A 72089-nucleotide genomic window follows, 5' to 3' on the forward strand; every position below is an offset into this window, starting at 1 on the left:
CCCCCCCCCCCCACAGCCAATGGCCTTTGTTCCCCAGGCTAATCTGACAGCCAAGCACCTTCCCTATGGCACCCCGGCTCCACTGTGCATGCTCCCATCTTCCTTTTTGTTGGAATCTCCCCCAGTGATCTGCTGGGAATGGACTGGTGGTTTCCAGGGGAGTGTAAAGTTGCAGCTTCCTGGTGAAGCTGCCCAGATAACCATGCTTACAATGTCTGGCCTCCCCTTTGTTCCTTTCTTATTATTAATATTAATAACTAGCTAGGTATGATTATAATACTTGGAGGGGGAAGGTAACATTTATTACTTCTCTCTGTTGCTTTCAAAATGCAAAATTAGCAGAAGAGGGAACAGGTGGGGGCGGTGGGGGTAGTAAACTTCAGAGCCACAGAGTTTCCAGAAACGCCCTAATATCTGCATCCTTTTCTGTGTCCTTCCTTCCTTTTCCCTCTTCCTCCTCTCTTCCATTTCCCCTATTTCTTTTCTTCCCTCCTTCTGCGGCTTTTCTTCCTTTCTTTTTTTCCCAATGGGACCCCACTCCCTCACTATGTTGCCCATGAGCAGTGAGTATTATTTAGTCCTTAGTAATACTTAAGACTCAAATGGCCACTGACCCTAAGGATTGGACAGCTGTTTACTCTCTTCCTCTTAATCAAATAATCTGTAACTTTCCTTTATGACCTAACAGTTGTCATTCTTGTAATTGAGAGTAGTAGGAAAAAAGTGCTTTGGGGTCTTGCTAATAAAAGCTTAATATAGATGTTGGGAAATTATTTACAATTGAATGATTAATACTATATCACTCACTAGCTTTCTCTTGTTTTCCTGAATGGAGAGCAGGAACTAGAGCTTGAGCACAATTCACAGTTGATTTTATTTATGCTTGAAACCATTTGAGAGCCAGCTACTAATCCATGGCTTTGTGAATATCATATTTTTAAAAATTAGCTTTATTCTCCAAAATTTGCGGCAATGTCCTCAAGATCACAGGGAAGTGCCAAATAGATATTCCTAGAAGCTAGAACAGTTTTGCTTTAAATAGTAGATACTCAGTACACATTAACTGATAAAATGGAGTCATTCATGTGTTTTGGGGTGAGAATCAAACATGGAGAACTCCTGTTCTATCATGTATCTTAATCATACTTGACTCACATTTATATTAATATCAATTTAATATTCCCAAACTAGACTGATGTTCTAGTTTTTCAAAATTGGGATTGATAGATCAGTGAAGGTGTCACTTGAGGATCATGCCTTCCCTCCCCATCACTCACCAGTGTGAGTGTGTGTGTGTGTGTGTGTGTGTGTGTGTGTGTGCGCACTCTTGTGCACCTGGTTCATATGCATAGACACAGGACTTGTACTTACCTCTGCTGTGAATCCTTTCATGTTTCTTTTTTAGTCTCTTTTGTTAGACTTGGTAGCAGTTTGGGGGCAGGAGATGTCTCATTCTTGTATTCCCAAAGCCTATAAGCCAGAAGGAACAGACATTAGTGGTTCATAAGCACTTTATCTTGGAGCCACCTTGCCATATCATTGCATATGCATTTCAATGCATTCATGTTCCACATAGAAATAATTATGTTTGTTTAAATTTTGTTTTAAGTTTAAAGTTACTTAGTTATAATAAAATTCAATTTATGGTTGGCTGATATTTTTTTGGTAATCACTGTGAATTGTCAGAAAGTTAGGTGAAGTATGAAAAACCAACCTGCAAGTTTTTGCAACTATAATGAAATTTTTATGCATATCAATGTACTCAAGCAATTAATTTAATTAAATAGAAACAATAATGGGAGGGAAATAAGCCTTTACTTAAAGTTTTATTACTTCAATTTTGGTTTTTCTTTTTCTATCTTGGAGTTCATGATTTTTTTTTTCTGGACTCAAACATTTTTGTAGGTCTTGGCAAGTTCATTGGCCCTAGGCACTGAGCCCAGGGTGCCTCATGGACAGAAGGGGTCTTCAATGCCGGGCTCAACAAATAGCTGACACCCAAGTAGCTAGCTAGATGCTCACCAAGGCAGAGCACTCATGTGTGGTTATTGCTTTTGAGTAGAACATTTGATGATGGGGCTACTCTCTGCACTGCCTTTGAAGCAGGGAGTTTTCAAAGAGATAGTAATTAGTGGTGAAAATGGAGACAGACTTCATTGTCAGAGGATAGCACAATTGCTGAGCATGGATAGAATGAATAGGAAGGAGGTCTGGGGGTTTTCAGTTCCCACCAGGAAGCAATTTCTATAACCACATTTGGATGATGAAATAGTTATGCTATACAGAGAAAAGCCCATCACTGCCATTATTGTTTATCTTAACATCATCTGCTACTTTCAGGACTAGTAGAACAGGCTGGGAAGTTTACACTTTTGCTTTGGTGTGCTTAGACTTTATTTTATATGACAAATATTAATTACCCAGTTATAAGAAATGCAGTACCACAGTTTGGAAAATCTTTACCTCATATCTGGAGTAATGTCATTTTTCTATTCTTTTTGTTCAGACTATAGAGCTTCATCTATATAGTGACACACTAGTAATTTTAATAACTAACCAATACTTACTATGTGTGAGGCATCACAACATGCACTTTACATTTACTTATCTAATCATCACAGCAAACCTATGAGGTAAGCAATGTTATTATTCCCATTTTATTGGTAAGTAAACTGAGGCTCAGAGAGATTAAGTGACATAATATCACATAACTAAGAAATAGAAGCAGAGATGCCTATTTATTTATAATAACCAGACATCCTTTGTTGAAGTAGCTACTATTTAAATGACATTAGTTACATGAGATCCTTCAAAATTATTTTCTTTTTTATTTTGTCTTATTATTCTATCCTGTGTTCATGAAATTATTTTTTAAAATATTCAAATATTTGAAGCTAAATTTTTGAAAAGAAACTTATTTAGAATTGCTTCTAAAATATTTAAAACCTATGTTAAAAGAGACAGGTTTAAAAATGAATTTTAGTATATTGTTATTACATTAAGATAACATAAACCTTTTAAATTTGTACCGTATTAATTATAATTTCATCCAGGTTGAGTTAGAGTTTAGCTCTGCCAGATTCTTAAAAATGAATGAATAGCCATGGCCTGTGTTGCTTAGTTGGTTAGAGCTTCATCCCTTATACCAAAAGGTGGGTGTTCCATTCCTGGTCAGGGCACATTCCCCAGGCTCGAGTTTATTCCCTTGTCAGGGCAACCAATCTCCCTCCTCCTCCTCCTCCTCCTCCTCCTCCTCCTCCTCCTCCTCTTTAAAATAGAAAAGAGTTTAAAAATGAACTCTCTCCCTTCCTATCTTTAAAATAAAAAGGAATTAAAAAATGAATGAATAAATAATGCAATGAAAATGCTGATAGCTTTTTAAGAGAATAAACTATTTTAGGTATGTTCAGTATAATTAATTTGTATGTTATAAAATGATCTATTAATAAAATTATAGGGCTAGAAGAGAAAAAATGGCAGCAGAATAGGCGGATGTGTCCAGAACCTTGTCCTGGAGCAGATAGAATGAGCAACTAAATCGAATAACATCCACCCTGAATTGGCGAAGTAGACACAGCTGGTGAGACAATTCACAGCTGGGAAGGGCAGAGAACTCCTGGAGAACAATAAAATCAGGGATCTGGACTGGAGAGAACTGCAAGACCTCCAAGCCCAGAGGGTCAGAAGGAAGCCACACGGCACCGAAGTCGTGTCCCTTGGGACAGGCATAGCGTCTGACTGGAAGGCGGCAGTGAAGGAGAGAGCGTGAGTGAGTGAGGGAGCGAAAGAGGAGTGTGTGGATGTGTGGGGTGTGTATGTGTGTGTGTGAGTGAGGCACAGTTAGATCCTTCAGGACCTTCGGGGGCAGGCTGACTAGGCTTGCCTAACCAGGTAGCCTCTGTTACCATTGCAAACAGTACCAGAGCGGCTGGCTCTTCTGCAGAGGCTGACCCTTTTTGAAGGGGAGAGCTGCTGTGACTGGGAGCCCAGCCTAACCTCCACTCAGGGTGCCCTCAGACAATACCAGGGACTCTAAAGCCACCCCCACTGGGGACCTGCTGCCTTGGCTGTGATCCCATGGTCACTGAGACTCCAGCCACCCTGGGCGTGGGCTGATGTGAGTTCCAAAGCATGCTCTCCTCTGGCCAGCCCAATGCTTTAGCCCAGAGCACCACGACCACATGAAGAGCAGCCACATGAGTAGCCTTCCCCCATCTGAGGAGCAGTAGCCCCGTGAGCAGCCTGCCCACATCTGAGGAGTGGCAGCCCCATGCAGCCCGCCCTTCTCCAAGGAGCAGCAGCCATGCAAGCAGCCCACCCACATCTGAGGAGCGGCAGCCATGTGCAGTCTGCCCCTGTCCAAGGAGCAGCAGCCTCGGGAGCAGCCCGCTCCTGGCCGAGGAGCAGCAGCTGCATGAGCACCCTGCCTCCGCCAGCCAAAGGAGCCACCACTGCTGTGAGCAGCACCCACCAGAGGAACCACTGCCAACTGAGGAGCAGCTGCTGCTACAACAGCCTGAGAAGCAGCCACTGCCTGAGGAGCTATTGCTGCCCAAGGAGTACTACTCCACACCTAGATCCTTTCCTCAAAGGAAAGAAAAGGAGGAATCACCAGAAAATCAGCTAAGTGAAATGGAGGAATACAATATGTCAGAAAAATAATTCAGAATAAGGGTTATACAGTTCATAAACTGGGTAGATGAAAAAAATCAACACTTTATGTAAGAATCAAGAAGAAATAAAGAGTGATATAGCTGCAATAAAATACACCATGGAAAGTTTCAACAGTAGACTAGGAGAAGCAGAGAACCGATTTAGCGAATTAGAAGACAGGGAAGCACAACACACCCAAACTGAACTGCTATTGGAGAAAAAAATTAAAAGGCAGTTGGAGAGCCTAAGGGAGCTTTGGGACAAAATGAAATAAAGCAACAAATGAATAATAGGGGTGCCAGAACGACAGGAAGAGGAACAATGGTTAGAAAACCTATTTGAAGAAATAATGTCAGAAAACTTCCCTGATGTGGGGAAGAAAAGAGTCACACAAGCACAGAGAGTCCCAAACAAGATGAACCTGAAAAGACCCACACCAAGACACATCATAATTATGATGGCAAATGTTCAGAACAAATCTTAAAGGCTAGAAGAGAGAGACAGAAAGTTACATACAAGGGATCTCCCATTAGATTATCAAATGATTTTTCAACATAAACACAACAGGAAAGAAAGGAATGGAAGGAAATTTACAAAGTGATGCAAAGCAAGGGCCTGAATCCAAGAATACTCTATCAAGCAAGGCTATTATTCAAAGTTGAAGGGGAAATAAGGAGCTTCACAGACAAAAAAAAAAAAAAAAAAAAAAAAAAAAAAAAAAAAGGCTAAGGATTTTATCACTACCAAACCAGCAATGCAAGAAATGCTAAAAGGACTGGTGTAAAAACAAGAAATAAATAGGGAAGAAGGAACACAGGCACAAAAGATAAAAATGGCTACAAACAAATACCTATTAACTTTAAACATAAACAGACTAAATGCTCCAATCAAAAGACATAGAGTGGCTGAATGGATAAAAACACATGACCCATATAGATGCTGTCTACAAGAGACCCACCTCAGAACAAGGGACTCACACAGACTGAAAGTGAAGGGATGGAAAAATATCTTTTAGGCAAGTGGAAATGAAAAAAAAAAGCTGGTGTAGCAATACTTATATCTGACAAAATAGACCTCAAAGTGAAGGCCATAATAAGAGATAAGGAAGGCCACTTCATAATACTAAAGGGATCAAAACAAGAGGATATAACCCAATGCAGGAGCACCCAAATACATAAAAAACAAAAACAAAAAACAAAAACAAAAATAACTCCTGGAAGATATAAAGGGAGAGATCAACAATAATAAAATCATAGTAGGGGGCTTTAATACCCCACTGACATCACTGGATAAATTCTCTAGACAAAATATCAGACAAAAAACAGCAATCCTAAATGACTCACTAGATCAGATGAACTTAATTGACATCTTCAGAGCATTTTACCCCAAAGCCATGGAACATACGTTCTTCTCAAATGCACATGAGACATTTTCAAAGATAGACCACATATTGGGTCACAGGCAAAGTCTCTCCAAATTCAAGAGGATTGAAATCATATGAAGCATCTTCTCAGATCACAATGGCATAATATTAAAAATAAACTACAATAAAAGCAGTCAAAAAATTCAAACACTTGGAAGCTGAATAGCATGCTATTAAATAATGATTGGGTTTTCAAAGAGATCAAAGAAGAAATTAAAAAGATCCTGGAAATGAATGACAATGAAAACACAACAATCCAAAATCTATGGGACACAGTGAAAGCAGTCCTGAGAAGGAAGTTTATAGCTCTCCAGGCCTACATCAGAAAACAAGAAAAAAATGGTAATAAATAAGCTAACTCTATAACTTAAAGAATTAGAATGAGAGCAACAATAAAAGCCCAGAGTGAGAAGAAGAAAAGAGATAATAAAGATCAGAGCAGAAATAAATGACATAGAGACCAATAATAATAATAATAATAATACAAAAGATAAATGAAACCAAGAACTGATTCTTTGAAAGGATAAACAATATTGATGAACCTCTAGCCAGGCTCACCAAGAAGCAAAGAGAGAGGACCCAAATAAACAAAATCAGAAATGAAAGAGGAGAATTAACAACAGACCCCACAGAAATACAAAGGATTGTTAAAAAATACTATGAACAACTCTATTCCAACAAACTAGACAACCTGGAGGAAATGGACATATTCTTAGAAAAATATAACCTTCCAACACTCAATCAGGAATAATCTAAAAATCTCAATAGGCCAATTACTCTGGAGCAGTGGTCAGCAAACTCATTAGTCAACAGAGCCAAATATCAACAGTACAACGATTGAAATTTCTTCTGAGAGCCAAATTTTTTAAACTTAAACTTCTTCTAATACCACTTCTTCAAAATAGACTTGCAAAGGCTGTGGTATTTTGTGGAAGAGCCACACTCAAGGGGCCAAAGAGCTGCATGTGGCTCACGAGCCGCAGTTTGCCAACCAGGGCTCTGGAGGATATTGAAGCAGTCATCAAAAAGCTTCTAGCAAACAATAGCTCGGGGCCAGGCAACTTCAGAGGGGAGTTTTACCAAACATTCAAAGAAGAATTAAACCTATTCTCCTCAGACTACTCCAAAAAATTCAAGAGAAAGGAACACTTCCAAGCTCACTCTATGAAGCCAGCATTACCCTAATACCAAAACCAGATAAAGACAACACAATGAAAGAGAATTACAGGCCAATATCTCTCATGAACATGGATGCCAACAAATGGGACTACATCAAAATAAAAAGCTTCTGTACAGCAAAAGAAACCATCAACAAAACAACAAGAAAGCCCACTGCATGGGAGAACCTATTTGCCAATGTTATCTCTGATAAATGTTTAATCTCCAACATTTACAGGGAACTCATAAAACTTAATAAAAGGAAGATAAACAACCCAATCAAAAAATGGGCAACGAACCTAAATAGATACTTTTCAAAAGAGGACATAAGGAAGGCCGAGAGACATATGAAAACATGCTCAAAGTCACTAATCATCTGAGAGATGCAAATCAAAACAACAATGCAGTACCATCTCACACTTGTCAGAATGGCTGTCATTAACAAGTCAAGAAATGACAAGTGCTGGCAAGGATGCAGGGAAAAAGGAACCCTCGTGCACTGCTGGTGGGAATGCAGACTGGTACAGCCACAGTGGAGAACAGTATGGAGTTTCCTCAAAAAACTAAAAATGGAACTCCCATTTGACCCAGTGATCCCACTTCCAGGAGTATATCCCAAGAAACTAGAAACACCAATCAGAAAGGATATATGCACCCCTATGTTCATAGGAGCACAATTTACCATAGCTAAGATTTGGAAACAGCCTAAGTGCCCATCAGCAGATGAGTGGATTAAAAAACTGTGGTACATCTACACAACGGAATACTGCACTGCAGTAAAAAAGGAGTTCTTACCATTTGCAACAACATGGATGGAACTGGAGAGCATTATGCTAAGTGAAATAAGTCAGTCAGAGAAAGATAAATATCACATGATCTCACTCATTTGTGGAAGATAATGAACAACATGAACTGATGAACAAAAACAGATCCAGAGACAGAGAAGCATTGATCAGACCGTCAAACCTCAGAGGGAAGGTATGGAATGGTGGGGGGAAGGGGAGAGATCAACCAAAGGATTTGTATGCATGTATATAAGCCTAACCAATGGACACAGACACAAGGGGGGTGAGGGCATTAGTGGGAGGTGGGGGACAATGGGGGGAATAAGGATATATATGTAATACCTTAATCAATAAAGAAAAAAGAAAAAAATAAAGTTCACAACAACAACAAAAAATAGAAAAAAAGCTAAATTTTCATCAACTCATGAATGGATAAACAAAATTTGGTATATTCATACAAGGGATGATATTTAGCTATAAAAAGAAATGAAGTATTGATAAGTATAGTACAACATGGATGGGCTTTAAAAACATGTTAAGTGAAAGAAGGTAGTCACAAAATGCCACACGTTTATGAATGCATTTACATAAAATAACCAGAATAGACAAATCTATAGGGACAGGAAGTAGTTGCTGGTGGCTGGAAGGAGAGAGGAATGGGGAGTTGTTTCTAATGAATGGGAGGTTTCTTTGGGATAATGAAAATACTCCAAAGTTGTACAGTGGTAACAATTCTATGAATACACTAAAAGCTGTTGAATTGTATAATTAAAAGGAGGTAATTTTATGGTATGTGACTTAACCTCATTAAAACTGTTAAAAAAATTATAGCATTCCAGAAACAATAGAGTTCTAGAAACTCTAAATGTGTTGGCATTTAATTAAATTATTGTGTTTAAATAAACAAAACAGTGCTTTTCTTTAAAACATAATTCATAATTCATATTGATTTTACAAATTACTCTGGTAGTCATATATAAATCAATTTTAAGACAGCATTCAATTAGAATGTATATCTTTTATTCATATTACTATTTAGAAATTCTACAAAATGGTTTATTGATCTATTTTCTGAGAGACATTCAATCTCTGCCTATCCCTTGACCATCCTCATTCACACCCTCTGTCCTCATCCTGCCAAAACACTCATGGAAGCCTAAAAAAAGTGCTTTAGTTTAATAGATGTATACATGTTCAGATGATTCACTAATTGTTTTTGCTTAGGCTTATTGTTATTTACTTGCTTCTCACTCTCACTTTTTTTTTGCATTATCTTCTACTTCCCTTTCTACTTTCTCCCAATAGGGGCAGTCTTGGTGGGAGACCATCCACCTGGATCTCCTTTAGCCCAGGGATAGGCATTAACTCAAACTCGGTTGGTTAGACTCTAGCTCTGATATTTGTATCCAGGGACAGTGATGGAAGGACAGAACATCTTTGGAACTGATTTATCCCACATGAAAGAATGTGGCCATTATTTTCTGCCCTCATTCCTGTTATTTCGAAGTCTTGGATCTAAGCTTTACTCACCATTTTGTGAACTACTCATATGCTTCCCTTAATTTCACTTTTTTGCTTAATTACCAAGAGTCAGTTTCTGTTGCTTACAACCAAGAATCCTCAACAGATCCAATACTTTGCTTCCCTTTCTGTTTTGCTTCCTATTTCCACCTCTTTCAGTCTCTGAACAAAAAAAAAAGATCTATAGTCTGAACACAATTCTCATGGTCTTCCTTCTCTTGCTTGGAGGCTTTCAAGGTTGAATGAAGAATAAAATAAACGAATACAAAAATAGAAAAATGAAAATATTTAGAAGGTGCTTAATCATAACCGCTTTATTTTTCTTTTCAATTTAAAATTGAGAGTTCTTCGACCATATATTGTGTATAGTTCCAAGTCTTATCTGAGTACATAAAAATACTATTAGCAGCAATATAACTTAATTCCTCCAAAAAACTATGCAGTGCCTCCAACAATTTTAGAGTTTTGGTCCATTAAAACTCATTTATGGCTTGTCTAAAATAATTAGACGATTTGATCCATGCAGTATTTATTTTCAAGGGATCTGCTGCCAGATCTATGTCTTACTAATGCAATTACAAAGTTATTTTTGGAAGAAAGCATTTAATGTTTTCTCTGCAGCAGGCTGAAAGAATTTAAGTTTTAATGTCTAGTCTTTAGCTATAATTAAAGGTAAAATTAAATATTTAACACAGTAGTAGAGGAGCTATAGCTACAAAGTTTACTTAAAAATGAAGTGAGGCATTTCATTGAGTCATTTATCTCTTTTGCTTGCAGGCATATCAACAGAAAAGTTTGTGTTTTGTCCTTAATTCCCTTTGCCAGATATCCAACAGCTGTTGCTTTTCACCAACTATAAACCCCATCTTCCTGTTTTACCTTAATAGTTTTGCACAAACTGCCTTAGATATAATGGCAATTAAAAAAAATCTGAAAAGTTTTTGTAAATGATAGCAGTGACCATTGTGAGTCAGAGCTGCTGGGTAATATTAGGAACCAAAGCCAAGTCAACTAACATCAATACAGTTAATTTAAATGTAAACCATTTAAAAAGAAAAGAAAAACAACAACAACAATAAAAACCAAGGCTAGCCTGGAAATTATGTTTTTCAGGGAGGAATTAAATGATTTTCTGTTTTGAGGGCAATGTAGCATATTCATATAGCTGACATCTACCTGAATGTATAAATTATCCCTTTTATGTTAGCATACCTGATTTGTCTACATTATATTCATCATGGGAATTAACAAGTACATATACTTTGTTTCAGGTTTTTAAAAAATTGTTAGCTTGGTGTTTATACCTCTGTAATTGTTTTTATGTCTTATACATTTGTGGTAATGTCCTAAATATTTTGGCTTAGATTTTATGTATTATAAAGTAATATTTGTTGCAGATTTTCAAGTGGAATATATCATTTAAATCCAATCTTGCACTTAGGATAAGGTCTTATACCTTCATGTATATAAAGGTCTTCTGACAGATGTATCCATTGCCTTGGGATGCATTATAAACATTGTGGCAGAGATGACCAAAAAAAAAGTAATAGTTGGGATTCATCACTTCAGTTTTAAAATAGTGAGCAAGTTTTCTTTCTTTTAAACTAAAAAACAAAGAAAATTATGAATGCCAAGGCTTTTGATTTGCAATAATTAGGCTTTTTGATAGACACAGGTTTTTTTATTATTATTAATTTCAGAGAAAGAAAGGGAGAGGGAGAGAAAGATAGGAACATCAATGATGAGAGAGAATCATCTATCGGCTGCCTCTTACATGCCTCTTATGGGGGATCGAGCAAACAACCCAGGCATGTGCCTTGAATCAAACTGTGACCTCCTGGGTTCATGGATTGATACTCAACCATTGAACAACATTGGCCAGGCAATACAAAGTTTTTTTTTGGTAGTAAAAGTTTGGTTTTGAGTACTAAGAGTAAAGCCCATAAAGTAATAATAAACGCTCAATTTTTCAGGCCTCATTTTTTTATAGCTAGATATCAAATTCATAATAAAAATTAACAATATTGTTTTATTTTAGCTATAAAAATTAGAAAAAATTTTTTAAAAATATATTTTATTGATTTTTTTACAAAGAGGAAGAGAGAGGGATAGAGAGAAACATCGATGAGAGAGAAACCGATCAGCTGCCTCTTGCACACCCCCTACTGGGGATGTACCTGCAACCAAGATACATGCCCTTGACCGGAATCGAACCTGGGACCCTTGAGTCCGCAGGCCGATGCTCTATCCACTGAGCCAAACCGGTTTCGGCTAAAAATTAGAAAATTTGAGTGAACAATTGATAAAATAGTCAACAAATGAATGAAATAGCAACATACCCATGTTTTATGTAAGGATTTGGTTGAAGTCATAAGTCACTATTCAAGACTTTATTATACAAGATGCAATCCAGGAACATTCTATTTTAAATTCCATTTAGGAAATATGTCATCTCTAATTAAGAGTTTTGTATACTTATGTTAAAAAATAGAAACTATGTAACATGTTTCCCCTTCATATTAGTTGCCAGGAACTTTGAACTCAATTTAATGTCCCAATGAGATAATACATTTATTTCAGGTTCTTGGTAGTACCTATTTGAATATATATATATATATATATATATATATATATATATAGAGGAGAGAGAGAGAGAGGTAATATGCAAATTAGGCTGGGATGCCATTACAGTCATGACCAGTCAGAAGGAGGCTGCGTGCAGGTAAAGCCCAGAGTGGAGATGGAGACAGAGACTGGGGGGCCTGCCCGAGCAGCCGCACCAGCTGAGGAGGCCCTGGAGCAGACACTGACAGGGGGGCCTGAGGCTGCTCCAGCCGCGGCGCACCAGCAGTCCCGCTTCTGTGCATGAGCTGCAGAGGAAACACCTTTTCTGACTGCTCATTGGCTAAGCTCCCCGTACGCCACTCACAGTGTTCTTGGTAACTTGGGTAATAAGAATCCAAGAAGGTGATATAGGTGGTTTTTCCATCTCACTCCTGGAGGAGAAAATGAAGGTTCACTGCTGGAGGGGCTAAGAAATGTTATATCCTGCCCTAGCTGGTTTGGCTCAGTGGATAGAGCCTTGGCCTACGGACTGCAGGGTCCGGGTTCAATTCTGATCAAGGGCATGTACTTAGGTTGCAGTGTACTGGCCTGCAGGAGGTAACCAATTGAAGTCTCCCTCTCAGATTGATGTTTCTCTCTGTCTTTCCCTCTCTCTTCCATGCTCTCTAAAAATCAATGGAAAAATATCCTCAAGTGAGGATAAAAAAAAGAAAGAAATGTCATATCCTATGAAAGAGACATCTTGAAAATGCCTAAAGAAAGTTTTCATTTTTTCATGGTGAAGAAACTGGAGTCAGTGTTGATGAAAACACCTTGGCGGCTGCAGCGGCTAGCAGTGGCAGCAGCAGTGAGGTGATGGGGGTGGCGCCTTCCCCTGATCAGCTGGTCACCTCCCACAGAGGGAGGCCAGGCTGTGGCTTAGGACATCCCTTGAGGGCTCCCAGACTATGAAAGGAGGCAGGCTTGGCTGAGGAACCCCCCCCCCCCAGTGCACAAATTTTGTGCACCAGGCCTCTAGTTTTTTATAAAAGCCCACTAGAGGCCTGGTGCATGAAATTCGTGTCCAGCCTGCACCCACTCCAATCTGGGACCCCTCAAGGGATGTCTGACTATCTGCTTAGGCCTGATCCCAACTGCTCACCTGCCTGCCTGACTGATTGCCCCTAACTTCTTCTGCCTGCCAGCCTGATCACCCCCTAACCACTCCCCTGCCAACCTGATTGACACCTAACTGCTCCCCTGCCGGCCCGATTGCCCCTAACTGCCCTCCCTTGCCAGCCTGGTCGCCCCTAACTGCCCTCCTCTGCCAGCCTGTTCACCTCTAATTCCCTCCCCTGCAGGCCTGGTTGCCCCCAACTGCCTTCCCCTGAAGGCCTGGTTGCCCCTAACTGCCCTCCCCTACAGGCCTGGTTCCCCCCAACTTCCTTCCCCTTCAGGCCTGGTCCCCCCCAACTGTCCTCCCCTGTAGGCCTGGTCACTCCTAACTGCCCTCCCCTGCAGGCCTGATCGCACCTAACTGCCCTCCCCTGCAGGCCTGATCCCTCCTAACTGCCCTCCCCTGCAGGCCTGATTGCCCACAACTGCCCTCCCTGCAGGCCTGATTGCCCCTAACTGCCCTCCCTTGCAGGCCTGATCCCTCCCAACTGCCCTCCCCTGCTGGCCTGATTGCCCACAACTGCCCTCCCCTGACAGCCATCTTGTGGTGGCCATCTTGTGTCCACATGGGGGTGGCTATCTTGTGTGTTGGAGTGACAGTCAATTTGCATATTACTCTTTTATTAGATAGTATGAATGTGGAGAACATATTTTTAAAATGGGTCTGTAAAGAAAGTTTTGGCCAGGTAAAGAAACAAGGAAACCTGAGAGAGGAAGGTCTTTTCTTATTATTATAATTTAGATACAACCCAGTTATCTCATTAGAATTAGTTTGCATATCCAGCTTGGGAAATCATAGAGTGGCCAGGAATATTCCTGAGACCTGATTTGCACAGGTACTTCAGTGTTCCTTGAAGAGGTAATATAAAGATTTATCTTAGCTTTAGCCAAGTTCCTGAATTATTTGAAGTTCATCCATTGTCTGAGAGGCTGAAAAAGAAGAGGGAGTAACGTTAAGGGAAAAGTCTACCTGTGAGGCACAGGAGAGGTAAAGACCTGAATGAACCTGAGTCATGCCTCAGGACATAAGTAAAAGGGACCCTAGTGGCCACCCAGAAGTGTGACACTAAGTCTTACCAGAGAACATGTGCCTTAGAGCATATGGCTCTTGTAACCAATGGAGAATACCTGCTCTACAGCTATCAGAAAGAGAAATCATTCATGAAATAAATATCTAATCAGCACTTAGTAAGAATTCAAAATATTTGAGAGTTGAAAAAGAATATAACAGACAAGTTTATTTTGGAATTGATTCTGTCTCTAAGTAGCCCTTCTGGTAACACTGGTTGGCTCCTTATTGTTGGCTCATCTTTCTTAATTGGTTTAAGTACTTCCTGAATTTTTGGGTACCTAGCTCCACTGAGATTCATGGCAGGAAATTGTTAGTCCCTTTTCTTAGGGAAGAATAAGAAAAAGAAACAATAATTTCCACCACTCTGGGGTTTCATAGTGTGAATCCTCAACCTGCCAGCTGAAAGTTTTTAAGTGGCAAGTTATTTAATTTATTTGTCTCCTGTAATCATCCACAACATGCGGATTCTTGGTAACTGATATGGTTGTAAGAAATGTTTGCCAAGGGCAGTGAACAATTTCTAGCACTTAGTAATCACTCAATAAAAACTAGCTATTTTTGTGGTCATCATAGATTTCATTATCTTTATCATCACTGTCACCATCATCATCATCATCCCTGGACTATACTGAAAAGGTTTCCCAGGTAGCAAATGAGATAGAACATCTATTTTTGGAGTGGCAATTTTACTAAAAGATTGGAATTAGTATGGGAAGAGAGACATTTCTCATTAAAACAAATATAAATGTATCATGAAATAAATTTTTAAAACCCACCAATTTTTAGACTTAAAACATAAGACATCAAAAAATTTGTGCTTGCAAAGTTTCATAAAGCGATGCAACTTCACATTAAGCCTCAAAATCTCAAAGGTCACACATCCTCTCTCCTCTCCATCAGTGGAATTTTTCTGGAAAATTTGGGAAGTGTGATGGTGTAGCAAAACTCTAGGATCAATTGTATCTTAAATATTTTCTTTCTCTTGAAGAGATGTGCACCAATGTAATCCCCACTAGAATATATTGGCACTTTGAATTCCCAGTAATAATGGTGTTGACATTGTTGACATGATAGTTGATGAGTCAAGTCAAAAGACAAATGAACAAGCCGGGCCCCTGTATGCTGGCAAGAGCTGCTGCAGGGAAACAGCTGCTGAAGATGTTTTTTTCAAAGAATTGCTGGGAGAAGGGAGAAACCACCAAGCCCTGGTACTAAGTGTCAGGGCAACAGCTGTTGACCTGCTGACCAGGCTGCTAAAGGGAGCATCAGATGGGGTTAATACTGAGATATGCTCTTTCCAGGGTTCTCTACAACTCTCCATTACCTCAGTATGAGTCGCTTGAAGGAAGAGTGTGTGTGTGTGTGTGTGTGCGCATGTGCGTGCAAGGGAGAGAAATGGGGGAGAGTTAAATTAGATTTGGATTTGTGGGAAGTGATGTGTTATTTTTTTTAATCATTGAGGAGAGGGACTAATGGTATTTGTGGTGCATCCCAATGGGACTAGCTGCCTGAGAATTCAGAATGGACCCTTGAACCAAATGGAAGAGAGCCAACAGTAAGTAGGCACTCAGAGTGTTGAGTGTTGGTGTCCTCAGCAAGAGGGCTTAGGGAAGAACTTGGAAGAGCTAAGTGATGTTAGAATTAGTTGTCTCAGAATATACGTATTCCTAGAAAAATACAACCTTCCAAAACTCAATCAGGAAGACCCAAAAATCTCAATAAGCTGATAACTATGGAAGAAATTGAAGCAGTCATCAAAAAGCTTCCAGCAAACAAAAGCCCAGGGCCAGATGATTTCACAGGGGGGGTTTACCAAACATTCAAAGAACTAAAACGTATCCTCCTCAGACTATTCAAAAATTTCAAGAGGAAGGAACACTTCCAAGCTCATTGTAGGAAGCCAGCATCACCCTAATTCCAAAATCAGATAAAGACAACACAATGAAAGATAATTATAGGCCAATATCCTTCATGAACATGGATGCCAAAATCCTCAACAAAATTCTAGCAAATTGGATCCAGCATTATATCAGAAAGATCATACACCATGACCAAGTAGGATTTATCCCAGGGATGCAAGGATGGTACAATATTTGCAAATCAATAAATGTGATACATCACATAAACAAATTGAGAGATAAAAATCACATAGTCATATCAATTGATGCAGAAAAAGCATTTGATAAAAACCCTCAGCAAAGTGGGAATAGAGGGATCATACCTCAACATAATAAAAGCCTTAAATGACAAACCTACAGCCAACATCATACTCAATGGGAAAAAACTAAAACCATTTCCCCTAAGAACAGGAATTAGACAGGGATGCCCACTTTCACCACTCCTGTTCAACATAGTACTGGAAGTGCTAGCCATAGCAATTAGACAATAAGAAGAAATAAAAGGTATCCAAATTGGAAAAGAAGAAGTAAAACTGTCATTATTTGCAGATGACATGATACTGTACATAGAAAACCCTAAAGACTCCATCAAAAATTATTAGACTTGATAAATGAATTTGGCAATGTAGCATGATACAAAATTAATGCCAAGAAGTCTATGGAATTTTTATACACCAATAGTGAACTTACTGAAAGAGAGATTTAAAAAAAAATCCCATTTACCATCACACCAAAAAAATTAAGATACCTAAGAATAAACTTAACTAAGGGGGTAAAAGACCTGTACTCAGAAAACCACAGGACACTGAAAAAAGAGATAGAGGAAGACATAAACAGATGAAAGAACATACCGTGTTCATGGATTGGTAGAATCAACATCATTAAAATGTCCAAACTACCCAAAGCAATCTATAGATTTAATGCAATCCCCATTAAAATACCAATGGCATATTTCACAGACCTAGAAGGAACTCTCCAAAAATTCACCTGGAATAAAAAAAGACCCCAAATAGCTGCAGCAATCCTGAGAAAGAAGAACAAAGTAGGAGGAATCTCAATACCAGATATCAAGCTGTATTACAAAGCCACTGTTCTCAAAACTGCCTGGAACAGACATATACACCAATGGAATAGAATAGAGAACCCAAAAATCAACCCAAACCACTATGCTCAATTAATATTTGACAAAGGAGGCAAGAACATACAATGGAGTCAAGACAATCTCTTCAATAAATGGTGTTGGGAAAATTGGACAGATACATGCAAAAATATGAAACTAGACCACCAACTTACACCATACACAAACATATGATGGGAAACCATAAAAATCTTAGAGGAATGCACAGGCAGCAAAGACTCAGATATATGCCGAAGCAATATCTTCACCAATACAGCTCATCGGGCAATGGAAACTAAAGAGACAATAAACAAATGGGACTACATCAAAATAAAAAGCTTCTGTACAGCAAAAGAAACCATCAACAAAACAACAAGAAAGTCCACTGCATGGGAGAACATATTTGCCAACATTATCACTGATAAGGGTTTAATCTCCAACATTTATAGAGAACTCATATAACTTAACAAAAGGAAGATAAAAAATCCAATCAAAAAATGGGCAACGGACCTAAGTAGATACTTTTCAAAAGAGGACATAAGGACGGCCAAGAGACATATGAAAACATGCTCAAAGTCACTAATCATCTGAGAGATGCAAATCAAAATGACAATGCAGTACCATCTCACACCTGTCAGAATGGCTGTCATCAACAAATCAACAAAGGACAAGTGCTGGCGAGGATGCAGAGAAAAAGGAACCCTAGTGCACTACTGGTGGGAGTGCAGCCACCTTGGAGAACAGTATGGAATTTCCTCAAAAAACTAAAAATGAAACTCCCATTTGACCCAGTGATCCCACTTCCTAGTTCATAGGTTGAGGCTCAACCATTGAACCATGCTGGTCGGGCCATAATATAGTCTTTTAAAAACACTGACATAGCAGGAGCATGCCCATAGGACTCGTGTGACTTTTTTGAGCCCTGCAATTCTAAACAGTTTATGTGTAGTTGCCTAAGGCATTCAGTGTATGAATTATAGTAGTATCTACTTTATGAACATATATAAGTAATCAAGCTGCCTTCCTTTTTCCACTTATATTTGAAATAAAGAACCTAGTAATGAAGAGGTTAAATAAAAAAAAAAAGTTACATAACTGAATTAAAGTTTTACAATTTTTCTAAAATTGAATGGAAAGGAAATTAAAGTCCACAAAATACTACAGAGACAAATTCTCGTTTTCATAGAGTTTTTCTATTTTGGTTCAAAAGAATCCAAATAATATCCTGTTATAACAGAGGATTGTAATGAATGAGACAGGTATATGATTTTGGCTTAAGTATACTTAAGGTGGCTAGAAAAATATGAACTTCTATAGCCTAAAGCTTAAAGCATGAGCCTCCTAATATAAAAAATGTAACTCTATTATTTTCAATCAGAATACACTGAAACTTGATAGAAATAAAATAGTCATTGTACAGTGAAGGGGATGTTGCAAAGAAACTTCTGTTTTACCTCATTTCATTTTCAGCAACATTGCTCCTTGACTAGTGGACACGCACAGCCTGCCAAATGTCTCCTCTGACATCATTCTTCTTTTTAAAATTGTAAAGGTTACAATTTTATTTCCTTGAGTAAAGACTGCTATGACAGTTTAATTATGCTAAGCTATGGAATATGAATTTTTAAACCAATAACACTGATATTTATCATTGCATATGAGAAATTGACACATTTCCATTAATGACTGGGTAGAGGATGGACATAAAATAATTATCTTGTAAAAGCTGGTTCATGTAAAATTTGTAGTCAAAATACTATGAAATGTCTTTCTTTTTCAAACTATAATTAAAAAAAAATCATGTGAGTTTCCACACTTACCTTGTTTGGGGGTGGGGAGATCTATATGGATAGTTATCCTCTTTGTCTTATTTCATTCAAAACATTGGTGGTTCTTTATTGGAATTGCTCTTTTATGAATATTGGAGGAACATAATCTCAAGGATCCAAAGATGAAATCATCATATGAGCCCTCATTCTGCACTTGCTCTTACTGGTAAACTGTTTAGGGTTTGTCTCCTCCATTAGTCAGTGTCTCCTAAATACGTTCTAAATAAAAAAATTTCCTATAATTTAGAACCCATGAAAACTTTTTCTTCCCTAATAAAATCTTATGATTTTTGTTTTCTAAGACTGAAAAATAATATATTGACATATTAGCCAGTGCATAATCAATTATACCCTTTCATAGAAGAGATATAGATATAAATTAATTTTAAAATATTTTTGATATAGTCTCACTTCTAAATTATCAACTTTTTAACTTACATTCTTTGTTGTGGACTGCCTCAAGTCTCACATGGAAATAACGTTGATGTAAGTAGACTATCCATGACTTCCTCACAGTCCATCCCAAGGTGTGGCTGGGTTAAACCAAATTTTTGATGATAGCTGGCCAAGTCATAGTAAATCTCTCATGTCTGTGCAAATGTATCCCCATAGGGGATATGTGTTTAGATCCCAAGTGGGTGCTTGAAATTACAGATATCCTGAACCCTATATAGACTATACTTTTTTCCTATACATACACTCCTATGATAAAGTTTAATTTGTCAGTTAGGCACATTAAGAGATTAACAATAACAACTAATAATAAATTAGAACAATTATAACAATATCTATATATATAAAATCCTAAGGGACCGGTCGCTATGATGTGCACTGACACTCAATGCAGGATCTGCCCCCTGGTGGTCAGTGTGCTCCCACAGCCAACCCCCTGCCGCCGGCCAACCTCCCACAGTCCCTTCCTTCTTTCCCCGGCTGGCCAGCCCCGATCGGCCCCAATCGAGACTGGGCTAGCCGGCCCAATTGGCCTGATCCCGATTGCCGGCCAGGCCGAGGGACCCCACCCATGCACAAATTCATGCACTGAGCTTCTAGTGCTATAATAAAAGTTACGTGAATGTGGCCTCTCTTTCTCTCAAATATCTTATTGTACTGAACTCACCTTTTCATATAAAGGAAGTTCACTCTGGCTTCTTGTTGGTGTATTCAAGTCACCAGCACCACTTCTCTTATGCTTTGGGGCCAGTATTAAATAAAATAAGGGTGACTTGAACAGAAACACCTTAACAAATGATCTCATAACCTAGGTGGCTATTAAGTAACTAACAGTCAGAAGAGTCTACAAAATGGGGACACTGGATGATTCACATCAAGAAAGCAAAACTGTGGGTAAAGAGGACAATGACGGTATATTACCTTATAATAGACAAATATGCAAATTGACCGCACCTTCGCTACGCCCAAGCCACGCCCACCAACCAAGCCATGCCCATCAACCACGCCCACCAGGAAACCGTTACAGGGACGCTGGGGCCGGTGGCTTTCCGGGCGCCTGCTCCGATCACAGGGACCCGGCTGGGGTGCGGTGCGGCTGAGCCCAAGGACCGGAAAGCCGCCCGGGGCTTTCCGGGCCTTGGGCGCCAGCCAGGTGCCTGCTCCGATCGGAGCAGGGACCCGGCTGGGGTGCGGTGCGGCTGAGCCCAAGGACCGGAAAGCCGCCCGGGGCTTTCCGGGCCTTGGGCGCCAGCCGGGTGCCTGCTCCGATCGCAGGGACCCGGCTGGGGTGCGGCGGAGCCCAAGGGCTTTCAGGGCCTTGGGCGCCAGCCGGGTGCCTGCTCCGATCTCAGGGACCTGGCTGGGGTGCGGTGCGGCGGAGCCCATGGACCGGAAAGCCGCCCGGGGCTTTCCGGGCCTTGGGCGCCAGCCGGGTGCCTGCTAGGATCGCAGGGACCCGGCTGGGGTGCGGCGGAGCCCAAGGGCTTTCCGGGCCTTGGGCGCCAGCCGGGTGCCTGCTCCGATGGCAGGAGCGAGCCGACCTGGGGGTCTGCTCCTGCAATCGGGTCGCAGGGACGCTGGGTGCAGCTGAGCCCAAGGCCACCGCCCAGGGCCAAGCCCGGACCCTGAAAGAAGGTAGAGGGCAGTGGCCACAGCCAAGGCCTGGGTCCCCGGTGCCGGCAGAAAACTGGTGCAGGCAGCCAGGTGAATGAAGGTCTATTGCCCGAATCTTCGTGCAAACGGGCTACTAGTATAGAAATAAAGTCTTTTAATGTTTACTGTGCTCAAGTCAGTTTTTAGGATAACCAGGCTGGGCTGGGCCATGTTCTTTCAAGACCTGCTCCCTGTCACAAGAAAATCCAAGAAACCATCTATGTTAATTATTATAGTCTCTCTATCTGACATGGTGTCTTATTCCAAGGCAATTCTGGAGACAATACTAATACTGCAAAGTATAACACCAGCACAAAAATTTCAATACCTTGCAGACTAGTGAAGGAGCTATTTTAGGATTCAGGGGCTTTGTTTATGTCTCAAGTCATCTCCAAAATAATTTTCTTTCAGATACTTTGATGACTTAACTGGGTCTCCAGGGGTTCACAACAATGTAAACTATTCATATTTATGGCAATGCAGATGAATTTAGTCTGGTGCAGAAAATAAATCTCTGTAAGTGTAAATCTCCTTATGAATGAGTTTTAACATTTTCTTTAACTTCTACTTTGTCTTCTTTGCTGTTTGAGAGGTTTTATATCCAGTCTCCACTCATTGCTCCTGGAATCAAAGTGATTGTTCAGAAGGCTGGTCTGCAAGTAGTAAAGAACAGCTCCAAATCCACTGGTGGGGATTGGAAGGAAGGATGGGGGAAAGAAGAGACAGAGTTCGGATAGACATCTGACTGCCTGGATGCTGTGTCTGTTTCATCTGCATCAGGAACACGGTGAAGAGCCAGCCTTCTGAATGAGGACAGTGATGCTATCTCCTAGGCAAACTTGAAAAGAGAATAAACAACACATTCCTCTTCATTAAAGCACGTCACACTGCTGATTTTTCACATGTAAGAGTTTACCAAAGAAATCTGGAACTACTAAATGTTACTTGCTCAACCATTCCCTGTAACCATAACATTTAAAAGTTCTTTGGAAGAAGGAAGGAAGCAAGATGAGGCATATTTTAAATTACCCAAAGTCCCTCTAAATAGGAGATGCACCCGTCAGAAAGTCAACGATGTTTGTCAGTTTTTAGGTCAATAACTCAGTTTTTATTTTTATAAGCATGAAAATGCTGTTTTTCCAGATGTATGAGAGAGGAGGTAAGCTAGCTGCCACAATAGCAGTGTTTGCTCATTCTTTTTTTTTTTTTTTTGAAAATTTTTTTTTTATTGAGGTATTATATGTGTACATATCTTACCATTACTCCCCCCCCCCCACCCCACACCCATACATGCCCTCACCTGTTTGCTCATTCTATCAAAGATCTCCTAGGATATAATACAAATCCTAGGAAAGTAGGGTTTTTAAAAATATATTTTTATTGATTTCAGAGAGGAAGGGAGAGGGAGAATAGAAACATTAATGATGAAAGAGAATCTTTTATCGGCTGCCTCTTGCATGCCCCCTCCTGGGGATGGAGCCCACAACTGGGGCATGTGGCTTGATTGAGAGTCGAATCAGTGATCTCTTGGTTCATAGGTCAACACTCAACCACCGAGCCACACCATCTGGGCAGGATTTTTTAATATTTAAAACAATAAATATCACATTGTTAGGATCTTTGTCAAAATCTGTGTCCCTTTAAATCCGTATGTTGAAACTTAATCCCCAATGTGATGGTTTTTGAAGGTGGGGCCTTTGAAGGTGATTAGGTCATGAGAGTAGAGCCCTCATGCATGGGACTAATGACCATATCAAAGAAACCCCAGAGAGCTCACTTGCCTCTTGTGCCACGTGAGGACACGGGTTGAAGATGTTTGTGTCTGAACAAGAAATCATCTCTCACCAGACATCAAGTCTGCTGGCCTTCATTTAGGACTTTCCAGTCTCTAAAAATAAATTTCTGCTGATGATAAGCCATCCAGTATATGGTGTACTATTATAGAAGTCCAAACTAAGATGGGGGATAGAAAATACCAGGGAAGGGGTGGTTGCTATATCATTTAGGGTAGTCTGGAAAGGTTGACTTGAGAGTAGATGCCTCAAGGAAGTGGAAAAAAAAATGCATTCGTTCAGGGAGAACTGGGCAGGGGTGCCCTGGGCAGGATTGTTAAAGGTATGTTCCAAGAACAGCAAGAAAATAAAAAAATCGGCCAGAAATTTTAATAGTGATGAGATTGACAAACCTGTTGTATAGCATTCCACTATACAAATATGTCACAAAATTTTAGCTATTTAAATGATCACTGACAGAATTTGAGTTTTTTTTCCATTTTTGGTGGAAACAAACAATACTTCTATGAATATTTTGGTATCTGTATCCTGGTCACATATGCAGTTTCTCTATAAGTAGAAATTTTGGTCATAGGAAAAGCATATCTTCAACTTTCCTAGGTAGTTTCCAATTGTTTTCTAAAGTGGGTGTTAGGTTTTTACCATAGAAAATTAAGACTTAGCTTTCTTGCATCATAACCATCATGTATACTTTCCCCTTTTTCTCCAATTTACTTACATCATAATTTTGGCTCAAATAATCATCCATGTTTATTTTCACAAGGTAAATTGACTTATATCCAAGTAATGTAGCTATGATCACATATCTTATTTCTCTACAAGAAAAAAATTGGGAGGGAGGAGATTAATAATTGCCTAAATTACTTTTTTGTTTGCTTACTTACTATGTAACTATCATTCATTTGAGTGGCCAGATTATTATGATCTCTGAACTCATAATAATCTGGCCACTCAGTGTATATAATAGAAGACTAATATGCAAATTGTCCCCTCGACCAGGAGTTCGAGCAGCAGGCAGGCTGGCCAACTGCCCATGTCCCCTCCCCCTGGCCAGACTGGCCGGACCCCACCCATGCACTGGGCCTCTAATACACACACACACACACACACACACACACACACACACACACACACTGAGTGGCCAGATTATTATGCGTATTATGCGTTCAGAGATCATAATAATCTGGCCACTCAGTGTATACTTAGATGCTTTCATGGAGCTACAAGCTCCTATAAATATGGTCAAATATAACAGACGATCTCTGTTCTGTTATCCTTCCTTTGCTCTTCTGCTCCTAACCAGATTGATTGCATTGTAGACAGGTTAAACAATATTTTTTCTCCTTCTTGTCATCTTGGGCATTATTTTGATTCTTTCCTGTTTGGGATTCATCTATTTCCTGGATTCCTTAATTTCCTTCTTTAGTTTTGCTTAAGCACATGTTGGTTGGGTAGCTTTACATTCTACTTTCCCTCAACTTTACCTTTGAAATTCTCTTATTGTATTTTATTTCTCCTAACATATTTTCAACTTCTAAGAGTACTTTCTCAATGTTTGAAGGTTCCTTTTGTTTAAATAGCATTCTGTTTTTGCTTCTTATTTCTCTTTGCTCTGGGGAAATGAATTATAATTACACTAGAGGCCCGATGCACGAAATTTGTGCAAGAGTAGGCCTTCCTTCCCCTGGCTGCTGGCACCAGCTTCCCTCCAGCACCCGGGACCCGGGCTTCCCTCACAGTGCTGGCTTCGTCTCGAAGGTCTTTTGGAAGGATGTTCAGTCTAATTAGCATATTACACTTTTGTTATTATAGATTGAATTTTTTTATTGTGCTTCCTGTGATTTTTCTGTTTCCTCAATCTCCCCACTATTTTTGGTTTGTTTCAGGTTCTGTCTTTCACTTTATAGGCTTTCCTAAAATGTCCACTGGCCTTTGCCTGCTCATTCAAATTTAAAAGTGTGGCACTAAGAGGCTAATTCTATGTATGTGGGAACCCATTTCACTTCCAATATTGGTATGTGTATGTATTTTTTTTTTCTTCTTGAACTGCTTTTTTCTTGCCTGGTACCAATAGTCACTTTTCTGGGTGCCTAGCATGGGATGAGGGCTGAAGCTCTTGCTCTCTATGAGGTAGGTCTTTGCTTAATCCTTTTGATTCCAGAAAAGGGCCTCATTTGAACCTTCAGTTGTCCTTCTTGTGACAAAGTCGCTGGACAATCTCTCCAGATAATAAGCCACATGTCATTTGGCTGATAGAGGACAATCACCAGTTGTACAGGATGCTAGAATCTGATCTCTTAGACTTTTCATCAGTTTTTTCAATTTTGGCCTCACTTCAGTCCCTTGCCTTCAAGGCCACCTCCAATTCCTGAGTCACTTCTGGGCTGTGAAACATGTCATGCTGCCTTCCTGGCAGACATTTATTAGACAAAATAAAAATCTGAAAAAGTCCCTCATCTATCTGGTTTTCATCTCACACAATTTTATTAACATTTCTAGTCCACTGGCGCCTACTTCTTCATCTCTATCTTTGTCAGTCTATACCATTTTACTTTTTTTCTGTCTTTTAGTGGAATTTTGGAAAGAGGGTGAGGAAAAAAGCTTATATGTTTAATATACTTACCTTTAACCAAAAGCTTAATTCTTTTCTATTACTAAAGGTATATGATATATGATATACAAAATATATGTTCATGAATGAATAGAAAATAGAGATATATTGTCATCATATCACACACACACACACACGCACACACACACACACACACGTTGCTCTAGATGAAAGTTCTGATGTTTTTTGAATTGGCAGTTTTCTCTTTTCACTTTGATTCTTAGCCTCCTCCTTTGTTTTTGCATTACCTTATCCTTGACTTCTTTGTTCCTTACAATCTCTTCCTAATTTCTCTTCTCTGTCCACTTCTCCTATATTTGTGACCTCTGTATTTTATTCTCCATCTCTCCTTTTTTCCCCCTTCTTTTTTCTGCTTCTCCTTGAGTATCTCTATTCATCCTCTTTAATTAGCATTTCTAAGCCACGATAAACAAATTTTTGTCTTTAGCCTGGGTGGATCTAAATTTTTCTGTGAATGCTCCATGGCACCTTACACTCATATCCAAAGTAGAATTCATTACATCCCAGAAGTCTTTTTTTCTCCTCCAATTTAATTGCTGCCCCTTTTCCCTTAATATTGTTTATAAATCAGGGGTTGGCAATGTTTTCTCTATAAAGGCCAGATAGTAAATATTTTAGGCCTTGTGGGCTATTCAGTTTTTGTTACAATCACTCAATTGTGCTGTCATAAACAAATGGGTGTGACCATATTCCAATAAAACTTTACTTACAAAATCAGGCTATAAGGCAGGTTTTGGCCCTTGGGCCATAGTTGACTGATCTCTGTTCTAGGTTACTGGTCATTTCAGCCAGAAGACTCTTAATTGAGCTTTACCTTTATATGGTCAATATGTTAAGATGACTGTGTCTTTCCCCGTGACTTGACCTGTTTCCACCATCCCACATACTTTCCTCTCTCAGACCCTCATCTCTTTTATCTGTCAGCTGCAGTAGCTGTTTATCCAGTCTCACTGCTCTTTGTGTTGTAGCCCTCTAATCCCTGCCCCTGCTGCTTCCAAAGCAGTCTTATGAAAAAAGCATTTATTATATTATTCTTTGCTTAATATACTCAGTGCTGTGCAAATAGCTACACTACAAGGGCTTCCCCAATTCTAGGTACATAAGAGCCCCTTGAAGTCTTGGTTAAATCAAATACTTCTGGTCCCCACCTCGGAGGTTCTGATGATATAAACCAGAGTTAGAGTCCATGAATCTGCATTCTAAACAGACATCCCAGATGAGTCTGTGGCATGTAGTCCTCAGACATTTGAGAAACATGGGCCATGGAAAAGGGCATCCCCATGCATGGAACATAAGGCCCTCCCTGAGCATTCTGGGATTTAACCTTTTTCCTGAACTGGCCATGCTGTTGCACCCCTTTCAGTTTTCCACAAGATAGTCATTTTGCTAGCAATGCCATTAACTTTTTGTCTACGTAGTAAACTTCTTTTAAGGCTCAACTCAAGTACCAATTCTTCTGATGAGTTTTCCTAAACTCCCCAATTCTTACCACGTACCAGTGTCTATAACATATTAACTGCTCTTATGTATGTATGTATGTATGTATGTATGTATGTATGTATGTATTTATCTCTCCTATTGGATTACTAGAGGCCCAGTGCATGATTGAATCATGCACGTGTAGGGTCCCCTACACGCTTTCGCTTTCGATCACAGGGAGCTGGGTGCCTGTCTGCTGGTGCACCAGGCGCCGGAGGCTACTGAAAGGCCTGGTGCCTGAGCAGAAAGGCATCCAGCTCCCACGCTTTTGCTTTTGATCACTGGTGCACTATGCCATGCCGGAGGCTTCTGAAAGGCCTGGTGCCTGAGCGGACAGGCACCCAGCTCCCACACTTTTGCTTTCGATTGTGGGGGAGCTGAGTGCCTGTCCGCTCAGGCACTCAGCTCCCCCACTTTTGATGGTCCGCGAGGCGGGACGTCAGCTCGCTGCCCCAGAGGCCCCTTCTGTGCCGCAGCACAGCTATGGTGCAGACGCTGAGCTCGTGCCGCTGCTGGCAACGCAGCTCAGCGTCCCGCCGGCCCAATCAGCTACCCCGGCCACCCCGAGTCCCACCCCCCCCACGTCTCCTGGCCAATCATGGGCATAGCGAAGGTATGGTCAATTTGCATATTTGTCTATTATTAGGTAGGATCTGTTTCTGGAGGGCAGAGACTATTATTTCTGCATTTTTGTATATTTTAGAGAGTACACTAAATATATAGTAATTCAACTCAACATTTGTTGATTTGATATAAGAATGAAGCTGTGAATATTACTATTTATATTTTATAGATAATTAAACTGAGGCTGTGCGATATTAACTGACTTGAGGTCAACCACATTGCCAAAACAATCAAGGATATCATATGTCTTTTACTTAGCAAGCTTTCTCTATTCAAAATACTCTCTTCCTAGTGTGATGGCATTATTCCCTGTGCTCAAGTAAGCCATGAATCTTGGAAGTGTCCAGCAAGATTTTTCCAATCTGGGTGTACTTATTTGATCTGTTATTTAATATTGCCATTTCTGAGGCTGACCAATGACAGAGAGCAAGAAGTCCAGCGTCATTGCTCTTCACAAGCTTAGTCTCCGCATTATTTGGATTTCTAGACATTTCCATATTAGGGCTGCCACATTTCTTAGTTTTCTTCCAAGAATCTACATTACAGTTATTTTGCCTAATTTACTGTAATAAATTGTATGGCATCATTATTATTGTTAGTCAACAACAACTTTTTGGTGATTACTTAAAAGTGAACACTACCTACACTTTCCTTTCCTGTACTTTTCAAAGAGCCTCTGGAATTCAGAATACATTATCTCCAAGTGCTAGCTGAGATTAGGCAGCTGAAATCTAGCAAAGGTCAGGGATAAATCACAGAAACCTTTGAGTTTAACACAATTACCTGAGAAAAAAAGTTAATACTAATTCTTGATTATGTTTGGCAGGTGAAGAAAGGGATATGTGCGGTGAGACATAGAAGTGATCTTCAAGAGTAGTCAGTATTCAGTTATGTAGTTCGCACTTCATTTTGCTTGTGTTAGCTTTTGGTATCATTTGTCTCTTCTCAAGTAGGAATCTTGCCTTTTATTAATCTCATCCCACCTTGAACAGAGTGAAGACTCAAAAGAAGCTTGTGAAATAAAACGAGTAATCCTCAAATCTCATTTCAACCTTTCACCTTTGACGTATGGTACAATACTGATTAGCCAGTGACATGCTTCAGAAGCAGGCCACCAGAAAAAGACAGACATAAAAAGCCATTGAAAACTATCAGCCAGGTAATCAACCTTGGAGAACTAAATGTCTGTATGTATATCTGGTTACTCGAAACAATGAAATATAGCAACAACACAGCCTAGAGACCTGAAATTTGACATTTTAATTTAAAACCTTTCATATTTCTTTGATAATTGTATGTTTGACATAAATATTGTCTACTTATAATATTTGTATTTCCTTTAAACACTTATTCAATTAGCATTTAATAAATTATTGCTTGCACAATGAAAAACAAGTTGGTCTTTTTTAAAAACAATTAAACTTTTTATTAATTCTGTTTTCATAATAAGGAATCCATGATTATAGTAGTTGCCACTTTAAGTGACTACAGAAAAACAAATATATAATTATTTTACATGATCATTACAATTTTCTAAAGTTAGTCACAGCATAAACATGCTTTGCTACAAACTATAATCCTTTGGTCATATATAAGCTGTCAATACTAAAAGGTGTTTGAACATGCACCCCTATTAGCAATGTATAAAGGAGAAAATAGGCTAAAATTGCTTATAAATATTTTATATTTTAATGCCCATGTTAACACTATTTTTGTCTGTTGCTATATTGTACAATTAATACTAGGAAATATGTCTTAAGGTTAAACAGTGGTAACTTTTCCTATCTTGATCTTAATTATGCCAAGAAATCATGTTCACATTTTGAACCAAACATTTTTAGAAAAGCTGGAGAACACAATTTCTATGAAAAATAGTGTCTTTATATACTCTGTGTGCAATTTTAAAATCTGGCAAAATGCTTACAGACCACGATTCTGACATGAAGAAAGACTATTAAGGATGTAAATGAGGAGAAAAAAAACAAAACTCAGTTTATGATAATAAAAATGAGCTAAAACTTAAATAAAAATATATTAACAAACTGTGAAAATATTAGTCTATTTTTTTTTTTATTTTGCTTAAAATCCAAAGTTTGAAATGTCTTTTGTGATAACAGGCAATGATTGGGAAGAAATTAATAATAAAAAAAAAGACCGTGAGGGATTTGTAAATAGAATTCAGGTGGCATGTGAATTAATTATTGTCCTTTCTTTGGGGCCACATTGTTGGGATTTGGTTTGCTGTATCATCAATTAGATGCTGGCAGAAAGCAACATGGCTAGTTTATTTCCAACATGTGGCCCTGGATTACCAAAAGAAAATAAAGTGGAAACTCTGTTATATTTTAAGAATGAGTTAAAGCTCTGGGGCCCAATTTGTTCCTGAAGTCACTCTGAGAACATTGCACTGTGTTTCGCTGGAACTGAATCAGGACCTTTTGCATCTATGTGACCGGGCAGTGACGAAAGTCAGGCTAAGAATGGGACTCTGTCCCCAGGGGTTACTTCCCACCCCCACCTCATTTCCTCTCTCATTTTCTCTTGTGCTTTCATACACATCTCATCCCAAGTTAACATAAGGCATTTTGCTACAGAGATGAAAGAATTAAGCAAGAATGCACAAAGTAAGACGTTCTTATTGTCTCAAAAAGACAGTTTTGCCTGTGACAGAAAAGCACCACGTCAAGAACTTTTTTCTATTAGTTACTTACAAAAATAACATAAAAATTAGTAATAAGCTGTTAAATTGCCTAATTTGTGTGATCTTAAAAAATATTATTCTAACTCCCCTATTATGCATATGCCAGAGACCATTTTATCTACAGCAGGAGTGAGGATGCTGCCTTCTCCTTTGCCATGTGAACACTGCTCCAGGCAAGTCACATTCTGTCCATCGTGGGGTTACTAGCATCCCTCCATTGTAGGGATAGGGACCTGGGACCTGCCCTTAGTTTAATCATCTACACATTGTGTATTGTAGCAAAGTATTTACGGATGAGAAAACTAAACAAGTAGTATTTAAACTACAATAGTAATATTAAAAGAATGTTTTGAGAATCCTGAAAAAATTGTAGGTAGCATTTTCTTTGCAGAGTTCTTAAATGAGAGATTTTGAAGTAGCCTTTGGGGATAGCATTCTCAACTTTCTCTCTTTCTGTTTGTGACATTTGATATCACGTGAATGTAAAAAGTTAAATGACTTTCAAAAATTTGTATCTTTTTGATACTTTCTTCTGATCATTTAAATGTTCCCAACGTAAAAAAAAAAAAAAAAATACACCGGCTAAACTGCTTATACATTTTGTATCCAATAATAATTCAACCAGTGGTATGACATTATTAATAAGAGTTTTTAAAATAGAATTATTAAAATTTTTAATTAATTGATTTAAACTTCATTTAAAAATTCTGTTTTACAGTGACACATTTTTTATATCAGATTCATATTAATTTAAAAATAAATCTCTAATAGAAATTCTGAGTGAGCTCAATTTAAATGTAAGTAATGTATGGATATACTGTAAGTTATTAAGAGCTACATTGAAGTGCCGACTGTAAAAAATTAAGAGCTTTCACAATGAAGCTTTCTTCATTCTCACTGCTTTTCTTTTTAGACTGTAAACAGCTTCTAAAATGTCATGTGTAACTGTGAGTGTTAAGAAAATAATCACTCTTAAATTTTTACATTTTTGTGTGCAAACACAGTTTGTTTTGATTTGGCAAATGCCTCATTGTCTTAATCACTTCTGTCCAAAATGAGGAACGTGGAATTAAGTGATGATTCCTTCCTTCAAGATGAGCTGTATTTATTACTGGAACGGAAGTTGTCATATCCTTGGTCATTGGCTTTGGACTTTAAGCACGACTGCTTTTCCTCCAGAGACTGTTTTTCTTCAAATGACTGGCACCAGCAGCATAAGCATGACTGCACAAAACAAAGTCACTCATTATATATTTACATCCGTTATCCTGTCACGACTCCTCCTACTCCCTAGGGTTCTGACTTTCTTTGCATGATTGGGAATTCTTGGGCCACTTTCATTCCATCCTCTCTTATTTTTTCACTTAAAAACATGTAATTAGCCCAGTAGGCATGGTGCGTGGTTGAGCATCACCTGTGAACCAGGAGGTCATGGTTCCATTCCCGGTCAGAGAACATGCCCAGGTTGTGGGCTCAATCCTGAGTGAGAAGTGTGCAGGAGGCAGCCAATTAATGATTCTCTCTCATCATTGATGTTTCTATCTCTCTCATTCTCCCTTCCTCTCTGAAGTCAATAAAAATATATATTTTTAAAAAACATACAATTACATAAGTAGCATATGATAATAATTTTTAAGCTAGAAGATACAAAGAAGGAAAAATGTATAAAATTAAAATTCCTACCTTTTAATTAACATAAAAAGAGAAAGCCACTCTTAATTCTTGATATTTACTCTTGGCTACTTGAGAAATACTCTTAATTTTTTATAAATATGTAAAACAAGACTTTTTCCTATGCAAGCAGAAATATCACCATATACATATACACTGAGTGGCCAGATTATTATGATCTCTGAATGCATAATAATCTGGCCACTCAGTGTATATTCTATATAATAAAAGGCTGATATGCAAATTGTCCCCTCAACCAGGAGTTTGACCAGCAGGCAGGCCGGCCAATGGCCCATGTCCCCTCCCCCTGGCCAGGCTGGCTGGACCCCACCCATGCATGAATTCATGCACCGGGCCTCTAAAATATATATTTATTTATTTTACATATGCATATGTATATGTATGTATATATATATATATTTATATATATATATATATACACACACACACACACACACACACACACACACACACACACACTGAATGGCCAGATTATTATGCATTCAGAGATCATAATAATCTGGCCACTCAGTGTATACATGACTGTATATGAACATGTGTGTGGAATTATGTGCATAATTAATTTCAATAAAATTATACTATATGTACTATTCACAGTTGGCTTTCTCTCACTTGACAGTGTCATAGACATCTTTCCATATCAATGAACTTAATATTACATTGCCAGTGTTTTCAGCCACATGCTGTTCTCATGTGCCAATTCAATACTGTTACATGATACACTATAAAGTGTATAAGTGTCTCAGTTTTATTTATCCATTTTTTCCTGGATTTTTAAATATTCAAAACTTAGTTTCTTCTGTTTGTTTTCTGAGAATCTATATGTATAAGGAAATGGAAGGCCCATTGTTTTCTGTTCTATAAAATGAGGGAGTTGGTCTTAATGTACATTATCTCCTAGCACTAAAATCTATGAGTTTATGAGTGGGCAAAGACTTTTCTAGACTGCCTTAGAGTTTACAAGAAAGCTAAGTTCTTGACTTTCCAATAATGAACTACCAGGGACAAATGGATCATTCCCACTGAAGGGGAGGAAATACTTTCTTCTATGCTAGATTGTTGAAGGAGTGAATGGATGGGCATATGAATGTAACAATGCAAGCGACCAGATGAGAAATAACTAAACATATTCCACATCAAGCAGCATATCTCTGCTAAGAGGTTGGAAAAGAAGAGATGGAACCTGAATTCAGTTTCTTTGTTTGATTTGCTCTTCCCATGTCCATGTGCAAAAGAGACTAATGTAGTTATACTCCGAATTGTACTGTACAGTCAGTCCAAAATCTACTCCAAATGAGATCAGTGCATTTAATTCATGTTTAGCTCTTATTCATAACATGATGTCTTTTAGACATCAACGCATGTAATTTTTATTAATTTTATAAGCAATTGTAAGTACAACTGATTGGTTGAAGCAGTAAGGAGTGGTTGACTAGGCAGAAATCAACTATAGTGATATGTGAGCAAGAGTCATATTTTTAAAAATCACCCATGGTCTAATGACAAGGGAAAACTGTAAATTTACTAGAGCTCTCTGAATAGAAATATTAATAGATTAGAAGAGATATATTTGAAGCCAGATTAAAAAGACCTTTTTATTTTGGAATACTCTCTTACCTTAAAGCAGTTTTTGAATCTTTTGCTCACCAAATACAGAGCTATTGGATTAATGCAGGAATTCAGGGAGGCCGTGTTGATGCCGATGTAGTCCAATACCAACAAAAAGCTGCAAAAATAACCCAAAACCTGTCTGTGAAAAATATGCTGCTCTGAGCACATATTCTTTACAGACTTTTGTGTTTTTATGAAGAAAAAAAATTACCCATATACACATGGTTTTGACTTTATTACTGGTCTTTGCTGATAGTGACTTCCCTGTCCCTCTGTCTCTCTTTTTCTTATTCTCTGTCTCTGTCATCCCACACACCCTCCCTCATACTGTGCCCAATTCTCCCCTTTAAAACAAAATTGTATTTGGAAGTGCTGGGGCTGGCTGAAAAGGGAAGTTTTACAATGTGCAAAGGAGAATCAGGCTGGATATTTCCAAGCATGCCACACACTTATGTGGATAATTCTGGCTCTCTGTTCCGAGTGTTCTCTAAGTCCCCTTTACTCTTTCCTTTAAAATAGAAGTGAAGGTAAAAAATGGGAATCTTAATTGCTCCCTAAGGATCAGAAAAATACTACTTTCTCTTTCTGCCTATGAAAAGGATCAATGAAAACTTCTGCATAGCATTTATTTAGAAACTATCTCTATTTTACTTTTCTTACCTTAGAAGTTCACATCTATTGGGATCATTCGGATCATAGAGAGTGAGCTTCAAAATCCTGCTGAGGTGAAGGGGAAGCCAACACAGGGCAAAGACAAGGACCAGGCAAAATACTGTTTTGGCCACTTCCCGTCTCTGAAATAAAAACATAGTCAGACCCTGAGATGATGGCTCATTGTAATCACAGTGTTCTCCTTTCCCAAACCAAATATTTAATATTGTATACAAAGGTCAGTGGCGTTTGCAAAAATTCAGGACACTGAGCTTTAAATTGAATAATTAATATGAATTAAAACTAAAATGACTAGAGATTCATATTTAAAAAGTAATAGCTCTATCTAGATTCTTTAGATTATACAGACTATATTTAGATAGGTTATATAAAAGAATACCTGAGCAAGAAAAAGGAGATATACTCTAGTATATAATAATTTTAATTTATCATCATAATACTTTTGTTATTCATAACCATAATCATAATTATAATCATGAGTTAGAAATAGTTCTACTTTCTTACCTGCTTTAAGTGATCATTCAAAGCAATTTGCATGCCACTCTTCTTTCTCAACATTTCACAGGTCATCAGGGTATAAAAAAGTGCAGTGATGGCCAATGGCAAGCAGAAATAGAAACTAAATAGCCACCAATCTTTAGCTGTCTGGTAAAACTATGGGGAAGAGAGAATGTCCTATTTTATTTTATTTTATTTTATTTTATTTTATTTTATTTTATTTTATTTTATTTTATTTTATTTTTCCCATCACCATTTATCCCCCCATACCCTCTTCTACCTCCACTAGTCGCCCTTACTCCCCATTACCACACTGTTGTCCATGTCCATCAGTTATTTTATTTTTTTCTCAACCTCTCCACCCCCCAATAACCCTCCCACAAGAGCTGTCTGCCTGCTCTCTATCTGAGTCTGTGGGAAGAGAGAATTTTATGATTAATATTCTCTGTAAGAAACTTCTATATACCAAATGTTAAATTTAAAAAAAAATCATCATGGAATAATTATTTACTACAGTACTCTAGATCTATTTTATAAACACTAGATAACTCTTTCAGGTCACATGTGAACAAATAATTAAATACTGATATTAAATAAAACAAACTTTTCCTAAAAGGCATTTCAGTTCTCCAATGGCAATGGGCTATACATATGTTTTAAACTATAATCAGTTAGAATTTAAAATATTTGGTAATTCAGATACTTTTGTCTTCACACAAACTAGTTTTCCTTAAGCTATTCTTTGTATGAAATACTACATCTGAGTATGTAAAAATATCATAGTGTTTAAGGGAAATTTTCACTTTTTAACACATTTATTTCATGGGAAAAACAGATACAAAAAAAAGGTCTATGTTAATCATTTAGCTCTGTAATGTATAAATCTAACCAATCAATTAAAAAAAAATCAAAGCGACCTTTTCTCTCTCTCTTTTTTTTCTCCTGTTCTTTTTAAAAATTGTTACTCCTGATACGTCTGTGTGGGAGCAGAACTTATACAATCCATGCAGTACTTTTCCCCCTTTTAACTAATAAGAAACAAGACAGCAATTTCATTCTCAATTTTACATTAATATCCTTCTTTAATCTTTTGATTATCATAATATATAGAATTCATAAAGTTTTATATAGTCTTCTTAGTTATGAAATGGAAAATAATTATTGGTGATCCTTAGATGAGCCCCCTTTGCATGAACTCTTCTTCACTCATTCTGTTGGGAAGAGCTTTTTACACTTAGGATCTATCTTCTGGTGACCAGCATTACCATCCCTTTCCTATCACCTGATTAAACATTCTTGAATAAATGGCCAAGATGAAAGCTTCTTTGCAATGATATCTTTCCATTTAGAGGGGACAGGCTTGCCATTCAGAATCCATCTATACCAGGGCAACTTCTACTTGATCAATCACTGCACTATCTACACCCTCTGAGGACTGCTGTGCTGTCTTATGCAAAAAAAAGTAGTAGTTGCTGGTCCTTGTGGGGATTTGAGTAGAAAAGCTATAAATTCAGATTGATTTTCTCATGTGAACCTGGTTTATCTGTATCTCTGAATGCCAGGGGATTTTTGGAGAAATAGGCACCCAGCTTCTTGCAGCTTAGGTCGTTAGTCATTGTTAACCCTGCAGTCCTGGGACCTACACTCTTAATTTATGCCAAGGACAGTCATAAATCAATAACTTTCAAGGAGGAGAAATCAGGGGGAAAATAGTTAAATATTTATAAGGTGAGAACAGAAAGGAGGGGAGGGGGGAGTAAAGTTTACCTGCATGAAGGCTGTTTTCTGAACGGGATGAAGCATGCAGACTCGCAGAGGACTTCCTTTGTAGTCAGTGGTAATCATATCAAAACCCACAGCTTCAGGGATAGCCAGAACTACAGAGACCACCCAAATTAAAACAATTTCTACTGCTGTCCATTTTGGAACCCCAATTCCTTTAATTCGACTCCAAGATGCAACGGCTCGATACCTGAAGAACGAAATAGAAGTGTTTGTCCACCTGGCAGAGCCTGGTTTTCGTGAATTCCATAGCTATTTTCTAAGTAACATAGCAGTTACTATAGAGTGTTCAGGATATACCTGACTTAAATATATGCTCTTACCTGTCAATGCTCAGAGCACACAGACTCAGCACAGTGATCCCCACAGAGGCCTTCTGTATGAAAGGCACCAGCTTGCACATCTCAACTCCGAAGGGCCAGTCCCTTGCGAGTAGCTGCATTGAGGAGACATGAAGCTCTATTAGGGAGATTTTCATGAGGCATCCTCTGAACTGCATTAGGTAGCAGAGAGTACTTAACATGCAGAGTAAGCTAACAAATTTCAGTTCTTATTCTTTTCCTCATGGACTACTCCTTTGAAAAGCACCAATGTTTGATATATGAAACAGGAGAGTGTGCTGGGAATAATGAATATGCAGCTAGCCCGGCCAATGTGGCTCAGTTGGTTGGGCATTGTCCCATGCACCAGGAGGTCACCAGTTGGTTTCCTGGTCAGGACACATGCCAGGTTGCATCCCCAGCAGAGGGCATGCAGGAAGCAGCCAATCAATGTTTCTTTCTCATTGATGTTTCTATCTCTCTTTCCTTCTCCCTTCCTCTCCTTCTAAAATCAATGAAGACATATTGAAAAAAATAAAAGAAAATGCAGCCAGTTCACAAGAGTTTGTTATGCATCTATATTAGCTTAGGGTCAGGATTTCCGCCGAGGGGCCAACTGGGGCCAGCTCACCTTACAATTGTGAAGCTAAAGTTCTAAGAATGTCTCTTACACTGTTATGGAGTTCCCAATGCTTAGGTCATGGTCAAATCAAAATAATTTAATTTAAAATAGGTGATAAATGTTCCCTAGTTAGTAAGAACACAGTTCTCTTATTGGTCAATTTACCTAATAATTGACTAAGGTAAAGAACAAAGAATGTATTCTTTACCTTAGTCAATTACGTGACTGCATAGTAACTCAGCCTGAGTAGGCATGCTGCTGCCTTTGGGCTTTACTCTAGATCTTTCCTTATCCTGAAAGTCTCTTTCCCCACAGACCCACAGGGAAAACTCCCTTGCCCCCTTTGGTTTTGCTCAAATCTCATCTTTTCAACATGACCTACCCTGACCACACTATTAACAACAGTAATCAGTCAGGCGTCCCCTCCCACCTTACCCTACTCCACTTTCTTTTTTATCTATAGTGCTTATCAACTTCTACTGCTTATGCAATCATATTTACTTGTTTGTTTTGTTTAGTTTTTGCTGTCTGGCACTTCTAGAAATTTGACAGAATATGGGTTCTGCAACTGCTAAATCCAGTTCCTGACACATAACAGATGCTTACTATATATTCAAGTCCCTAATATATACATAGGCACTGGTTATACAATGAGGAAAAAGACATAGTTACTGCTCTTATATACATATATGTATTTTCTAGATCTGACTTCAGACTGTGTAACCATCTATTGTTAAACTCAGTTATTTTCTTTCTCAGGACAACTGGGTGTGCCCCACACTGGTAAATGAATCACTTTAGGTAAACATCTGGATTGAATGTTCATGAGGTTTTGAAAATAAAGAAAAGTATTTGAAATCTATGTTTTCTTTTTTAATGTTTTTAAAAATAACCTTCTAAAAGTAAAAACTGTTTTGAAACACAATGGAGTCTTTCCTTTCTTTTATTAGTGAAGTTCTTTATAAAGTTTGTTAAGCTGGGTGATTTTTCTATAACTAGAATGGCACCAAATGTGTGTCTCAGTATGAATATGAGTTGGGAATCCAACATGGGACCAATTTCATTTATAAGTTTTACATGAAAAATTGCACTTATTTGTAGGACAAATATTGGAAAACTTACCACAATATGCTTATTCTAGGGTCCTAAAAGCCTGTAGGGCCAGGCAGGTAATACAGAGGAGTGAAGGGAACCAGAGGTAAGAAGGTCATTGGTGTCAGGAATATAATAGGGAGTGGTGGGGTCTGGGGTAAATCCTGTCTAAAAGGAGCAGCTGCTGGTAAACATGACATAATTTTTGCCAAAGGACTCTAAATACAAAAAAACAAAAACAAAAAAAACTCTTAATTTTTAGCCCCAACTGGAAATCCTATATAATAAAAGCCTAATATGCTAAGTGTCTAGTCATCCATTCAACCAATCAAAGCATAATATGCTAATGATATGCTAAGGCCACTCAACCGCTCACTATGATGTGCACTGACCACCAGGGGACAGACGCTCTGACCGGTAGGTTAGCTTGCTGCTGGGGTCCAGCTAATCAGGACTGAACAAGACAGGCTGGACATGCTGTGGAAACCTCCTGTGGTCCCTCCCTGGCTGGCCAACCTCTCGTGTCCCTCCCTGGCCCCAATTGTGCACCAGTAGGGTCCCTCAGCCTGGCCTGTCCCCTCTCACAATCTGGGACCCCTTTGGGGATGTCGGAGAGGTGGTTTTAGCCTGATCTCACAGGCCAGGCTGAGGGACCCCACTGGTGCACAAATTTGTGCATCAGGCCTCTAGTTTTTATATGAAATCCCATAATTTATAAAAGTTGTCAACTAAACAATATTTTTAAAAAACACTGCCAGATAATATTGTATTAACAAAATATATCTGTGGGTCCGACTAGCCTCTATCTTGTGATTTCTGCATTAATCAATTGACTCATAACTGTGTGCCAGGCACCATTCTGAGGTCGGGGTGCATATCATATCAGTGAATAAGGCAAACTTCTTGTTTTTATGGAGCTTACAGTCTAGTAAGGGAGGCAGACAAAAAACACATAAATATTGAAGATGATAACACAGGAGGTGTCATCATATTAAGGAAGTATGGTAGGATTTGGGATGCTTTCTTGCTGGGACTGACCCGCAGACCCTGAGTGATGGATGAATGATTACTCTGAAACATGTTTCTGTGAAAGAGAGGGCTAAGGGACTGCTTGGCTATAGGAACCAAATAGCCCTGTTTACCTGACTCATTAAGGCTTTTATTATAGCAACAACTTGAAGTAAAATTAACCTCTAGATACTAATAGCAAGGTAAGTATCCTTGAAAAAAGTGTTCTTTAAGTAAGGATGTTTTGAAGTCTAAACACAGAGATCCCAGTAAAACACCCGGGGGCTCATACTTGTTTGGAAAAGTCAAGGCAGGGTCTGCCACCTTTGGCAAGGTCCCCTCAGAGGCCACTGACCTTTCAGAGATTCCTCCTTACAGACTTTCCAACCAAGTCCAGTGCTTCCCCACACTTTCTGGTAGGCCTCTCAGCAAGGTCTATCTGAAGAGGCAACATTTGAATAGGACCTGACTAAAATAAGAGAGTAAGCCATGCAAAGAGCATTTGAGGCAGAGGAAAGAGCTAGTGCAAAGACCGCGAGGTCAAAATAATTTGGGTGAGCTAAAAAGGGCAGAAAATGTTGAGGAGTGATCCAGAAGATGAAGTTGTAGAGCAAATTGTTTGATTTTTGTTTTGTTTTGTTTGTTTGTTTGTTTTGAGGAAATACATTGCAAGGTTTTTAAAAAGGAAAATAGAATTATTTTATTTATGTTTTTAAAAAGATGACTCTGGGTGCTCAATGTAGTATTAAAAGGGGTCAAGAAAGGAAGCTTTGATGAGAGGTTGGGGTGAGCTGGACTGTGTGGTGCCCAGGGGCTGAGGAGAATGAGTAAGAGACTGGATACATTTTGAAGGTAGAGCCACCAGGACTTGCTGATGGGTTGGATGTCAGATGTGAGGAGTCAGCAAACTCAAAGAGGTTTATCTTGTGAAAAGTGGAGCCCTTTCCTGAAATGGGGAAGACTCTAAGTATCACAGGTCTGAACCAGCAATGACCTCAAGATGCTTTGAAAGAACTGCCAATTGCCCTCGGAAACAAGAAAAAATAGGTTCCAGCCGGTTACAAGGGCTCTGCCAGACCCAGCTTGGTATAAATTACCCAGACACTATTCTGTCTAATCATACTGATTGTCCTTAGATGTATCAGGAAAAAAAAGAAGAAGAAGAAAGCAAAACTCCTTCAAAAATATGAAGTACCATTTCCCTCCCTTTGAATGTGGGTTGAATTTAATGATTTGCTTTTAATGAACAGAATGTGGTAAAAGTGATGATGTGTGACATCTGAGTTCATAAAAGGCATTAGGCTTCCTCCTTGCTCTCTCTTGGATCGCTCTTTCTGGGAGAGGCCAGCTGCCATGCCAGGGAACACTCACTTCTACAGAGAGGCCAACATGATAAAGAACTGAGATCTCCTGAAAACAGCTAGCGCTACTTTGCCTGGTGTGCAAATGAAAAAGATCCTTCAGCCCGGCCGGTGTGGCTCAATGGTTGAGCATGGACCTATGAACCAGGAGGTCAAGATTCGATTCCAGTTAGGGCACATGCCTGGGTTGTGGCCTCTGTCCCCAGTGAGGGGCATGCAGGAGGCAGCCGAACAATGATTTGCTCTTGTCATTGATGTTTCTATCTCTCCCTCTTCCTTTCTCTCTGAAGTCAATAAAAAAATCTTTTTAAAAAGAAAAGATCCTCCAGCCCTAGGCAACCCTTCAGATGACTTCAACCCCTGCCAATATCTTGACTGCACCCCATGAGAAACTTGAGTCAGTGGCTCCTGAATTCCTGAACCACAGACTTGGTGTAAGTTATAAATGCTTATTGTTCAAGCCATTAAGTTTTTGGGTAATTTGCTATTCATCATTCGACAGATAATACAGTTGTCCTTGGTCACTCACTTAAGTAATACATCCACATTTGAACCCACATGGTCTGATTCTAGAGTCCTAGTGTTTTGAAGAAGCTGATCTTAGAAAAAAAGAATGTTTAGAATTAACATCACTATTAGTATTTTTAAACCCAGTGCTATGTGTCAAACAATGGTAAAATATCTAGATATAGAGTAAAACTTTCTTCTAAGAAACTATTTTATTCACATAATGTCCAAAATTTTTGATAGTTTCAAGTATCTTATTGTCTCAAACTATTTCCAAATATGCAAATATTAGTATCACAGAAGCACAGCCATCAGATGGATCAAGATGAATGAGCACCCAGGCCACTGAAGGGAAAGAAGTCTGGCCAGTGAAAATGAGCTCTGCACTGAGTCCAGGCCCTGCTTTGCAGTTACTATTGTTTTTGGCTCAGCCTCGAAACTGGATTATTGCTCTTCATACCACTGGGAGGCCTGCGGCTCAACCTCTGACCCAAGTTATCACAGAGGATAGGGAAACACAAACTGAAAATTATAACAATTCTCTTCAAGTTCAACACAGAGATAGAAAGCTAATCATAACCGAGAGATTACAATTTTCTAATCTGCGATTGCAAAAAGAAAGGAACTACAAAATAAGGAACAGTAGTAGCCTTTATCAGCTTTCAGGATTTCTGCCTCTCAGACCTGAATGCTGCTGGTTCTTAGGGGCCACAAAAGGTGAGTGCCCACTGTCACTTCTATTATTTTGTAGTGAGGAGGAGGATGACTTTGACAGTCTCAGCCTCTCTCTGATCAAAAAGCTTTGTGGATCCACTGAGAAAAGTCAGATAGCTTATAGCAGAAACCATTCCTGATTCTCATATCTTTCTGAGTGGCCTCCATCAAGAAAGTCTTTAAGCAATTTAGTGCTTGGAGCTTATTTAAAATGCAAAGACAACAACTTCTTGTTTCATGATAAACAAAGCCCTGGGTGAAGGAAAAGCTGTGAAGTTTAAAAAAACACCACTCTCAATCAAGATGCCCTCTTTAAAATTTGGTTTAAAAATGTTCTTATGGATTTTTATAATTTCTGGAAATTAATTATTTCACTATTTAGTGACAAAAAATAATGACATCCAACACTTAACAATTTGAAGTCCAACAATATAGCTTTTCTCTTTGTGGAAGAGATTGATTTTCTTTATTGCAAGAGGGATCAACTGTAACTTTAAATCCAACAATGGCATTTTCACTCTTTATATTTCTTCTTTTTCCCCTTTGGCTTTATGCCATTAAATTAGCTATCTTAAGGGCAAGGTCTGAATTCTGAAAACAAATCAAGTATGTAATCAAACAAGTTTCTCCAATCAAGAAAAAATATTAGAGTTTGATATTTTTTCTAGGTCCCTGCCACATGAATTAAATTTTTAGGTCTTGTTTAAAATTAGGGTTGAATATCTATTACCTATCCTTTAGCATATGTGAACCAGTTAGAATATACTCCCATAACTGACACTGGTTTTCCCATTGTGATGGATCATCCAAGGGGGAGCTTTTGTTACTTTGGGTCCTATAAGCAATAAGATGTTCATGTGACAAGCGATAGCCTATGCTTGTGCTAACTCCTTTCCCTAGACTAATGCTGCTTCCCTAGCACATTTCTTTTGTATGAATAAACACAAATAAATAAATAATCACTAGATTGAGAAAAGACATGACCGAAATGATTATAAGGTTTCTATTCAAGGATGGCTATAATTTCATAACTTTAGGTTGGAATAGCTGCTTAAGAAAGGAAAAAAAGACAGCAAAATCCAAATAAATTATTTTTATATTATAAAATTATTTTTAGGTAACAAAATTGTTTATTTTTATTTCTAAAGGAATAAATAACATGACCAGAAAATAAATAACCTTTCTTTAAGGGTATTAAGTGAGTCCTACAAAATCTTTCCAAGTAGGGATTTACATTTTTTCAATTCTATTTTTAATTAAAAATTACATTCTTGAGAAATCAAATGGAGAAAACCCTGTAATACACACCGCTCTTAATGCCCAAAGGAATCAAGCCCCAGAAAATTTGGAAATTCCAAAGTTAACCATCTTACACTAACAAATGTTCATTTGCCTCATTAACCATATATACCATTTCCTTTTCTTTCTTTTTTTTAATTAAGAGCAAACACTGAGTTATAACTGCTTGTTTCAGAATATTCTACTACATTTTTAATGCCTAGCACAGTGCCTGGCATACAGTGGTTACTCATTTAAATGCTTGTTGAATAGTGGGTGAATGAGTGAGTGAACGGATGAATGAATGAATTTTATTTGAAAGCAAATCTTATGAAACTTGTCATGAGCTTTTCAGTTCTCATATTTGAAACAAGTTCTTTAGAGAATTGAGAAAACTTTGCATTTTGTCTTGTCTAATCCATGTCTTCCCCCCTTTGAGATGATCAGGTTTTCTTGTCACAGACAGCCAGGGCTTTGAGGTGTGAAGGTTGGCTGTTCTGGTGTTGGAGTTCTGCCTTCCAAGCAGGCTGGAAAAGGTCAAAAGTAAAAATTCCTCTTGTACCCTCTCTCTCCTACTCAAACCTGTCAAGGAAATGACTGATACAAAACAGAACCCAGTGTTTCTCACTATTTAATGGGATTCTATGGGAGGCTTTATTTGCAAATTTGGTGGAGATGGATGCAGAAAGCATAGGGATTCTACAAGAGACGATCATTTAAGAGGGTGGGTGAGCGGTGTATTAACGAAGACAAACCAGGATTACTTTGCCAGATTGCTATTCGTTCCATCTCGTGATGAACTGTGAACAGTTGTTTCAAATGACTGTATTATGTTTTTACAGTAAGAGTCAAAAGAGAGAAATAATGGAGTAGTTGTGTTCCGCAACGTTGGAAAAGGGTGTATTCTTCTGTTTTTAAACCTCTGCTTCCTGAAGCAGATAAGAGTTTTTCTGCATTTGAACTAGCATTTTAATAATGTAGGGCACTCTCATTCAAGGATTTCCTTGTCAGAGCTCCTTTTCTTTTTGTATTCATACCTACAGAGAGAATTAAGGGAAGCTGCTGGTCAAGTGCATAGAAAATAGTTTCTTGACATACATTTTACCAGGACCCTAGAGGACAAATATCAATTACAAATTCCGTCCTGCATCCATTAAAATGCATTTAATCTCTTACAGATTAGGCCATAGGGGTTAGAAATATGTGGGTCAGAGATAATGTCAGCTTATTCCCCAGGAGTGCCATTTAATAGACCAGAATGTGAACAGTGCCCCCTGGAGTTGTGCAAAACAGAGGCTCTCTCCCTAGGAATCTCTTGCATGTACACCCACAAAACAGGGCTTTCCACAACTCTGAAAAGAATCTTAACGGTTGCTGAAATAAAGTGATAAGTCCATGTATATGAACTAAGGTTCTTAAAAGAAAATCTCTAAAAGTAGCAAAGAGATAGAAAAAGATAAAAAATAGAGTTGTCATAGGAGAAATTCAAATTCACTTTAAATATACTTCCCCACCAGTGTTACAATAATATTTATTCTCACGTCTGTAACAGGTAAATAAATAGATGGATTTCTACTCTCCTATCATCTGAATTAAAATATAGATCTACAGTTTGTGCTTAAAAACTTTCATTGATACAATAAGTATTTCAAAAGAGCATTAAGAAATGCTGTTTACAAACCTAGCTTATTATTAGAGTCACTTATTTGTGCCGGTTCTTCTGAGAAGATCACTGTGACAGTTGAAGAAACTGAATAATTATAATCTGATTGCCTCATAGCTCAGAAAGAGACTCAAACTTAATGAATTCAACACACCTTATTAAGGAATTGTACATCTTACTTAAACTTTATTCTATTCAGAGATTTCTTTATGGGACACTGTTAAGTTACTAAGATAAAACATTTGATTGCTATAGCATCCAAAATCCCTTTAAAATAATCTGAAAGCACTGAGTGAGAAGAAAGAAGACACTGTGCAATGTAAACATCCAGAGCAGGTTTTCCTCCCTTCTGGAAACTAGGATGGGGCTAAAGAAGAGAGAAGTAGAGAAGGGACACCGGGCAGAAGACAGGACTATGGCTGTGAGTTTCAGGGACAGAGAATTCGCTTGAGTAAAGTCAACTTTGCTAATAGATTTCTGACTCAAGAATGATCCTCTTTCTATTGTCTATCACCACATTTTGACCATTTTCTTATTTGTTTACATTTTCACCAGTGGATCTATAGGGAAAGAGAAAGAAAAAAAATCTCTAAAATAAAAGTACTGAAAGAAAAGAAGTCTAAAATTAGAGAAGTTGTTGGCAACTGTATACCCATACACCATACTCAGCTATCTTCCAAACATAACCAACCTCTTTTTAACTTTGTCAAGGACTGAAAGAGAATGTTTCACATCATAAATTATATCTTGAATCTTATTTCAGCTCAGGCTTTATCTGTCAACACCCTTTAAAGCACTTAATCACTTATTTGCATTTGGCATGTTTCTTTAAAAACAGTCAACTATAGCATATTAGCCACACGGAGATAACCTTATATGGCTTTCTTTGTGAAATGAAGAACATGGTGTCTTGGCCCTGAAACAACAGAGTCTTGGCTATGTCTTCTTCTTGTACAGCAATGGAAATATCTTCAATCTCGAATGACATTTACAAAAAAATTTGTAAAGCCTTTGATATGAAGCCTTACCACGTTGAAAGAAACATTTCCTCAACATTTTAAAAGGCTTGGATTTATGAAGTGACCAAGCTATAGATTAAAGGCAAACACAAGAAGCACCATGGAGTTAACCTAAAGAACCTCTCATTGCCCAAGACCAAGTGTTTGCCAACCATTTTGTCATGGGAATCCATGTGTGAAGCAGTAAATTGGGAAGATGAAGTCTTGAGTTTCTGAATTATTTGAATTCTGTTATTGACCTGTTATTCACTTATGACCAATATCCTCATACAGAAAGGGGAGCAAGCTTCCCCCTTCTTTTTCATCTGAACTATTATAAAAATATGTTAGAGAAACCCCACTGTCATGTCTAATGTATAATATCTTTTGTCAACCAGCTCTTGACTTGTATTGACCAGTGCAGGCACTATGCTAGGTGGATAGGAATGTTAGTTTTATTTGACAATTGAATTGAGATCATTCAAAGTAATACTCTTTCTCTTTATTAATACTTTTTAAAAGCTAATGCTTTAAATGTGATTAATTGGTTCTCCTTAAATTTTCATTTTATTTTTTTTTTTTTAAATAAATGAATCTCAGAAGTATCTAGGTTCTATTTTGGGTTCAAAATTCTTTTGATAAAGCATTTCAGAATATTAAAATATTAGTAAAATATCTCACTTACTTAACTGGAAATAGAAACTGTTATTATCCTGGAAGAAATGCAGCTCCCCTAACCAATGATACCATTACTTCTGCTTACTGATCAGAAAATTGTAACTTCAAAAATTAAATTTGATGTAGTTCCATTAACTTTTACTTCTAACATATGAAACTAGTTAATACATGCAAACTTGTTAACTACTACAAGTAATCTAAGATCAAATAGTGAGAAAGGTGACTTTGCTCAGAAAGATAGTTTGGATCATGTCCCAAGAGGAAAATATCTGATTACCTGACAAGGTCACTTGATTCAAAACTCATTTGTGGGTTCAGTGAAGCAATTCCACATTTTGACATGCCAGCATTTTAATGTTAGGTGTATCCCTTCCTAAACTAGTTAAACGTTAAACATCAGCAGTTTTGCCTCTCAGAGCTATGAAGGCAGCCTCTTGCTTCTAATAGTAGCCTACAAAGTTAACAGCAAAGCCATCTAAACATACTCCAATAGGTCACCAGTCTACTTTTAAAAAAACTCTCCACCTCCCTCCAATGAACAATTGATTAACTCAGATCCTTATCAAACTAATGTCCATATCAATATTTGCCTTATCAGTTTACAAGCAGATTTGTTTTCAAAAGCAATTTGCTTACAGGCAAAGGAAGCTATATTTGAGAATTAACTACATTAACTCAGTTATTCATGTGAATAGAGCACAGAGTGTCAGCCCAGTGACCATAATGGCGTTAACATCCAGAATGACTACTTGACCAGATGCTATAAGGAGCACTGACCACCTCTTGGTCCCGCCCTTCCCCCTGGCCCACAGGCACTGATCACCAGATGGCAAACAGGGAACCTGGGTGGGTGGCGGCAGGGCGGGACTGGGGACTGGCAAGGGGAACCAGGTGGGTGGCAGTGGCAGGGTGGGACTGGGGACTGGCAAGGGGAACCGGGTTGGTGGCAGCACTGGGGTAGGACTGGGGACTGGCAAGCGGACAGAAGATGGCCCTGATCGTAGGGTAGGCCTAGGGACCCTACCTGCACACGATTTCGTGCGCTGAGCCTCTTAGTTGTTAAATAAAATCCATAAAAAATTTAAAAAACCCATCATTTGTTCAAGAAATTTTAACCTCTTAAGAAGTTAAAAAAAAAAAGTTAAGGAAATTTTAACTTTAAACTGCTACCAAGGCTTGTTGAATATCACTGTTAAACCAAATTAAGACCAACCAACCAACTAATCAACCAACCAACCAATATAAAAACCTTCACAGCATCCACAAGTGCACTCAGCTCTTTTGCTTCCCACACAGCTTTGACGTTAATGCTAACCTAGTAGTCAGATAGACTCTCACAGGCAACAAACATATAGATTATCCCATTCATTTTAGTCTATATAGGAAGGACACAAATAAGTAGCTTGTGAATAAAGAGAGATGCATTCTCACATCAAAGACTTACACCCTGGCTTTTGGGTCAGATACATATATAGGCCATGTAAATATTGATATATATACAGAGTGTCCCAACAAATGTATACACACTCTGAATAATTATTAATTTCAATGGGTTTAATCTGAAAAGAAAGAAACATCAATTGAGCTATCAGCTGTAAAGTGTGTATACATTTTTTTTGGACACTCTATATAAATATTAGAGATAGACATCAATACTTGTATATGTCTATGGAGATGTTATATAAAATAGTGATTCAAACTAAGAGTATAACAACTTTGGAGCCAACATGGTAATACCTGTCAGAATTACAAATATACAACCGTTTGATGCAGTAATTCTAATTATAGAAATTTACCTTTCAGATAGAGTCATACATGTGTATAAAGGCATATGTACAAAGATGTTATTTATAGGCATGTCTATAACGACAAAAGCTGAAAGAAAATTCTAAACAAATCTCCATTCTTATTCATACACACACACCAATTTATTTGCTTACTATGTGCCAGGCACTATTATCTATTTATGTATTTTATATATAGTATATACATATACATATATATTTATATACACACAAATGTATACACATACATATATATAAATTATATATATATATATATAAATAAATAAATATTAAATATTTGGATGACTGCATTTTGCACTTTTCATCTGCATGGTCTTATGCAATATAGTGTGTAACAGCCCTGCTGTGTGTTGCTGAGAAGGTGAAAAAGGCTTTTATTTTCAGCATGTTTACATGAATACTGGAAGCACTTCGACAGCTTCAGTTTACTGATAGTCCTACAGTACCTCTCTGCCTTTAACACAGGATTTCCTCCCTGACACAGGAGACCTGGTGAGAGGACTGACTGTACCTACAAGTTTCCAGAGTCCTAGGTCCTCCAGGGAGTCAAGGCAGAGCAGACCTATTTCCTAAGGTTTGCCAGTTCCTCACAGCAGCACCTCCCTGTGATGTCCTGTCCCATCTATAGCGGTCTCAAGGACTAGGGCTTCAGCAAGACCTATGACATTTTGTGATTTGTCTACTTTACTGAACTCCAGATTAATGGAATAGATTCATTCCATTTGGTGTGCCAACAAATGGGTTGGGGATTCTATGAGCCCCCAGAAATTGTGTGTGCATATATATGTGTATTATATATCAATTATAATGTATATGTAAATTATATATAACATATTATTTATATGTAATAAAAATAATTAGCTGGATTCTCAAAGATAATTATAACATCCCACAAGAAAACAGAAAATTAGAAATCACTGGTTTAGAGATTCAAGTCTCCACTTAAGGATACATTTAAATGGCATTCATAATTCACTTAAATTACTTTCTGTGAAGTAGAATACCTGGCTACTCTGAAATTCTCAATGCATTTTTAAAAACTTACTTATATGGTGCCACAATCATTTAGCGCATTAAATGGCTTTTAACTACTCCTGGATTAGGTGCTTTGGTAAATAAAGCCTTTGGTAAATAGCTATTATCAGTATTATACACTCCACCATTAGAAGGGGATTTCTAGATAGAAATTCTTGCATGACTCAAATTAAAACAGAAAATGCTTGTTGAGTATCCTACTGTGTGGGAGTGTGTCACAATTCCACCAGTGCTCTCCAATGCAGCCATAACAACACTCCAGGTTGGAGAAAGGTGTAGGCGTTGGAGATCACTCAATGCAGGGGAACGAGGAGGACCACAGGGTCCAGGGCAAGCTGGCCTGGGTTCAAGCCTGCCTTTATCATTTTCTAGTGGTGTGACTGGGCACGTGACTTCACCTCTCCAACAGGTGATTTCTCCATAAAACGGGGGGTGAGCACATGTTTTGTTGTAGTGATTTAATGAAATAAACCAAGTACCTAATGCATAATAAATGGTAGTCGTTATTGTTATATGACACCTATTTATGCATACTATAAAAATCAACCGAAGACTACCATGTAGAATTCAATGATGGCAAACATAGTGATGGGACCTAATTCTTTGTGATGGATTTGTTTATGACCATTATAGAAGACCAGATTTGTAATGACTCATTAGTTTATTTCAGAAGTAAAGTGACAGCTTTAGCAGACTAAATGGTATTCCCTGGGGAAATCATAAAGGAATTTGAAATGAAAGTAAAATCTGTGTGCCCCCCTGGGGGTTGAATATTCTCTGGCTTATTGAAGGTAATAATTTGACCAGATGGAGAAAGTAGGCTGGTCCTGGCAGAGCTGACTTACATCTTGTCTGAAAGCAGCACACGGAAGGAAAACGTTCTCAGCCCAGGCTTCCATAAGTCCCGCAGCTGCTGGCTGACAGGAAGGTGTCTAACATGTGGGGTTTACTGGAACCTCTCTAAGCTGGCTTTTTACAACATTCTGTGCAAGCCTAGCAAGACTAGATGTAATCTCCTCTTTGAGAGGGATTCTATTTCACATATTTTAAAATTTCTCACAAAACCTTGTACTGTACAGTTTCTCAAGTCATTTTGATAAGTTGAATTCAAATTCCTCTGCCAAGTTGGAATGGTAAGGTTTGGTCAGTGGGACTCCTTAAGAAATAAATGGGTCACTTCTGGCCCAAATGGAGCTGTGACTGAATTTAAGGGGCCCATTTCAGCCAGTGCTTCTCCCAGAACACTCTCAAGAGTTCATAAGCACTTGTTGTCATGCAGAAATTTAGAATTTCTTCTATTGTTCCTACTTAAGTATGTCCTTCTAGGGCCTGGATGGAAATCTGACTCCTATCTCTATACTTCAGAAGTCTCTAGAATGCCCTTATAATATGGCTGTTTGAATTAGGACTTTCAGAGACTCATGAAAGGCAATTTAAAGGCATGCCTTATGATAATTTCTCCTGCCACAAGATCAAAGCATCCCTTACAAATCTTTCCCAACACTACATCTTTTTTTTTTTTTTTCCTCCTGTACTGAATCCAGGACTAGCTTTAGGCAAATCTGCAAAACACATTCCCATTCCTTACACTTCAGTTCTGTTTTTATGTGCGACTTTCTATTGCTGATCATGATGGGAAATCAGTTTTACTTGTTGGCACTGTCCTTTAAAAATTTCCAGCTCTTTCACTGAGGCTATTTTTCTTAACACCAAAACCCCCTAATAAGTGGGCGCCAACAACCTTATTGTAGAATTGAGGAAGCTGAGGCCTAGAAATATTGGGATGTGTCTGGAGTTCCAAAGCCGCCCGGAATTAGGTCATGTGGGAGTTTATGTCCTCTCCTTACTCTCCATGCCTGATTTCTCTGATGCCCGTGGTGATCACGTAATAATGTTAGCTACTGAAAACCATTCTTTACAGACTTTAAGTTGAGTGCCCCTGGTCTGATCCATGAACTAATCTGTAGGGTGCAGCTATCACTTTGGAACCTGATAGGTTAGCCTGATTCCTGCCTCCACCTCTAACTCATTGTGAGCACTTGAACATACTATTAATCATCTGTAAAATGGAGAAATATTCACTTGTGGGCTGTCAGAAGGAGTAAAGGAAAGTGACACACTTATCCCAGTGCTTGGCCCACTGCAGGCATCCAATAAAAAGTAGGAAAAGTAGCTGGGCTGGTGTGGCTCAGGGGTTGAGTGTTGACCCATGAACCAAGAGGTCACTGGTTTGATTTCTGGTCAGGGCGCATGCCCGGTTTGCAGGCTCCATCTCCAGTAGGGGGGTGTGCAGGGGGCAGCCAATTGATGATGTTTCTCATTGATGTTTCTATCTCTCTACCCCCCTCCCCTTCTATTCCTCTCTCTCTCTCTCTCTCTCTCTCTATATATATAGATATATATATAGATATATATATATATATATCTATATATATATCTATATATATATATCTATATATCTATATCTATATCTATATCTATATCTATATCTATATCTATATCTATATCTATATATCTATATCTATATATATCAGTATAGTCATTCACAGCAGGGGAACTGTATTCTCCTACTCACCAGTCTAGGTTTCTTTCTTCTAGGCCATTTGTTTCCTAAAACCAGGGTCCCCCAAGAAAATGCTTCCCAAGGTTAGTAGCGTTCATGAGTCACTTAAGAATCTTAAGATGCAGGTTTGGTTTAGTAAGTTTGGGATGGACCTGAAGTTCTAACACGCACTTAGGTGATATCAATCCTGCTTTGGGACCACATTTTGAGCAGGGAGAATGGGCTCAGTGAGCTGGACTTAGGGGCAAGATTCTTCAGGACCAGTGGTTCTCAATCCTCACAGTTCATCATAATTACATGGAGGGCTTTTGCAACAAAATAAAACATATTGGGTGCCACCCAGAGCAGGTCTGAGGTGGGGTCATCAAATGTCGTTTCTAACAGATTCCCAAGCAATGTTGATGCTGCGGGTCTGGGACTACAACTGCTCTACGCTTAGCAGGGGGTACCGGAGACCAGAAGGAAATTTGGTCACGGTGATTACTCTGAGTTTCAGGAGGGGGATGAATCTTCCTGAGCAAGCTCCTGCCAAAGACTTTCCCATTTCCCGCTCTCTAGCCAGTCACCCTCCCCTCACGATAGTAGCTGGCGCCTTTTACCTTGTAGACATTGATGGGGATGTCAATGATGATGTGCAGCAGGTCTCCCAGAGCCAGGCTGGCTATCAGGATATTAGGGCCATTTCGCATGCACTTGTTCTTGTAAATAATTCTCAGCAGCGTGGAGTTTCCGATGATGCCCAGCACGAACACTAGGCAGGACACCACCGTGTTGATGTACTTGAAAGACTCTTTGATTTCAATGGATCCTTTGCACGGGGGAGGTGGGCGGGCGTGAGGCGGGGCTCCAGCCGGCTTCCCTGCTTTAGGCATCTGCGGAGGTGTGGACGACCACGGCCAGCTGGCGTTGGACCCTGTTGTCCTGGAGGTCTTAGTAGGGGGTGTCATTATCTCTCGGGCCCCCAGAAGCGGCGAAGTGGCCCCGGTCGGTGGGAATCCCTTCTCTTGTCCCTGGACTCCCGCCACGCCGCTGACCAGGATCAGGGCCACCAGGGCGTGTCCGCACAGGCTGGGCAGCGGCTGCATGCTGCCGCCGGCTCCTGTGGGCGTCGGGTGGCCGCTCCGCAGCTCTCGGAGTCTGGAGATCAGGAAGGAAGACAGGACCCGGGTCAGCTACCTCAACCACGCCCCTGCAAACCGCTAGCTCGGATCGCCCGGGCGCCCGTGTTCCCGTCCGCGCGCAAAAGTAACTCAAGTTTGCGCGGCGGTGGAGAACTGGCCGGCGTGACCCGCCTGCGTCCGTCCACTGTCCTTCCAGCACCAGCTTTCCCCGGTGGTTTTACTCCCCTGCGTCACCCACTCCCCACCCCCAGGGTACATGACTGGCCGTGGGGCGGGGCCTTCTGGAAGGGGTGTGCCGGGGAGGGAAGGAAGGGTGTCCAAGGCTAATCGCTGAGTTCCTAGGTGGGCCGGGAGGAAGCCTACATGTCTGGAGAAGGACACGTGGCGACTGGGGGATCAAGGCACCTAGAGACCAAGGGGGATGTGCCCATCTTTGCCTTTTTTGCTCCGCATTGGACCCCGGTCCCCTGTCTAGGAAAGCCAAGACTCCTCCTGCTGGGGGAAAGCCGCTCTCCTCTCGGGCTGCCCGCGCTCAGGTTCCCGGGCGCCCGCCGGAGTGCGCGGGCTGGCTGGGAAAATCTCGGGGACTTCTCCACTCCGTCGGGCTTGGGAAGACGATCCGCATTAACTCGCAAGCTCCGACCCCCTCCAAGCAGTTTCAAACACGCTCCCTCTTTTACTCCAACCTCAATTCGTGCGTCTATACGTGTGTTTTTAAAACGATATATATATATATTCTCAAACTAGCAATCCAAGCTGGAGCCCAGGATAAGGTTTACTCACTGATTTTAATTCAACACCAAACCAGAATGTTTACCTTGCGATGGGACGCACCAGGCTCAGCGAGACCAGCCGGGACCTCCTTTCCCCGGACGCGCTGGGTTCGCTGCTCGGTCCCCCGGCCCCGGGAGCAGAGCGCGCCTCCCTTCAGCTGCAGGCGGAAACGCTGGCTGAGGGAATGCCAGACCGTGCTGCCTTCCCAGTTGACTCGGGGTCTTTGCTGTCCCTCGACAAGTACTTTTATTCCTTCATCCCCTCATCATCAATCACCGCCAGGCTCCCCCCGCGCCTTTCGACCGCGCCGCAACCTTTCCCCTTGGGCAATGCCTGGACAGCATCAGCGGGAGCTGCCCGCTGCAGAGGGGAGTCAAGTCTGTGCCCGGACGCGTCCCGAGAGGCAGTTTATTTGTCATCCTTCTGGTTTCCAAACCAGGAGGCCAAGCCAAGGGCACGTTTCTGCGCACTCCGTGACGCGCTTGGGCTCCGCGCTAGAGCCGGGCTCTAGACTAAACGTGTCAGCCTGGGCTTGTAATGCCTACCGCGACTTTCCTTTCCAGTGACCACCCCCAGTGGTAGCGAAGACCCGGTTGGCTTGGCCGCGCTGCTCTTGGCTCCGTTTTTGTTCGGTTCTTCATGTCTCTGGCAGCGACTACCGTCTCTTCATGCTGTCTCCCGAAATGTTATTGTCTGGCCATCTCAGGGACCTGATACTTACAGGGAGCATGGAAATCAGAAAACTGCCATTCAGATTCAGGGTATTTATCAGGCAGAGCCGTAAAATAAATGCTTCCTATCCCTCCCTGAACTCAGTTTTACATGGGACAGAAATTGTTGGGGAGAGCCCACGGGACTTGGTTGGAAAGTTGTAGGGAGCACATTCTGGTAAAAGGGAAGTGTGTGGAAGGCCGTCTGCCCTCTTTATCTGAATTCCGACTTAGGGGAGACTTAGGGGAGTGTTGAAGGCGGCGCCCCTAATTATCCCTTGACCTTTCCAAACAAGTCTGTGGCTGTGCAGACCCCCGGGTGTTTACTGGAACCCTTATGCTTAATCCCTGGATGCCCTGGCCTAGAGGACAAGGTAAGCACATGTGTCCTCCCAAGATTACTCACCCTACTGATTGCATCTAAAGATAAAAATCCCAATAAAGGCCTAAGGCGGCAGGCAATCGAGGCTGCTTGGACCCTTGAGCCAGGCAAGCCCCTTAGCACTCTCCCCCACAGTGAAAATGTGTCGGAGTAATCTGTTCATCCCACGTTCAAGGGCTGCTGGTCAGCCCCAGCAAGAAATAATAGAGACTGACAGTTTTGCCCAAAGATTGTATAAACAGGAGTCCGAAATGTAGGCTGTTGTGACGCACATTGGATATTACCCTGCTGTGCTCCAGTCCACTAGCTCCATCTGTGGAACTTCAGACCCGGAAGGAAGCATTTCCTGTAGCCACTCACCTAGAGACCAGGTGGCTGGTTCTTGGCTTCACAGCTAATTCACGGCATAAGTGGGACCAGAATCTTGAATTTTTGACTTCTATACAATGCTTTCTGGGAAAGAAGTAGAAAACCAATTTCTATTTAAACTTTAAATGTGAAATATGGTCTAAAGAACATGATTAAAAAGTAAGGCATATGCAATGAGAAATATGGTCTAGGATTGTGGGTGCTAATTCCAAATCTGGCTATTTTGAGCTCAGTACTTACCCTCCCTGTCTGGGTAAAAACAGGGTCAACATTCAATTGCTTCAAAGCTGAGCCAAATAACAATATACAGTGTTTATGTGAATGAAGAATTATATGGATGCTTCACAAATTCATTTGGAATGTTTTATTCAGTTTTAACCCTTTGCGCTCGCTTGCTTTTTTCTTGAGCTGCTACCGATGCTAACCGTGTTGAGTCACACTCGACATCCAAGTGCAAAAGGTTAAACCTGTCCTTACACAAGCCTTCTTCCCATCATATATAGAGATCCTACAGATGGGCCACTTTCTCTCCCTCTCCGTTCACTCTCCCATCTTCACCACCACCTATATTCATCTTTCCTCCACCAGGTCTTGGATGTCTATTCTAACTGAGATCTAGCTCTTCCCTTTTCTCATAGCACTGTAAGACTATTAAACACAGCTGAGCACTTGGTCAGATAGAGACTTTTATGGGTCACTAACAATTTCATGTGAATTAATTTCTTTTTCAGGATAAGGATAGAATTGTATGTTGTTTTGATATGATCACAATACCAGCCATCAGTTGAGCTCAAGAAAAAATTTTAAAGATTTGATAATTACACTTTATTTATTTATATTTTAGTAACTCTGTAAGGCACAAGAGCAAAACCAAATAATTTTAAGGAAAACACACACATTCTTCATTTAAAATTTAAAATACAATATCGGCTACCTATTATAGGGTCTACTACCTGTATTCGCCACCTCATTTACAGGATTTCATTTATTCCTTTCTAGCAGTCTTTGAGTTAGGAATTGTTTTTCATGATTTTATAGGTAGTAAAATGGAGTCTCAGAAAGTCACTCAAGGTCGCATGGCTAGTTAGTTGTGGTACTATGATTTGGAGCCAGGATTTGATCCAATATTATTTAGTTCCACAAACAGTGCTTTGATTAATTTAATTACATAGAGTCTAAACACATTTTTTTCTTCTTTTTTTAGGAAGTGATGTTTAGACATCATTAATATTTAATTGAAGTTCCACCTGAAATTGAGTGCAAATATAAAGGTAACTATAACTATGTGAAAGTTTTATTATTTGATCCTCATGAATGACCTTAATCAAAGCACAAGAAATTGAGTCTCAGTTTCCCAATTTGTAAAATGGAGAACAAGAATTATGATCTCTAAAGTTACTTCTTGCTCTAATACATCAGTTGTACAGTCAAACTAACTGATCTTGAAGCGCAGAAAAGTGAGAATAGATCTTAGGCCAGACATTTTTCTTACTTTTTACTTTCTCTACTCATGCCTTGGGCAATACTATTACAAGTGCAAGTTTTTCACCTTATGACTTAAAATCCCTTGTTGGTAAACTTTAATTGTAAATTCACCAGTAGTTAAAGTATTGTGTAGATTTTATTTGTAAACTAGAGGTCCGGTGCACGGCATTCATGCACTGCGGGGGGTGGGGTCCTCTCAGCCCTGCCTGCACCCTTTAGCAGTCCAGGAGCCCTCAGGGGATGTTGGACTAACGGCTTAGGCCTGCTCCCTGTGGTCAGCCATCCTTAGCGCTGCTACGGAGATGGAAGAGGCTCCTGCCACCTTCACTGCACTCGCCAGCTGTGAGCCCGGCTTCTGGCTGAGCGGCACCCCCCTGTGGAGCGCACTGACCACCAGGGGACAGCTCCTGCTTTGAGCGTCTGCCCCCTCGTGGTCAGTGAGCATCATAGCGACCGGTCGTTCCACCATTCGGTTGATTTGCATATTACCCTTTTATTATATAGGATTATTATATAGGATAGAAGCAGAAAGTTGTATCAAAATTTAATAATCCTTTACTGAAAACTTTTGAGTTTGAACTAATTTCTCATTTAGTATATATGAAGGTTTTCTTTTTGACTTAATAAATGTGCAATCTTTTACAAAGTTGCATTTAGGATCACACTTTTGAAGTGCTCTAGGAAGTGTATAAAACTCCCAGATTGGCTAAGATCACCCATCAAAGACAGAAAGGGTGGTGAAGGACAATGTCCCACTATCCCTTTTAAATGGTTTAACTAGAAGGTCCTGGAGACATGGTTGAATGCACTTCAGAATTCATTCCTCAAAGAGCTTTGCCATGGGGAGCCTGCCCAAAGCAAACTTTTTCCCCTGGTAAGAGAACAAAGAAAAACCCTTTTAGCCACAGAAAAAAGCTAATACTTTCATGTAATCCCCTTGATATGAATGTACCCTTCGAAATCTACCTTGCATTCTCTAAATCATGAATGTTGAGGGACAAGGTGTGTGAAAAACACAGAAAGAGTTGCTTCAATTGCTTCTCCACACATTCCCCTAGGAACAGATCCAATGATCAAATAGTGGTTGAAGTAAGAGCATAAAGATTTAAAATGACTGCACAAATCAATAGCAAACAGCCTGAGCATTTCTATTTCTTGGATTTTTCTCTTATATTAAGTGACCGTAGATCTTTGAGCCTTATGGTTAAAGATGCTCCTTTTTCCTTTTATATTAGTAAATTAAGGTATGATTTATATATAGTTAAATGGACAGGAAATAAGTGCATGGTTTGAAGAATTTGGATAAATGTGTGCAGCCCTGTGACCCATACTTGATGAGGCTTTTATGAATAATCATTTATTCTTCTAAAGTAGCAAAATTTGAAAATTTTGGATTTGGACATTATTTCTATTAAATTTTTTTTTTAAACCTGTTTATTTTATTGATTTTTCACAGAGAGGAAGGGAGAGGGATAGAGAGCCAGAAACATCGATGAGAGAGAGACATCGACCAGCTGCCTCCTGCACACCCCCCACCACCGGGGGATGTGCCCGCAACCAATGCACATGCCCCCGACCGGAATCGAACCCGGGACCTTCCAGTCCGCAGACCGAAGCTCTATCCACTGAGCCAAACCGGTTTCGGCTCTATTAAATTTTTAATTAAGGCATCATTTCTGCTTTGGCAACTTTTATACATATTATCAGCTTGTCATGGTTCATAAATTAGCGGTGTGGTTATATATCAGAGAATCTAAGATTTGAAACTTTATCAATGGTTGCTGGATAGTGCCTAGTTTAAATTCATGCTCCTAAAGTTGTGAAACTTTGATAGATTTACAGTAATTAGAAATAAGGTATAATTAGTTATTTTCTTCTTACAGAATATATCAGAAACAGGAAGGCCACCAATCCTTCTAGTAGTTAGCTACGTCTACTTTAATTAAAGGATTTGCTCTCCTGCTTATGGCTTAAATTTTTTTTTATAATCTTTACTTTGATGTATTTTTTTTTCTTTTTACACCAGCATCAGAAAAGAAAGAGAGTAACCTGGTCTACAAACTCTTTAAAACTGTTCCCAAGAACTCTTTGGCACAACTTTAAAAATGTATTAGAAATTCCAGTCTAAGCAGGCAATCCAACCTATGTTATTCTTAGGCTATTCAATCATAGACAATCATGCCATTACTTTACATTAGAACAATTCTATCATATGTAAGGCACTTCTCTGGGAAGTTGTTATTTCATATAGGATATAATTAATGAGTTTATGGATCATCTCTTCTAACTATTTTCTTTAATTTTCACCTTTCCTTATTTATATTCTCTTAAGATCCCAATGGTGTGTCTAAAGGGAGGTGAAATAGTCAAAGGAAGTTATAGAGGAAAAAGATAAGCTTGGGGATTTAACAATCTATTGTTGAATAAAGGAGAGTTGCTATTTCTTTAAAGAAAGGAAAAGTTCTTGGCAGTACAAAATAAGGTATTCTAGGAGACAAGGAAAAGAAGAATTTTCACAGTAAGATTTTTTTAAAATAAAAAAACAGTGTTTAGTCAGTGAGATATTTTTATTTCATTTCTGCTAATAGTTAAGATCTGGATTTTAATAAAAATCTTTTCAGTCAAAATCTGCCAACATCTTTAAAAAGTTTTCTATCCTTTGTGAACTAGTTGTAGGAGAATAAAACTACTTGAACCAAAATATAAATGGAAACAAGGATTTTTAAAAAATAAGGATTTTTGTGAAAGTTTACTATACACTAGGTGAATAATTTGTTCTCTAGCTGAATTTAAAACAAAAAGCTCAGAGTTTTGGCATAACTTTGTCACAGTGAGGGATCATCGGGGGCTTTCAAAGCTGTTCCCTATTTCATAAAGTTTTTTCTGATCATGTCCCTTAGAGATGATGGGCAGAAAATTGCCTCTTCTCTTTCAGTCTTACTAGGAAGAATAGTGGTTGCTACCTGTGGACACGGGGATTCTGAAATGGTTTTATCAGCAATGGATTATCCAAATGAAATTACTCCCATAACCTCACAGGAAATGCGTAGGAGACACACTTCCTACAAGGGCAGCAGGGCAATGTGAGGCTGGCATTTGAGGGGCCACTGTAGAGGCAGTGGGTACACAGTACCAGGCAGGGAGGCAGGAGGGATATAGCAATAGGAAATCCAGAGAGTGGTTACTCCTTTGGATACCTACATTGTTTACTTTTTATTGTGGTAGCAACATACAACATAAAATTTACCATCCTAATCAGTTGTAAGTGTACAATTCAGGATGTTAAGCATATCTATATTGTTGTGTAATAGATTTCCATATATTTCATCTTACAAAACTGAAATTCTCTTCCCATTAAAAAGCAACTCCCACCCTACCGGTTTTGGCGGATAGAACGTCAGCCCAAGGACTGAAGGGTTCCAGGTTCAATTCTGGTCAAGGGCACATACCTCAGTTGCGGGAGTGTGCAGGAGGCACCTAATTGATGTGTCCCTCTCACATTGATGTTTCTCTCTGTCTGTCTCTTCCCCTCCTTTCCACTCTCTCTAAATATCAATGGAAAATATTCTCGAGGGAGGATTAACAACAACTATGAAAAGCGACTCCCCTTTCTGTCCTCCCCTCAAGCTCTAGTAGCCATCATTCTACTTTGTTTCTATGAATTTGATTACTTGAGATACATCATATAAGTGAAGTCATACCATATTTGTCTTTTTGTGACTGGCTATTTCACTTAGCATAATGTCTTCCAGGTTCATCCATGTTGTAGCATGGAATAGGATTTCCTCCCCTGAACAATATCCCATCATATTCCATTGTATATATACACTGCTTATACTACATTTTATAAATCCATGTAGCTGGCTATGTACATTTGGGTTATTTCCACATCTTGGCTATTGTGAATAGTTTTGCAATGAACGTGTGCTGCAGACTAAATATTTGTGTGCTTCCAAATTCATATGTTGAAACCTAATCCCCATTGTGATAATATTTGGAGATGAACCTGTGGAAAGTGGATCCCTTGTGAATGGGGATTGTGCCCTTATACAGAGATCTCCCTCACCACTTCTGCTGTATGGGGACATAGCAGAAAGTGGGTTCTCACCAGACACCAAATCCATCAGACTTGATATTTGACTTCCCAGCCTCCAGAACTAGACAAAATACATTTCTATTGTTTATAAGTTACCCAGTCTATGTTTTCTAAAATATGTTTTTGTTGATTTTTTTTTTTTAGAGAGAGGAAGGGGCTGGGGGAGGGAGAGAGAGAAACATCAATGTGTGAGAAAAACATTGATCGGTTGCCTCTTGCATGCACCCTGACTAAGGATCGAACCCAAATCCTCGGTATGTGCCCTGACCAGGAATCAAACTGGAGACCTTTTAGTGTACAGGATGATGCTCAACCAACTGAGTCACACTGGCCAGGTCCAGTCTATGGTATTTTTGTTCTAGCAGTCCCAATGTGGGTACACAAATATATCTTTGAGACTCTGCTTTTAATTCTTTTAGAATATATACCCAGAAGTGGAATTGCTGGATCATATGGTAGATCTTTTTTAAGTTTTTGAGGAACTGCCATACTGTTTTTCATGGCAATTGTACTATTTTATAATTACACTATTTAAATTTTAAAGTAAAACAGCTCTCAGAAAATAGTTTATAACATCATTGAATAGAAAAATATGAATAGTTAAATCATAAGGTTATTATATAGCTATTTCTAAATGCTTCAGGATTGAAATAGCTGTGTTTTGTGTGTGTGTGCATGTGTGAGTGTAAGATATCCCCCCTCTCATTTCTTACTTTGGTAATGAGGAGGATTAATGCTAAACAAAAGAATAAACAAATAACCTAGTTTCCAATGTAAACTGCAAAATCAATCCTTGATGATCCTCTCATCCAGAGTTTACGTGAGAAAAGAAAATGTTTTGGTTGTTGCAATGGGAAGGTATTTACACTTGGGCAGTGTAGTGTGTAATTGGCTTTATAATACATCAAAACTTCTGTGAAACTTTAGCACTTCTCCTTCTCACCCCCACCAAACACATACCTTCCCCTTGGCTTCCTGATGTCTGGAATTCCACATTCAGGAACTAATTTGCTCATGGTCATTTCCTGAGAACAGTTTTTTCCTACTGGGGAGATAAAGAGAATCCCGAGGGTGGGACAGGGCCAGAAAGAATTGATTCCACCCTGGAGATAGACAGTGGTTTGGTGATGTGAGAATGGTGTTAAAGAGGAACACTCAAGATACTGGACACCTAATACAAGGCAGGAAGGATATAGAGAGAAGGATCTGGTGATGGGCCACACTGGCTCAGGGTCTCCCACAAGGCCACAGTGAGGTGTCACCTGGAACTGTAGTTATTTCAAGGCTTGACTAGGAGGATGGAATTCCAGCTTACTCGGTGGCAGGCCCCACCTGGCCCACTTCCAAGCCATTCACATGGCTGTAGGCAGGTGACAGGTTCTCACTGGTCAGTTTCTTGACATGTAGCTCCTACATAGCACAGCTCACAACCCAGAACTAGATTGGTAAGTGCTCAGGGGGGTAGCAAAAGTGGCTTCAAAATAACACCCTCTCTTCTCTGGGAAGTTGCCCAATAATTCATTACCTTATTAACTTTTGATTCCTTCAAGCTAATTAAAATATAGATGTATAAGATTATCTATCTATCATCATCATCTATCAATCATCCATTATCTATCATATTCAATAGAAAGGTTGTTTTTAATTATCCAGTTCTCCATTCTTAGTGGTAGAAGTCTGAGATTTAAGGATCACTGTGGGAGCGTTAAGCCCTAAGGTCCTTGATCTAGAAGCTTGATCAAGTTCAGAGATTCCAAAGTTGAGGTAAGTTGGAAGGTGAACTCTTGCACGTATCTTTCCTTTTTCTGGATTGGCATAGGATCTGGGCAGGCCTGAAATTGCACAAAAAGGGTGTGAGGATTGGGGAAGTCTGTGTCAAGGAACTAGGTCAAGGGCCAACAAAGGTGACGATGCTCAATATAAATTTGATACCAATTCTCCCTTTTGGATAATTTTGTAAGAAACTAGCCCTGACATTTAGGTGAATCTGACAAATGAGAAACTATATAGACATTTTTTCATGATATTTTTCCAATTCCAAGGTAGTTGAAAAAGTAGATGAATGATCATCATCACTGGGGTATTTTGGATAAAATTTATCCTGCGTAAGAGCTATAACATCTTTAGACTGACACATTTTTTTCTTCTTCTAGCACCTTTATCCACCCATCCATCTAGAAATGCACAATGAATACTTCATATCTTTTGAGGGAGTTAAGTATTTGTATAAAAAATATTGTTACGTGAGTATACTTAATCCTTTATTTTCAAGCAAGTGACAAGCAATTAATCTTCTATCTTATAAAAATTGGGGGATAAATTAGGTATCACTTTTATTTATATACATTTATGTGCTGATTTAATATTATTTATTACTATATTATACTATCACATTTTCAAAGTTGTAATGTTACTAAGGGTCTTATTCAAGAACCGAATGACCTGATCTTTGGTGGTCCTCGTTTAGCACCAAGAAATATTCTGAAGAAAAATTTCATACCTTTTGTTTACCACAGGGTGGTTTTGGTATTGTTATAAAATATTTTACGGATTTTTTTTTCATGACAGTGGTTGTTTTGGGAGGGGTGTGAAATTAACTAGAGCACATGATATTGTAAGAAACTTTGTTTTCAAGAAGAATGTCTTTTCCTAAAAATATTTACCACTGAAGGCATCAATAATGTGTTTGGCTTAAAATTAGCTCCAAAAAAACAAGTTTAAGTTATTTAATCTGAAATATAATGGATTTGCCTGAAAAAACACACACCAAAAATGGTCTTTTTCCTTTGGAATTCTAGACATAACAAATTTTTGGACATCAAAAGAAGTTCAACCCCGAGAACAATGCCATCCTTACCTTTACTCTAGGGAAAAGCTGAACTTACTCTAGGGATAAGAAGCAAAGGCAAAATATCATTGTCTTAGTAACATTTTCACCTAATTATTTAAGAAGAATTTTCTAAGTGATTCTTAAAATATTTCTAATGCTTAATTTAACAAAAACCATCTTCTAACCCCTAACTTTTAAATTAATTTCTGTAAGTATCAAATTTACTTAGAGCCTAAGCCATTAGCAAAAGACAAAGTAGTCCCCAAAACAGTAACAATTGATTTAGTGGTAAGCATTTTCAGTTGAAAAACTCAGTTGTGTTTCAACATGTATTAGCTTTAGATTTTAGGTTCAGACATTGATAATGGTCAAAAAGTTAGTATGACTCATTTCCTGTCACTATGCTGCTTGTCACTATTACTGGAAGTGACTGACAATTAAAATAATCACGTAAAGATCTTGTTTGTGTGACATGAGCAAACATAACATAGGCCCAATACTATGAAGTGTCTTGACTATTAGATATCCTCATAGCATAAGACTGAGTGGACCAAAATACAGAAAACTCTATCTTGCAAATATGATGTAAGGGGAAGTGGGGAAGAGAAACATAAAAGGTGTGATCATGGTAGGAGGTACTGTTTCATCCATACATATGTGTGAATATTTTTTGATACTTAAAAATATTATATTGGCTTCAGCTTGGTCTTATAATGTAGCTTCTGTCCTCTTTATGAAGTCTCTGTTTTCTAAAAGTGCAATAATAGACTTCCCCTTCTGTGACTAATATTTGTTGTTAATAATCTAGACTAAGATTTAACCATTTTAGAGCAATGAGATTAATTCTTTAAGTGCTTATGTAGGTTAGATGTTTGTACAAAGACTGATTTGGACATGGTAGGCAAATTGTCCAGTACTTTCCAGAAAACAACCTTTTAAAAAAATACCTTTATTGATTTCAGAGAGGAAGGGAGAAGGAGAGAGAGATAGAAACATCAATGATGAGAGAGAATCATTGATTGGTTGCCTCCTGCACGCCTCCTACTGGGGATCAAGCCCTTGACCTGGGCATGTGCCCTTGACCAGAATTGAACCCAGGACTCTTCAGTTCACAGGCTGACCCTCTATCCTCTGAGCCAAACTGGCTAGGGCAAAAAACCCCTTTTTAAAAACTAGATATAGTTTCTAGTTTTGTCCCTTTGCAAGGGAGGTGGCCTGGAAAAGAGAAAAGTTCAGACCTTGGCAACTCTGAATCCTGGCTACTTACCTAGCTGAGAAGCTTCATGTGAATCATTTTACCTCCATACATCTTCTGAGTAAAAGGGAAAATAATAATACTGCCTTCTTGAAAAAGTAACATTCTATAAATTAACATTTTATTTGTAAAACATCAGTAAAATGCCTGAAATAAAATGACTGTCTAGGAAATATCTGAGATCATTTTTTTAATACGTTTTCTGGTTCTTGAAGGTAAATATTAAGGTGGATACACTTGTTAGACTGCATGATGGAGTCTTTTTAGTAAGGGCTTCCTTTTAATAGACTTGATGCATTTATGAATTGATTGATAGCTAAGTGAGTGCAGTCACTGATATTCATTCATATATGAAGCATGCTCCCTGTAGGTTACTTTTGGAGAGGGACATACTAATATAGGTAACTGGACTATGATGGTTATTAGTTCTAAATTTTATTTTAGAATACTTCTTCTTAACCTTATATGTAATACTATTAAGCATCTATAGTATGGTACCACAAATCAGCATAAATGATTTCTTCATTCTTTGGATGTTTGTTCTCAGGTAGACAATAGTGTTAGGATGAAGAAAAGGTTTCAGGGAGAAACTTCCACAATGGTGGACATAATCCATCCACATCATCACAGACCTGAGACCAAAATCATGTCAGACATTTTGATAGTTTGTAACTTGTTAACTTTTTAAAAGGACATACAAAAAAGCAAATTTTAAATCCAACACTTATTGATTTATCTGTTATGGGACTTTTTGAAATTCTGAGTTGTTCTCAGAAAAAATGAGACTTGGCGAAACACATCCAGTGCTTTGGCTAAACTTTGGCTTTGAGGATTTTAACATACACAGCTGGGTCTTGTTATTGGTGCCAGTGGAATTTGTAGCACTATCTATTTCATGACACTTTCATACCTACTTTTACCTTATAAGGTAAAGAGTCAAACTCTAAATGCGTAATATACTTAGGCCTATATTTAGCAGCAAAATAATGATTTTTGCAAGCCAAAGAAAAAGAGAAATTCAGACTCCAGATGCTGTTTTTGAAAAGCAGCATCTAAATAGTTGCTGCCCAATGTCATGATAATGTTGTTGACTAAGATAATTCCAGCTTGTTTTCCGAAAGACATTATATAAAGCCTGATTTCTATTTTTAATACATCTGAAATACTTACATAGATAATTGAGAGCAAAGTAAAGTGAAACTTTAAGTATTGTAAGGCCATTATTGAAGTGGCTCATTTTCATTAGAGCTTATATTCAAAGTCATGCCCACAAACCTGCCTTTCCTTACATTGCTGAGGAATTTCTCAAATTTTATATAAGAAGTCATATTAAAAAAAACAAAAAACAACAAACACATTTCTAATCAACCTTCTTAGAATTGATACACTTCAAGAAACTTCCTGATCCTGGGACTGTCTTCACCATGCAGGGTTGGATCCCGTTAAGAGACCATTTTTGTACCATATGACCTATCTTTGGTGGCCTCCTGCTGACTGGTGGGGAGGTACAGACCTAAGCTGTCCTTTCAATATCTTTCTCATAGTTTTGTTGTTATTTATAAAAGTAGATCAGGGAAAAAATATTTCATCGGGGATCTTGGTGGCCTCTATCAAATGTCAGAGGCCAATGCACAATTAGGATAATGTAGCCAATTAGTCAAGAGGGGTGTGGAAGACTCTTTTGACTTGGAGGCCCTCTGTCTAGGTTGTTGAAGCCTAATTCTAGCCCTCTTTTTTTCTAAGGGTTGAACTAGTGGAGTACTAAAAAAAAAAAATACAACACACACCTCTTTTTGCAAATTGTTTTTATTATGGCATCTTTGAGTAAGTATATTAATCAAAATAGTTATGACTCATACAAAAACCATGAATAAGAACTGCACTAGCTACCTATCTAAAGTAAAACCTATTCCATCACTTGCCCCCTCTTAATCTAAAAAATTATACACCTTGCTATTTAAAAATATTTTTTTTATTGCTTTCAGAGAGGAAGGAAGAGGGAGAGATAGAAACAACAATGATGAGAATCACCAATCGGCTGCCTCCTGTACGCCCCCCACTCGGGACCCAGCCCACAACCCAGCCACGTGTCCTTGACCGAATCAAACCCAAGACCCTTCAATCCACAGGCTGACACTCTATCCACTGAGCCAAATCAGCTAGGGCTACATCTTACTATTAGTCTATCTCAGTCCACTAGAATATAAGTCTACAAGGGCACAAACTTTTTCTTTCTTATTCATTACCATAGTCATTGTGCCCAGAACAGTGACAGGCACATGGCAAGCTTTTAGTAAATATTGGTAAGTGAATAAATTACTGAATTTAAAGATGGTAGTCATCATCACATCTCTTTTCCTGGCATAGAAAGAAAGTGTTTATCTCTGTGAAATATTAGTGGATTAAAAAATGTGTATGTGTGTGTGAAATAAAAATTAAGAGAATTGGAAATAGAAATCAGCTTTTGAATTAACTATGGAAGACTCCTGGCTAAGCTACAGCCTTTACATCTTTGCTAATATGAAATTTTTTAGGTGGAAGACTTCCCTAAGCCCCCAATTAGATTAGGCCTTCTAAGTGCTTTCTTAACAGAGTAATAATTACATTGTATTGAATTTGTTCATTTGTCTGTCTGCCTTAATGCACTCTACAATTCTCTCTATTTCTAACACCATCACAATCACCATCACACCAGCACCTTCACCAGACAATCACCACCATCACTACTAACACCACCACCACCACCATCACCATCACCATCACCTTCACCATTACCATCATTATTTGCAAAGATTGTAATGGTCCCTTGAGATCAGGGGGCCTTGTGTATATAAAGAGGATAGATTTTGAACAAATATGCTTAGGGGTGTATCAGAGTTTGAAGTATAAATATATGGTTAATGTCTCTAAAACTTAAATGAAAAAATCCCTTTAAGAAATTCTAGTCATTCTTTCTTCTGGAAAAGAAATTACTTAAATTTACTGATTTTATATTTCAAATGTATGTAGATGAGGCTGTGATTAATGTGATACAAATTTATTAAAGTAAACTGCAATGGAGAAAAATTAGAAGCAACCTACATATAACCATTAAAAATTGGTTAAAACATAACTTTATTATATCTATAATGTGGAATACTAGTCAATGATGATTACATAAAGTAGATGTATTTGGGAAGATGTTCACCATAGTTTATGTGGAAGAACATGCTTCAGAACAGACTGTATAGCTCCAGAATATTTTTATGAATTATATATACAAATGTGCATGACAAAAATATATGGGCATATATGTAAAAACATAAAGATAAATTTTAAAACACATGTACCAAATAATTTACAATAGTTATATTGGGGCTGCAAACTGTGTAGAAAGGTTATAAAAGACTATCTTTTTAGTTTTAGAAGTATGTGTGATTTCGTATATATTTCAATTGGTATGTAATTAGTTACTGTGGTAGAAACCCCCCAAGGCCCACCCCCTGCTGCTGCCATAATCTCAGTCTTCTGGTTTTAAATCTGTGTGCAATCCTTTTCTACATTGGATCAGGTCTGATCTGTATTACCAAGAGAATATGACAAAAGTCATAGTATGTGACCTCCAGGATTAGGTCATAAAAGACCTTACATGTTCTCCCTCTTCTCCTTTCCTGTTCTTCACACACTCTGGTGTCTCTCTCTCCCTACACTCTGGTCTCTCTCCCTGTCTCATCACTTGATCTGAGAGAAGCCAGCTGCCATGTTATGAATATCCCTATGGAGATGCTATGATGATATTCCAAACTTTTTCATCTCATTGCACACGTAAACTAATTACTAAAATTCTGCAGCATACCACCCTGGCCGGGTGACTCAGTTGGTTGGAGCATTGTTGAGGGTTAGATTTCCCATCAGGGCACATACTGAGGTTGCGGTTTGATCCCCAGTTGGCATTGATTGATGCTTCTCTCACATCAATGTCTCTCTCTCTCTCCCTTTCTTTCTCTCTAAAAATCAATTAAAAAAAACAAAAACACATCCTTGGGTGAGGATTAAAAACAAAATTCTTCAGCATACCAAAATATTTTTTGCTGATCTGACTAAAAAAAAAAAAAAAAAAAAAAAAGGTGTAATTTTGATTTATTTACACAAGATAGCTATTGCTCTGTTGGCTGTTGTCATTTTTTTAAAATTTTATTTGACATTCTAAAGGAAAATAGATCAGTGCCCATGACTACATAGTCAGGTATTGCATGTCTTAAAAATTCTTGTGGCTCAGCAGCATGTCTCTTGAAGCACACCAGTTGAAAATCGCAGCTGTAGTGAAACTGAGGCCTCTGGCTAATAGCCTATGAGGAACTGAGACCTATTAACAGACATGAGCATGAGCTTGGTGACACAGACAAATTTCCTGCAGACTCAGACAAATTTCAGGTGAGGATTAAATCTCTGGTCAATAGCTTGACTACATCCTGGTGAGAATCCTGAAGGAGAACTACCCAGTTATACCAGTTCTTGATTCTTGACCTCAGAGACTATGTGCTACAATAAACGTTTGATATTTTAAGCTATAAACTTTGAAGTAATTTACATAGAAATAGATAACTCATACAGTTAGTAAATATTTATCAAATGAATACCTAAATTAAATCTGATTTCTGAAAATATATAAATGCATACAAAGAATGAGAAAGCCAGTTCAAAAACCATTGAATTCATAACAGCTTTATGTCATTATGTGTGGTCTCAATCCATGGATTTGAGAAGCAAAACTACTGTCATAGGGAAGAAGTGTGTATAATAAGAAATATATTAACATCATAAGTATAAATATCATACTTGAAAGAGTTAGAAACATTGCCATGGACCATTGTTTATAAAATTGAAGTGATTCTGACTTAGATTCAAAGAAAGGCAACTGCTTTTTGCAAAGTGTTTTTTTTTAACATAGTCATAGATATATATTATGTATATTCATAGTGTGTGTATATACGTATTTGACATGCTGATAGAAATTACATTGTTTAAAATGAAATATAAACTGAAGCCTGAATTATAGCAAAGAGTGAAAAAATTACAATTAATGTTTGTTTTCTAATTTGGAAGGTATATGGTTATGTTCAGAAAAATCCACCTATTTACTTAAAGTCTTTGGAATAAAGTCAGCATCAAAGACAATCTTACCTCTTTCCCAATCTTTGCAGTGTTTCTCCCTGCATTGTTTAGTTAAGCAGGTTTATTATTTAAATATTTTCCATTTATTGAGTGAGATCTGAATGATGTACCATTCACTTAAGTTCTTTTGTGTATATTACTTTATTAAAATCTTGTTGAAAAAACTCTGTGAAGTAGGTATTTCCCCAGCATTAAAGATGACACTGGAGAAGATGTTTGTGCCTACCACCACAGTGCAAACAAATGAAAGATCGAGAACCTGAGACCAAATCTGTCTGACTCCAGTTCCATGCTCTTGAACAAATGTTTTGATCAGGCTCACATTGACATTTCACAAGGTCCAGTCACAGCTTCCCTGTCTGCCTTCCAATGACCCACTTATGGGGAAAGACAACGAGTACAATCAAAACCAAAAATACCAAGTGAATCTTTCCAATGGCTGGTGTTGGCCAAAGCACTTTTTTTTTTTTCCAATCCCTTTTTAGACAGAGCTCAAATTTAATGTTTTAAATATAAAATTTTAGAATTCAGTTCAAATCTCTTCAAGATTTAAACAAATGGATAACTCAGGAAGCATGATGGCTTTTGGAAGATATCCAGTCGCAATCAATCTGCCATGACCTGCTAAAGAATATGTCACATTAAAGAAGCCAACTTTGATGTTTTTCCAAGTATTAAAAGATGCGAATTTGCCTTGTGCTGCATATAGTTAAGAAATGTTGATGCCAGGGCTATTTTAAAGTCTCTGCAAATATCCTTTTTTGGAAATGTTTATTTCTCTAACAACCTTAAGATGACAGCAACTCATATACCCATTTTAAAACACATGAGAATATCATGGATAGGTTGAACTTCATTAGAAATATAACCACTATTCTGAATTTAGATGTCACAGTACTATTTAAAATAAGTAAATAGATTTTTCTAGAAAATGTTAACAAAAGTTTTTTAAAAAGATAGCTACCAGCACTTTATTAAGTTTCTATAATATAATCCTTTTCTTTTGCATTGAAACAAATTTGAGGAGACACAGAAAATTTCAGAAAACCTGAGAAAAATAAAACTCTAACAATGGAGATAGTCAACCTCAGGCTAAATGACCACTTAGCAGAATCAAAGCAGTAAAGCTTAAAGGCTAATCTGTCTTATTTCATACTTAAGCCGTCTGGAAAACAGACTACAAAGTGACATATCTAAAATTTCAAACTCCCTGATCTTTTGGATGTTAAAATGTCAATCTTATGGGAGTAAACTTTTGGAATATTTACCAGATTTTATGACTCCAGAGAAATGGCCAGTGCTCAGCATGAACAATAACACTTGGCCTTGCATATGGAACCAGTCTAAAGTAGGAGGCTGGGTATCAGTAGAATCCATTCCCTGAATGCATTCATCTAATTTGTTGTCTTGAACATGCGTGATTCCTATCAACTCTGAGACTATATAATTCAATGAGCCTTAGTACATCACTGCTCCTGCACAAACTTAATCTCCTTTCATGCA

At 38.7% G+C, this 72089-nt stretch overlaps 1 protein-coding gene and 1 long non-coding RNA gene across 2 annotated transcripts; both read right to left on the reverse strand.

The window, feature by feature from the left end:
* Positions 1-22004: 22004 nt before the first annotated feature.
* LOC129150050 (uncharacterized) lies at positions 22005-26874 on the reverse strand. The gene is made up of 3 exons (XR_008556822.1): positions 26856-26874; positions 23794-23890; positions 22005-22120 (listed from the first exon to the last, which is right to left on the reverse strand). It is a non-coding gene; the product is annotated as an uncharacterized LOC129150050 (long non-coding RNA).
* Positions 26875-29218: 2344 nt separating this feature from the next.
* EDNRB (endothelin receptor type B) lies at positions 29219-53699 on the reverse strand. The gene is made up of 7 exons (XM_028148985.2): positions 53010-53699; positions 37090-37202; positions 36752-36956; positions 34991-35140; positions 34475-34608; positions 33821-33929; positions 29219-31735 (listed from the first exon to the last, which is right to left on the reverse strand). Exons 1-7 carry the CDS (start codon positions 53493-53495, stop codon positions 31601-31603), a joined length of 1332 nt encoding a protein of 443 aa, XP_028004786.1. The 5' UTR covers positions 53496-53699; the 3' UTR covers positions 29219-31600.
* Positions 53700-72089: the final 18390 nt, after the last annotated feature.

This window comes from Eptesicus fuscus, chromosome 8 (assembly GCF_027574615.1).
Source record: "Eptesicus fuscus isolate TK198812 chromosome 8, DD_ASM_mEF_20220401, whole genome shotgun sequence".
In the NCBI taxonomy this organism is placed as follows: Eukaryota; Metazoa; Chordata; class Mammalia; order Chiroptera; family Vespertilionidae; genus Eptesicus; species Eptesicus fuscus.

Excerpts from the sequence above, each read along its gene's own strand:
- EDNRB (XM_028148985.2), bottom strand. The coding sequence starts at position 53,495 with ATGCAGCCGCTGCCCAGCCTGTGCGGACACGCCCTGGTGGCCCTGATC. Across the intron at positions 33,930-34,474 it reads AATAGATGTGAACTTCTAAG|CTTTTTGTTGGTATTGGACT; the intron begins GTAAGAAAAGTA and ends TTATTTTTGCAG. Across the intron at positions 31,736-33,820 it reads GATTCAAAAACTGCTTTAAG|TCATGCTTATGCTGCTGGTG; the intron begins GTAAGAGAGTAT and ends TGTTTTGTGCAG.